Raw genomic sequence first — 72,089 nt, 5'->3', positions numbered from 1 at the left:
ACGGTGGGGAAGTTAAAGGGCTGTTAGGTGTGTATGAAAGAAGGCGGATACCGCATCTCGCTCATCGGTGTGCCACTTCCACTCCCCAATCCAGGTGATCCTCCGTCACTGGCCCACACCCAGGAACTGGATCCAATAGCAATGGCCTTGTACTGGCCACCTGGATGACAGATCCCCGGGGACTAGCTAGGGAGAAACTTTCAGGTTTCTCACACTATCCACAGTCTCCACACTCCCCCGTCTAGCCCATGCCTAGTTAGAAAACCTGGTTTGCACATGCACACCATCAGACAAAAACAGCCCTTCGATTTTTTACTGTTATGTTTGTAACACTCCTGCATTACCTGTTTTAGACCATTCACACATATATCCACCAATCACTTAAAAACACTCTACATATAACCTATAAACATATACTTCCACCCACCAACTGCCACTTAACAGTTTTCTACAAATCTTTTGCATCTGCATTTCCCATCCGTATACCAAGCAATTGTACATAGTGCTCCTATAAATGCACACATGCATTGTGCAGTGACAGAAGTGCATAAATAAAAGGGGCAATACGGATGGAAAAGTGTTCACGGGAGCCCATGAGGGAAGTGTGAAAGGATCCCAAGATGGGGGGCCACTAGCTAACTGCTGGGGCAGAGGAGGATATCTTACCCGTAACGTCCTCTTAAGTTTTTTCTGTCAATTGAATAGGTTTTTATAAATGAAAATGTTTCAGAATGTTATATAACTGTATATAAATTATTAATAATTCCTCTTTTAACATATGTGAAAGAATTATAAAACTCCTTTAACAAACATATTTTTGCAACACATACTTATGTGAGCCGTTATCAGCAGAGCATACCCCAAAAGGCAAATCAGAGTAGACATTCGTCCTTGCCGAAGGCCAGGCCCTCTGCCCACAGCAGAAAGGTTATATCACAATTATTTGTCATTACGTTTTGACAATTTCAAACAAGTACAACACAGGACAGATTTCCAAAAGCATCCTTTCAGGTCATTGCTGATGCTCCTCGCACAACTTTGCTGCAATCGCGTCCAGCACTCCGCCGCAAGCAGATTTCTTTTTCACATTTAAACATACAGCTTTGGCCATGCTGCATTCCCCAATAAGTAAATCAAAGTAGGCATTCGTCCTTGCCGAGGGCCAGGCCCATTGTCCATGCACCAAACGTATATCACTATTTATTGTGCAACTGCCCATGGCAGAAAAGTCATATCACTATTTTTTGTACTTGCGTTTCCGCACTTTCAAAAAAATAAAACACAGGACGGATTTGCAAAAGCATCTGTTTAGGTCCTTGCTGATGCTCCTTGCGCAATTTTGCGGCAATCCCGTCCAGCCCTCCGGCCTGCAGTCGCAATCAGAATTTCTTTTCCCATTTCAACCTAGAGATTCAGCCATGCCGCATGTCCCAATAAGTAACTCAGAGTAGGCATTCGACCTTGCTGAGGGCCAGGTCCATTGTCTATGCACCAAATTTATATCACAGTTTTTTGTGCTTACATTTGGACACTTTGGAAAAATAAAACACAAAACAGATTTGCAAAACCATGCTTTCAGGTCTTTGCTGGTGCAGGTTTGTTGTCATTCAGTACAGCACTTTAGGATGTAGCCCCAAGCAGAATATTTCTTCCCATTCAAACCTAGGGTTCGACCATGCTGCATGCCCCAATAATTTGCATTTGATTATGTATATGGATTATAAATGTATTTATTTATTATGTTTATGATTTATATTCTATGTGAAAAGTTTATTTATAAACTAAAACACATTGATAAAATAATAATAATAATCAAATCAGAGTACACGATTATCAAGTAATTGCAGGGCGGTAGAATGGGTAGATCACTTCGCTTCATCTAGTACTTTAAAAAGATTATCCTGCTGCTGGTGATGGGGTTCTTTTGTGAAGGTGCCCTTCCTTCTTGAAGTGTTAGCTTTCGAATAGTAGAGTGAGCCCTATTCACCTCAGCACTGGGTTATTCAATAAGTAACTTGTCGTAATGCAGCAGTCTTCAAAGCCATTCTTGATGCTATATTTATTGTTAGAACTCAGCCGATACGTAATTCGATGCTCTAAAGTCTTTCTTAAGTCATATGGATTGTGGGTCAGTCATTGCTGCTAGGTTGTGGAAATGAGTCCAGCATCCAATCCCAATATCATATACCACTATAGTCACAAATAAGGGTAGGTAATGATTTCAAGGGGTGGCCTGGTGACCACGTGGGCAGCTGGTTCAGCGTGCTTGGTAATTATCTGCTGATTAGCATTGTCTCGGAGGCTATGCAGCGATAGTCACGTTTTTAAAGTGTCAAAATGTAGGTACATAAAATAGTCATACAACTTAGCTCCCAGTTGACAAAATCCATTCAGACTTTGCAGAAGAATTCAAGGTTGAGTCTATAATTTTCTAAAATCTTTTGTGCACATGCGTCAAACGTCAACAAAGTTAAAACCCATCTTAAAACCTCCCCTCTAATTTTTCCACCTCTTCACAAAATCCCACCAAAATTTGCACAAATATTCAAATCTGGGTCTTAAATCTTTTTGCAAACCTGTGTGCAGATTTGTGAAACAGTGCCAAATGTATAAGCCTTTCAAATATTTTGGCAAAACAGCACCAAACTTTGTAGAACCATTCAAGGTCCCGTGTAGAATAATATCACAAAATTTCATACAGTCTCACTGAGTGGTGCCAAAGTCATACACCATCCAAAAACTGCTTTTCACCAAACCTGCAATGCACAAATATGCATGGATGCCCCCGAACATGTGTGATGTTCGCGAACATCACAGGGCTGTCCCCAAACTGTTTGCTGACATCGGAGGTGAAAAACTGGCAATTATTTGGCTTTTTATGGCCATATCCCATCCCACCCTCATCACCCCTTACCTCCCCAGAGATTGTTTCATTTGTTTGACAAGGGCACTGTCCGTGAATCCAACATGGCGGGTGTTTCCCACAAATATTACGCCCCTCAGACTTTTCACCATCCAATTAGAGGGCGCGTCCGATGACATCACGTTGTCCCCCTTGACCAATCAGAGGACAGAACAGGGAATTGATTCTGCGGACTAAACCCAGATATCACTCATTTATACGGACCTGCTGTTTGGCTGTGTTAAAAAAAACACTACTGGACGGACTTACACCAAATTTACAAAAGCACGCTTTTGGTACCAAGCCACCGCTCCTGGTGCAAATTTGGTGAAAACCCGTCCAGCAGTTTGGGCTACAGGCATGAGCAAAACATTTTTGCCATTGCGTCCATGGGAAAAAACATACATTTTGCGACCCCCCCTAAAGTGTTGCCCCCCCCCCTGTATGAAACCTCGCCAAACCTCATAGAATCAATCTGACAGGGCCATATACTTCTTTTGCAAAGTTTGGTGAGGATTCATCCAGGAGGGGCAAAGCTATAAGCCACCCAAAAAGTGCTCTACCTATCCGTTGAGCAACTTAACCATAACTACATGGCCGCTATCGCAGGCCGTGTAATAGATATATATATTTATATTTGTTGAATTGAACTACCATGCATTTCCCTATTGCTTCATTGAATGTACAAGTGTGAGGGACAGATATCCTTTTTTTAGAGTGTTTCCTTAAGTTTATTTTAGGCAGGGGACTCCTCATCAGGGTTCGTATAGTGAGGCATTTATCCAACCTTTTTATTTAATAAAAATGGCTCATGTTGAAAACTCTTTAGAAAGTTGCCTGTTTCACATTTCTGACCTCTCAAATCTGTTAGTATAGTTATAGCTTCTGTAAGGGTACAATTTTCTTCACCGTGGGCAGGTGGTAGGTACAGCAGGATGGACCGATCTTTGTGCATAAGCCACCCTCCATGGCCAAGATGAGGTTGAAGACAAACCTACTTTGAAGATTCATGAGTCTCACGGCTCTGAGCTCCTCCTTTATGGCATTAAAGCCCTTCACTGTTGAGATGATTGTTTGCAACAACTTCTAACGGGTAATCTTTAACCCTTTGGCATTTACATTTCTTTGTATCCCAGGAACAACAGAGGCGAAGAACATTTCTGACCTACTGAAAAGTCTGTGCTCCTATGATATCTCATTGAGTGCTGCTTCCATCTTGCTAGAAATAGAATTGCCTCTTCTTACCCATTTAACCTCCAGGCATCTTTTGCTTCTTTGGTGCACATCCATTTTGGGAAACCCACCAATTTGTATGCACTTCTGGGGTACTACCAAGGCTGGTGTATTCAGTAACACTAGGGAGCATATGCCTCCCCAGTTTGGGGGAACCTGCATGTAGTCGTTGGAAATACATGTCCAATAGTGATCCATGAGCACGGCCGTATCTACTTTCATACCAGGTATTTTCGATATGCGTTTGCATCCATAATTTGTTCCAACCTTTACCAGGCAATCATTCTAGAAGCATAGTGAGGCATTCTTGAGGGGTATTATGGGTAGGGTTCCTGCTTTATTGTCTATCCATTTGAGCAACTTTGAGTACTCTGCATATTCATTGATGCATTCATTATTCTCTGGCTGTGTTACTCCCACTGGCACAGTCAAAAGTGCTTGTGCCTTACATCCCATCAGTCCTCCAAACCACTCGTCTCCTTTGAATACCTGTCCATATACCAGTAGTTGAGGCCTTTCCCAACATCCAGGTATTCCCCCTATTTCTTTCCTCCCATTTGCTGGACACTGTAATTCCTTATAGATTACTATTCTAGCTTCCTCTCTGTTTGGGCCATCAGTATATTGTGTATCATCTTAGCTGTGCTCCAATAATCCTCTATCATTGCTTGTGTTTCTGTGTAGCACCTAGTTGTGCAGAGCACTAAGTGCATTAGGCACGGTGCTCTAGTGGCTGGGATTTCAGTACCCACGAATGTCCTGGAGGCTGTCATGGTGTAGAGAATGAGAGAACAACATAGCAGCCCTCCCTCGATGTCTCTTTCTCCACCCTGGTCATGTGCTGGTACCACATATTATTGGTCACGTGAGCCTAGTTAGCCACGTATGATTGTATGTGTTTGAAGTTGTTACTGGCACTCCTTTTGAGCCTTTTCATTTCTATAGTGGTACTGCTAAAAGGTTGGGTTACCACTTCATTTACTAAGGGTACAGGGGTCGTATTAGCATATTCTTCATAAAACACATGATAGGGAACAATTCTGCATAATGTCAGGAGGGGAAAGTGGTAGAGACAGCCGAAAGCAAAACATTTTGCTACAATCATTTTGGCCGGTGAGTCCACAAGCTGCAAGTGTGCATACTCATTGCGTTGTCGGTGGGCCAGAACCCTGTGTTTATCAAAATTTACTGAATTCATCATGATATATACTTTTGTGTTTCCCATTTTGCCTCTCTTTTTAATGATACTTTCACAATGATTTCCAAACTTCTCATGCTTACAAAAAGTATTAGTATGGCTAGAAAAATTCTTTAAAAAATAAACCTCGTCTTCGGGTTAGTCAGTAAGGCAAGGATTGGCACTTTACTTTTCTTAAACATGCTAAAATTGTTCACTACGAATGAGAGAATAGCATAGAGGAATATCTAGAAAGGCAACATTTAGCACATTTCTTTAGTTTTATCACAATGTTATCCTTCTTGTTACGCTGCGAGTAAAGGATTCTTAAGGACACTGTTCATGCAAGCAGAATGGTTGCTTGTATAAAGAAAGACAGTGTGCATTTACTAATTTTCTGTGTTGGTGTGTCTACTCCTTTTCATGGCTCGATTTTGTACTGGTTTCTCTTCTTCTTCTTGCGCTGCACCTTCTGGGACGTGGGGCAGGGGGTCTCACCTTTGCAAGGTTTGCCATTGCCAGCTTTTCTCGCTACCACTTTCACTGCTCTAGGGGTTATGTCTTCAATAAGGAACGTCCCTTCTAAATGTGGCTTGTGCCATGACCATGTAAGGTTCCTCAAATATACTGTGTCCCCAGGGTATAGCGAGGGGGTTTGAGAAGGTCTTGCAGGTCTATTGAGGTATCATCTTCATTATTCTTCTCTGACCACCCCTGCCATGCTTGAAGATGTTGGGAAATAAAAGAAACACTCGCCATCATCATCGCCAGGTAATCATGCATCTCAGAACCCAAAACAACATCAGCACTCTGGGCATCAGTTAGCACTCTAATGGGAGGGGTAAGGTGTTTGCGCATGCAGCATCCCACCACTAGTTCAGCGCAAGTCAAGTAATGCTCTGAGCTCGGCTGATTTCATAATGCAAACAGAGCTAAGGGCAGGCACTGAAACCATCCTTTCTTCAGGGTCATTTTTAATTTGTCTATTTTTTCTTTAAGCAGGTCATTGAGGTGTTCACAAAGCCCATGCGCTTGCGGGTGATAAATGCAGGAGAATGTATGCTTAATCCCCAGTCGGATTCTGATATGCTTAAAGACTTCGTTCACAAAGTGCAGTCCATTGTTGGACTGGAGGTCTTCGCACACCCCCAATCATGGGAATACCTCTCTTACAAGGAATTTGGCAGCACAGGTGTCATCGGGTGCCTGCATGGACCAGCTTCAATCCACTGGGAGAAAAGGCATACGACTACTAGCATGTATATGTAGTTGTTACAATTTTGGATCATGTCCACACAGTCTATATGCATATGCTGAAAAGGTCTGGTAGGATGGGGTATTGCTCCTCTCACTACTCACAAATTGTTCCCTGCCATGTATTTCGGGCAGACAATACAATAGAAAAGGAAGGAAGCAATAAGCTGTGGCAAATTTAGAGTGAACCAATCTTCTGCAATCTGTGCTGCAAGACTCTCCTTACTGGTGTGGGTCGGATGGTCGAGCTGGTCTAATGTTACCTTAAGTAATGCAAGAGGTATAACCACTTTACCAGTGCTGTCCTGCCACCATGTTGCATTTGTGGGGAATACTGAGCACCCCCTCCGCTTCCATAACTCCTGCTCCTCTGGTGGTGCATGTCCCTGAGGTTCTATTATCTGTATGATGGGCAAGTAATTAAAGCTTTCCTTCATTACCATATTGCACGCTCATGTGTACTTTTTGAGTGATGTGTCAAATTCAGTTACTTCAGAAAAATACATTGCTCTTTTGGCATCTCTGTCAGCGGCTTTGTTCCAGTGGGAGATTATGCCCCCTGGTATGGGCTGCATACTTCACCATTAGCCTGTCCAATAATGATGCTTGTTGCACTGGTATGCCATCAGCGCGTAGGATGCCCTGCCTTTTCCAATGTGACAGTCCTGCATGTACTTTTGACGCCACATAGGGGGAGCCAGAATACACTGTGATCTCTGCGTCTTCATATGTTTCTAGTGCTACAATAAGCGCTATTAATTCTGCTGATTGCGCTGAGAAATGCAAAGGCAATCGCTCACTCGCACTACCTCGAAGTTCCCATTCTCGAAGTTCCCATTCTGTCTCAATTTTACCACTGCAATACCTGTATGCCTGTCCACTAAATTCTGATCAATCAATGAGCCATCAATAAAGAGTATTTCCCGTTCCCTCCAAGGGCATTTTCTCTGACGTGGGGTATATCATCATGGTATTCTGTGTTGTATTTGCTGCAGTCATGCACGTAATCTCCTTCCTCCACTGCCTCTGTTGTGACGTTGCTGGGTTCACTACTCTGCATCTCACTATTTTGATTGCTGGGTTGTAAATAATTACCTCAGACCCTGATGCTCTCTGTGTGGTCAATGCGCTTTTGGGTTTCTCAAGGATGGCAAAGAGGGCACACTCCATATAGAGTGTTGTCTCACAGCCCATTGTAATAGTTGACTTCTCAATTCCAAGGGCTGCTGTAGGCAACACTTGTTTGCAGGGATAATGACCCTTCATCACTGAATCATAAAGCCCACATGAGTATGGCAATGGTTTGTGTCCCATGGTAGTCTTCTGTGTGACCACTGCTGTCATTACCACCCCATTTGAGTGAGAGAATAGGTGCAATTCTGCACTGTAATCAGGGATCCCTAGAACGGGTGCTGTGCATATTGCTCATTCACTTAATCAAATGCCTCTGTAATTTGACCTGTCTAGGCTATCTTGCTGTCCTCTCTCTGAGCTTCTTTAAGTCCTTTTAAGAGGGGTGTAATGTATGTGCTGTAATCAAAGACCCATGCCCTCCAAAGGTTGGGAAGACCCAAATATTGCTGCATCTCTCTCACTGTCTCTGGTTGCAGTGTTTTCATGATTGTTTCTGCTCTCTCAGGACTTCCCCTTGACAATATTGTAATTTGGCCTTTTCTACCATGTACTCTTTGTCTTCCAAAATTGTCATCAACTTTATTGAGTATTTTCGGCAATGCTCTTCAGTCTCACTGCACACTAGAATATCATCCACATATTGTATTACTGTGCTGTCTAGGTGTGTGTTCCCTAAGTCGATTTGGAGGACCCTGTTGAATATAGATGGGGACGCACAGTTCCCCTGGAGCAGCCTTGTATGTTTCTACTTTTTATTTCTGTACAAAAACGAGGTCAAGCCTTGTGATGCCTCATGAAGGTGGATTGAGAAAAATGCATTTTTTAGATTGAGCACTGTCAAATGTGTGGCTTTGGATGGGATATTGTACAGTATCGTTGCTGGATTGGGGACCCATGTAAATTCTGCCTCAACAATGTTATTTAGGGGATGTAAATCTTGAATAAATCTCCATGACCCCTGCTGTGCTGCTTTTTTCACTGGGTACATAGCCATGCTACACAGGGACCCTGATGGCAATAAGATGCCCTGCTGTACTAGCATAGAAACTGTCTAAAAAATACCCTCATCTGCCTCCTTGGACATGGGATATTTTTCACTCTTTGCAGAATCGCTCCTGGTTTCAGTTTTATCTTCACTGCCCCCACCCCTTTCAGAAGGCCAACATCATAGGGACTAATTGTACACAATACGCTTGGGACTTGCGCTAAATCATCTTCAAGAAATGATAGTGTCTTTTTCATCAGTGCCATCTTTCGCAGCATTTTCCTTTTCTCAACTCTCATCCAATAAGTAATGCTAATGAAAAACACCACTTCTTCCTCATCATCTTGCAAAAGCTCTTCTTCCATCAACTCTGTTAGTTTGGGTCCCTCATCGAAAGCAGTCACTGCCACCATGCTTTCCCCTCATTGTCAGTCCCATGGGGAATTACTCTCTCCTCCCTTACTATGACTCCTTCCAACTGTAGTGGGAATACATGTCCTTCCTCTTGGTCCATTGGAATCTCTGGTCTAAATGGAATTTCTGCAGGTAGTTGCAGTATTTTGCCCTGTATCCCACAAAGCCACGCCAACATGAGATTCACCCCATATGGGAACACCTTGGATTCCAGGGGTGCCCCCCTCTGTGCTGTCTAGCCACAAAATGCTAGTAAGAACTCTTGAGAATTCATATATTGAATACCTGGAGCGCAGCATATTATTCCCTTATCAGTAAATGAGATGGTCATGTTGAGTTTCCCACAGCCAAAATTGGAAGTGCCCAAAATTTGACAAATAAATGTTTTATTCAACAATATCCATATAAAACATGGACCTCTATGAACATCACACCAATCCCCCAACTCTCAAATAACTTCATGCTTGACAGTTCCTTAAAAAGGGCTATGACACCACAATTGACATTTCATCTCAGAGAACCTAAGGTGGGAAGGGATTGGTTAGAGGAATTAACTATACATATATATTACATAGAGGTTAGTGCATTAATTGGCCACACTCTATCTGGTGGCTTCGCATGAGACCACCTACTAAAAAGATACAAGTGAAAACATGTCATCATAAGGCACTGTGAGTGGCTACTGCAACATTGATAGAGGAGCGTTAAAGGTGAGTAGTTTTGGTCAGTGGTGCCTTCCTCGGCCTTGGCTCCTTGAACTGTTGCCAGCACATGAGCAACAATAGGGGTTGGTGAGAACGGCACCAAGGTGCTACTTTTTCCCAATAAGGTTACCATTTCATATTCTCTAGGTCACAACAAGACTGTGGGTCACGTGTACAGGGACCACATTTTGGATTATTCTGCTCGGCACTTATGAGGATTTTAGCCCCTTTTGCGGCGGGTGTCATTATCTTCCTTGGCCTCTAGAGGCTTGTTCGAGCTACTCTCCCCCCCAATACGAAGCAGGTCATTACGAGGTTGCCAGTACTGGCAACCTCAGCTTACTGTTTCTGCTACCCGATATCCCAGTATTACCAGGATATTACGGGCGGCGGCAGAACGTCAAGAACCACTGAAGCACCGTCATCATTGTTAATGGTGCCAGTGCGCCAGTGAATTATCTGATGGTAGGCACCTGAACTACCGGCAGGTCAGGCCTGGCAGTAGTTCACTGCCCCAGGGTATGCCATTCCAGAAAAAGTGCTGGCAACTGTTGTTACCGGCACCTTTTTCCAGACCGGCTTGCTCGTAATGATGGCCCAATGTCCAAGGTGGTAGGAATCTGACCTTCCAGCATTATTTGTTTCCTTGCTAAGAGAAATGTGTCTCCTGTCTGGGAACTGTTAAGTGTGGCCAATTAATGCATTAACCTCTATGTAATATATATGTATAGTTAATTCCTCTAACCAATCCCTTCCCACCTTAGGTTCTCTGAGATGAAATGTCAATTGTGGCGTCTGCTCTTTGGGTGTCGATTTGAAATTGTCCTTCCACTGTTACCTTGTCGAGGCAGGTGCATCTACTACCTGAGTTGCTCAGATTTGGCTTTTCTGATAACTCAGCGTGCCGGCTCACCCTGCAGTTTTGAGGTCTCTCGAGGTCTCCCATTCAACCAGACGTGGTTGCGCTGTCCATCTTGTTTTACATGCCCACTCATTTTAGCTGTGTTCGACACTAAGCACTTTTTATGTGTGTTCTTGTGTGGCTTGCGTTTCAGCATAGAGAGAGAGTATATGTGTTCTAACCTAGTGGATGCAAACATATTCTTTGTGTCTAAGTGCAATTTGACCTATTGTTTGTGTAGCTTTGTGGCGGATGTGTGTGTCCTTCGTGTCTAACGCACCTACGTGTGTCACTTTTCATTAGTGATGCCATTTGCTTTCATCACCTTTGTCACAGCATATGGACACCTTTGTCCATATCCTCCATAGCTTGCAGATTTAGCTCTGCTACGATCCCTGTGGGGTAGTGTCAGTAGGGATGTTTCAGTGAGTACTGTCTCTCACACCTGCGGCACAGTGGTGGGGAGGGGTCAGAGACCATAAGTGATGCCATTTCTGCCGTATCGGGACAGGGAGGGGCAGAGGCGATGAATGGCACATTCATCTGTCTCTCTTCAGCTAGGTAAGTGCAGAGATGAATAATATCCTGTGCGCTATTTATTCTCATGTCCAACTGAGTATCATCTGCGTACTGGTGGATGGCTATATTGGGATCTTTGAGGAGAGTGCCCAGATGCTTCATATAAAGGTTAAAAAGGATAGGTGAGAGGTTGGAGTGTTGGGGGACTCTGCAAGAGACCTGGACTCAGTTAGAATGCAACAAGTTCATTTGGACGGCCTGGTGTCTGCCTGAGAGTTATAGATAAACCAATTCAGGACGGTGCCAGAAGATCCCAAGGCCAGAGCAAATGATGCGGAGGTCGACTCTGTTGAATGCAACCATGAGGTCAAGGAGGAGAAGGACGCATGTCTCGCCTTTATCCATGATATGGAGGGCATCCTACACCAACTGGATGGTGGCTGTATTAATGCTACACTTATGTCGGAACCCTGACTGATAGTCATTTAGGAGGTGAAGTTGTTAGATTCTGGTGAGTAGTTTTGTAGCGACTACCTTTTCCAAGATTTTGCAAATAAACAGGAGGTTTGTCATGGGCCATTAATTGGTCGGTCGTCTGGATCTGGGTTTGTTTTTCAAAAGGGGTCGTATGAGACCAGTCTTGAGGGTGTCCGTGAATGACCCTTCTGTGATGGAGGCATTAAAGATGCTGAGGAGCGCGTTGTTCGCTGGGCCCGTCAATTGTTTAATGATGGAGGCTGGGATGATATCGTCAGAGTAAGAAGTATGTTTGAGAGAGAGGAAATCGTTTTTAGAAGAACTGGGAGAGAGGGAGGAGAGAATTCAGTGCAGAGGGGTAGTGTACATGCCAAGGTGCAGGGGGGGCACTAAAGATGTGGGAGGTGAATTTGATGGTCTCTGAGATTTTGTTAATTTTTTTGATTAAAATGTGTTGATTCTGCTGCATTTTTCCTGAATTGCTGGTACCTTCGAGTCGGGTTAGAGTTCAGAGAGAGCCTTCCTCCTGTTAGTAGCTGCAGCAATGGGGGCAGAGTAGTAAGCTGATTTGGCCTTGGTAATCAGAATCTTATGGTTGGTGCAGAGAGATGTGAGGTTGGTGAGGTGTCCAGGGTTACGGGTTTTGCACCACTGTTTCTCTAGGGTTCTGACTGAGCGTTTGTTGGAGGCAAGCTCGTAGTATATAAAGGAACGGATGGTTTGGTCTTGGCACGGCTGGTTTTATGTGGGCAATAGTGTTCACCAGTTTCATAGCAGAGTTGTTGAATTATTCTAGTAGGAAGCCTGAGGCATTCCCGGTGGAGAACTCTGCAAAGTTTGCTTCTAGCTCATTGATAAGCACAGGTTTGAATGAGTGGCGTTGAGTGAGGAGCAATGTTCCCTCTAAGCTGTGCGCATGTGCGCTTGCCCAGTTTCCTTTTGGGTGCCACTCAGACGATTTTTAGCAGCGCACACCGACAATTTTCACCTATTCAAAAAGATTTAATAAGGCATAAGCCACAGTAATTACCTGAAATGTTCTTTCTCTTAAAATAAGCAACTAGTCTTGATAGTCTGCCCATTTGCATTACACTACTATGCAAGGGTGACCGTAAACACCTAAAATCCCTAACAGCAAAATACACACACGAGGTTAAAAAATAATATGAAAAAATGGCTCCATGAAGAGAAGAATCTAAGCAAGATAAGCCTGCACACATTAACCAAATAATTTTCCCTCCCCACCCATGACTCCTAAACTTGACTCTACCATACTTTTACCTTATGACTCTAACTTCTGCCCCAGAACACATTAGAATACTGCCAGACAACCTTGACTCTTCCTCTCTTTGCTCTGCAAAAGTTTAGCAGATGTGTACTTATATCCACTTGTTTTATGTTTATATGAATAACGTTCATGCGCCAGAATTTCTGTTACTCATTGCGCCTTACCAAAAGTGTCACCCACACTATACAATGGAAATACTAGTTGAATTATCGGATAATGACTGTAAGTAAGCAGGCTACTTGGATGTGTAATATTATCCCATACGTCCTCTTCTTTGTACACATGTCACGCAAGTGCTTTGAACCAGCCGCCTTGCAAGTTAACGCATTGTAAAACTCAAATATTAATTTGCCCTCTAAGGATTTTGAGAAAACAAATGTGATGCTCAGCATCTCCTCCTTTAGCATCACTAACATTACCCTTTAAGTGGAGAGCAACATTGCAATATCATTTACTTTGCCTACAATGGATAATGGATATGAACTATGCCTGGGATTATTCGTCCATATTATCACTGCACCGGATATTCAGACAGGAGAATGCTTTTCACACAATATGCATCGTTTCCAAGTGTTCAGAGTGCCTTTGGGCATAGACCTTTACGCACTATAGGGTAACTTGCTGCTATACAAAACAGTTTCACTGAGCACTGCATAATCCTACACACATAGGGTGGGGTATGCTGCAAACAATATTGCATGCACTGCAAAATAATTGTGTACATGCAAAGTCGTGACATTCTTAAAATGCACATAATATGTTGAGGCATTAAATATGCCTTGCTTACAAAGTATTGTGTGTCTGCAAATATCCCACTGAGTGTTTACTGCTACATTCCCTCACTTTTTACAGTGCCTTATTAACTAGTATTGGAGGCTAGCACAGGGGCTGGTGAAGGATATGGGTGTAAGAGTACAGGTCATCACTCCTTGTAGGTGATGAACAAAGCAGCAAATAAAAAAATAAAAAAGTCCTACGTTTCGGCAGTACACTGAGGGAAATGTGTTGCTTGTTTGCTAAAGGATAGGAAAGTCTAGTATCCGTCTAGACAGCAGCACTTTCTTTTTCTTTCTATGCTCATCTGCTGAGGGTTTTTCAATATACCCATGTGTTCGGTGTGTATCGTCTCTAGCATCTTATTTAACTGATAACAAAGAATTACAGAAGAGGGATCCCTAGTTACGGAAGAAGGCACTCGATCAGTGTATCTCTGATGAATTTATGCTATTAACTTAAAAGGCATATATATGTTATTTTCTTCAGCAGGGCTTCATAATAAACCTCAGTAAATCTCTTGCTTAATTTTGTCTAGGTTGTGGTGCGGAAGGGTGGGCAAAACTATAGACTTTATTATGTGCCCTGTCATTTCACTTCCTATTTCAGGGGTCTAATCAGATTTTGCTCCCTACTTGGCGTCACATGATCTTTCAAGGAGTAAAAAAGTTATTAGCTAATAAGGATAGTTTCTGTTTATTAAAAGATGTTATTCCCCTTAAAATTCCTCTTGAGATTGGGCATTAATCTTAGAGTTCCTTCCTATGCCAGAGCTTTACTGGTCACTAATTTGAAAAAATATCAGTGGTGCTTTGTGGGTTGAAACGATATGTTCATTGTTTCTCGTTTTTGTTAGGCACATTTTCATTTTTTTAGGGCATCAAAATTGATGGTGCATAAGTCTCTTAGCTGTAGGCTGGTGTTCTAACTACCCACAGGATAAGGTAATGTGGATAGTAAGCAGAGGTACAGGAATGTTTGATCATCATATTCTGAGGTGCTGTTATTCGGATGTAATTATCCTTAAAGTGGCACTTGAACTCCTAACAGCATGTTTTTGACACATTTCTTTTAATTGCTATTAATCCATTGGCAAATGTATTCTTTCTGAATTTCTTGACAGCCACATCAGTTATGACAACAGATATTTTTGTTTTGTAGTACAGAAGTGATTTTCCAATGGCATAAAACATTTGCAAGGTACTGTGGTAGATGTTGAAGTCTTGGGCTGGTTGATGAGTTTTTTGTATAATCACATATGCCATATTTTATTTTAGCCTATGTGTTTGGAAAAAGTGTTGTAAGATTTGGCAAGAATTGCAGTGGCTGGGAAGAAGAAATTCCTTTTCAAACTGTTTTCTGCGACAGTAGTTCACTAAATACACATGCTCACAAAGTGCCTTACCTTATTAGTCAGTTGAGCACATGGAAAATAATGTGCACACAGCAGCCAACCGGTTCTGCACATAGAGAAAAATAATTAGAGGGAACATTGGTGAGGAGGCATTTAGCCTGACATTTGTGGGCTGTGGTCGAGTGTGTAAGCGATAGTGAGATGGTGGCGTGGTCAGATCAGTCGAGTGGGATCGTGCCTGCGGAGGTGATGAGGGGGATGATGTGGAATCTAAGTCTAGGGTGTTGCCTTTGTTATGTGTGGGGGAGAGCGCAATTTGCTTAATGTACATGGAATCAGTCAGATTAAAAATCGTGCTTTGAATATGGTTGTTATCTTGCGACTCTGGGATATTAAAATCTCTGTGAAAGGCATTATTAAAGTGTGCTAATTTGGCAGAGGAGAGTCATTTGGAGATGTCAGCAATGCAAGTGTCACTCCTGTCAGGTGGTCTGTAGATGAGGTGGAAGGTGATGGTTTCCTTGTGCAATAAAAGAAACCGGCAGGCAAGTGATTCAAACAAGCTTGTTCTGGGAGAGGGGAACATGGCCAACTGTGCCTGTGGACGATGGCCACTCTGCCTCCTGCCCTTCCTGGCCAGTCAGCATGTTGGATGCAGTAGTCTTGAAGTAGGAAGGAAAACCTGGGGGGAGGATGGGGTAAACCATGTTTCAACACTGAACAGAGCATCAAGGTCGTTGTACGAGATGAGGTCAGCGATCTCTTCAGCGTTAGCGACTGCTGTATGAGCATTGATCAACATGAGAGGGCGTGTATGTGTGTGGTCCATGGTTGTAGGATGGGGCAAGGGATGATATTGATGAGGTTGACTAGGGTAGATTGCTGGGGCAGCCCAAGGCACTTGGCCGTTCGAACACTAGCGAGGGTGTGAAGTGGTTGTGGAGGGAGGAGACACATAGTGATGTCTTATAGCGAGTAGCAGTAGTAGTGACTACTTTGTAGGTGAAATAAAGGATATGATATGATATGACATTTATAATGAGCCTATACACAAGTGTTTCAAGGCACGCCGAGGCAAGGAGGGGAACAGAGGGCAGACAGACAACGATCTTACTAGGCCGGTGACATTGAGATCTCGCAAGTGCAGGGGAGGAGAGAAGGCAAAAGTGCGAGGGGAAAGGGAAGGGGGCAGTGCAATACATAGGATAACAGTAAAATAAAAAAATAAAAACATAATAAATACAATAAATAAGAAGTGCAGCCAAGTGGTGGCAAGTGCAGGGGTAAATCCAGACATCAGGTGCCAGGTGCTGGTAGGGGGCTGCAGGGATACAGAAACAGCCTCCGAATGCAGGGAGTTGCCAGGGGGGCAGTGCAGGTGTTCAACTGGTGGGGAGGGTACTTGGGCCCAAGAACAGAGGGTAGCCAGGTGGCCAGTGCAATTTCAGTTTCAGCCAGGAGTTCAGCAGGGGAGAGGAGAGAAAGCAGAAGCAAAGAGGAAGGTCTTGAGGTGCTTCCGGAACCAGAGATGGTTCCCCTCAGGTGTCAGGGAGGCAGTTCCAGAGCAAGGCCCCAGTCGAAGAAAGATATCTACCACAAGCTTGTTGCTTGGAGAAGCGACTGACCTTGAGGGAGTTGGAGGCGGATGAGTGAAGGGATCGAGAAGGAAGATATTTAGGAAGAGAGAATTGAAGGTATTGAGGCCCCAGGCTCCAGAAGTCCTTGTGGACAATGCAGAGGGTTTTGGGTCTGGATAAAGGGTCTGGTCCTTGGCCATATCAGGGCCAAACAGGTAAGGTCATTTTCTATGTCCGTCATTTGCAGAGGACTCTGGCAATGAGGACACCTAAGGAGGACTGATGAAATAGTTGGTGGGCGGAGCAACTGAGTGGCAGGGCCTGGTCACATACATGTCCAGCAGCCAACTCAATGCTGTCTGCCTGGAGCTTGCCTACAGTCCTTAAGTAGAAGCTTTCAAGGCATGACAACTGGTGGTGGGCAGGTTTCAAAATTGCTGCGAGCTGTTTAGCTCCTGCTTTCCTGCTTCTACCCCAAGAGGGCCTGGTTAGCTTTAGCTGGATCTACATTTAGCTCCCCAGGCCAACTGGTGCATTACAAACATATATATATATGAAATTAAATGTGAGTGCTAGAGACTGTAAATAAAGAAGAATTAGGGCACATTTGAATATAGTGAATCATACAACATGAGCAAAAAGTTATAAAGTGTGCATCTCATGTTGAAGTTAGATTCGCAGGATGCCTGACACTCAGTAGCTGGTTTTAGCTCCTGCTCATTGAATCTTAATTTCAAACCTTGGTGGGCGGAGCAACTGAGTGTCAGGGCCTGGTCACGTGGCCAGCAGCCTGCTTATTTCTGTCTGCCTGGAGCTGGCCTAGAGTCCTTAAGCGGGACGGCTGACCAAAATGCCTTGAGTTTTAAATTTTGTCTCTCAGTACAAAATATATTGGTCTTTAAGGAAATAACATTTCACTTTTTGTTCAATGTAAATGGGAGAACACAACGCATTTTAAATACACTGCACCTGTGTTCCTGTTCTCAAATTGCCTTCCCTTGGGCTCCCAGCCCTATATTCCTGAGATTTACCGTGGACAGTCCATAGAGATAAGTTGGAGTTATATTTGGGGGTTGTCTTACTTTTTAAAAGTGGATTCCTGTTTTTTAAGAGAATCATCAAGCACTCCCTCAGTCTGGGATTACTGCATCAGCAAGGGCAGTCAGTTGTCTGGAATCCAAAAGTGCAAAGGCGTCTCTCTTCAGCCTCTGCCTGTTGCACATCAGTCTCCAGGGGACTCAGCTTTCCTCAGCCATCTAGTTAGTTAAAAAATCTTCAATGTTCATCTCCTCATATTCCATCCTCCTCTCCCATTTTATGAGCATACAAATATATATTTTAACACCTTCCTAATCGTGTGACTAGGTGTGGTGTTTACCAGTCCCATGACACACAGAGTGGGTTGAATCCACTCCTAATATAACATAACTATTTTGTTTTTAGGCCCCAACTTTGGAATTATGTGTGCATGTTTAAAACAATTGATATTATTAGGTTCTGTAGTTTAGTGTGCACAATTCGATATGTGAGTGATCGTGCTGTAATAAAATGTGGACCATTTACATGTTTGTACCATTTTTCTCCCAATCTTTACATGGTACCCTATTTAACTTTTTACACGGTTTGGTAGATATACTTTCTAGCTACAAAATGCAGGTTTTTTGTGTTAATCCGAACTTGCACACTAGTCCTACTGTGTTTTGTATGAGAGGCCTGGAGTTTGATGGATTATGAGAAGCCCTTTTAAATGATGGCCCCAAGTCATCTTACAGTTCTTTTATGGGACTGTCTTCTTAGAAACACCCTTCAGCACAATAGATCAATGATTCTGTGTAGGCTAATGTCTTGTAATATTACATTCCTGAGCTGGAGTTTCAGAAAGGGGAACTCTGACAATTTCAAATTTCCCCTTTAGCATCCAACTGGAATTTGCCTTTTCCAAATATATCATGTAGAATAAAATAAGCCTTTGTATTAGACTTCCTTTTGTAACCTTGTAACCTTTTGTAATATTTTACATGAGAATTCACAAGCACATTTGTCCTTTTACAATTGCATTTCCCCATTATCAAGAAAAGGATATAGCTTAGATAACATACATTTTCTTGACACATGGTATTCACATTACAAGAGCATGTTAACAAATAAAGTTATTTTTAAGCTACAGATGTGAAAATGAGTGTTTTGGGATCCAGCATGGGTTCTTAATGTTTATAACCTATTCCAGGTTCTTGTGCCTTGTCTTTGTGTTTTTATATAAAGAAAGTTCCTGCTTAAATACATTCAATTCTCTAAATGTCATCAGCATCACTGAGGCAATAATTGAAGAAATGTGTTCGTTGAGCACCTCTCCCACAGGAGGGTCTTCTGCCTCGTCTCCCTCAGGAGTTGAGTTTGGGTTTACCACTGGACCCAGCCCCTCCGGAGCATGAATCCAAGTGGGTGCGGCTGATGCAGCAGGAAGAGAAGGGGCCCCCTTCGCAGAGGTGAGCTTCTTGGTCGTCCTTCTTCGTGCCTTGGGTTTCCCCGTCGGCGGGGGTACCGGACTCACAGCCGGACCCGGTGTGACCTGTAGTCGGGTGACTGCCGCAGCAGCCATGGGTAGACCATCCGTGATCATCTGCATTTCCACCAAATCATTGCCTAACAAAATGTTAGCAGGCACATTGTCCTGAACCAGGACAGGAAGCTTTGCTGTCTTTTATCCAATCATAATGTTGACTAAGGCTACAGGCGATAATTTGGGAGGCCCACCAGCTAACCTGGTAGTTCTCAGAGGAGCACCTACATAGTCCTCTGGCTTGAGCAGGGTCCTGTCCAACCCCGGTCGTGCTTGCCCCAGTGTCTCTCAGGCCAGCAGAAGGCTGGCCATTCAAGAGCACACTTCTCAAAAACCTATGGGTGTTCTATGGGATTGTAGCCAGCACTTCTGGGTACTGGTCCCAGGCCCCAAGGGACACTAGGGAAAGCACTACATGGGCACCAAATGTGATCCCTGTAGAGGAGGGGAGGACAGTGGTCTCTACCTCAGGCATGGGGTAAGGGTAGGTCAGGCTGGCAGATTGGATTCCAAGTGCCTTACCTTTACACTTGGGGTCACCCTTATTGTGGTCCAGAGCCCCACAGTCCCAAAAAGTGCCGGTATGTGGGGTACAGTACTGGAACCACTGGGAGCCTGCTTTGCAGCAGGTGGACCACTACTCTTACTCCCACCCACATAGGACCTATCCCCACTAGCTAGTGGGTTTTAGGAGAGGAAGGTTTTGGTTTACTCAACTGTGATTGCCTCTGGGACACCTCAGACTTCTGAGAGGTCCCCTTTTCTCTGTCCTTGTCCTTCCCACTGGAGTCCTTAGGGGACACCCGGTGGGAGACTCACTTGTCAGCCAGCCTGGCCAGCTTAAAGGGATCTAAAATGTTCTGGTCAGCAACATGCTGACGCAGCTCTGGTGAACAAGCTTCAGAAAAATGCTCAAAAAACAAGAGGTTGACAATTCAACAAACGTTTTCACTTTGTAACAATCAATCCACCCCATCATGTTCATTGTTCATATGAGCAGCACTCATCCAGTCAACCCACGACACATTCTCTCTTTTCTTTAATTCCCTGACCTTTTAAGGTATTGGGTAGGTGTCTTGCCAAACTTGGCAATCAAAGCAGACTTCATGCACTCGTACTGACCCCTTTCTTCCACACTCAGTTTCAGAATGCAGTCATAACCAGTCTGAGGCCCTCTGCTTAACAGACACTTAGCCCAATCTCTTTTATAAACATTATGGATTCCACAAGCAATTTCAAACCCTTCAATCCATTGGAGGATATCAGAACCCTCCACATACACACCAACCAAATCTTTCATAAACTTGGTGGCTGGGGACCCAGAATCAGATTCAACAACAGTCCCAGGGGCAGAGTCCTCATTGGTTGCATCCCCCGCTTCAAGAGCTTCACAATCAGTCTGCTAGTCCACCAAGGCAGCTATCAGCTCAGCCCTAGCATTATCTTCAAAGTCTAGCTCCCTGGCTTCACAAGCTCTCTGGAGAGCCTCTAAGCTCATCCTAGTCAATGTATCATTTGCAATAGATTCCATGGCTTGTTATGTAGTTATCTAGTACACAACTAAACCTAATTTAATAAAGTGTGGATTTTTTTTTTATAAGTGGCAAGGTTACACAGTGATTCTTAAATCCATAAGCATCCCACCGCTGCCACCAGTGTAAAGCACCGGAGGGGGGTATCTGTACTCCTGCTCTCTCTATGGCAGAGTCAAAGCACAGAGCACCCCAGCCAAGATTCTCTATGTGGTAAAATGCGGGTGAGCAACCAAGGCTTAGCTCTCAGGAGGTGATGTGGGCTGGTTCTTAAGTACAGTGTAGTCCGCAAGAACCCACAAAGGAATTTCCACGCACTGTGTTACTGAAAACACAGTCTTTATATAAATAAAGTTCAAGGTTATATACACAATCACAATGACACACTTTGTACTCTGGCAATACTATAATGGCAAATATATACAGGGCTACATGGTACCACTGTTAACTATCAATTCCTTTGAAATGCATCAACTGCTAACAGTTTCAAATGGCATACGATTCAGATTATAAGATGAGTCAATGATAGACACAGAAAGAATGCAAGTTAAATCAAGCAATGGCATAACAGTCTATCCCACTACCATGAGACGGTTCTGTGCGAGGATCCCCCCACCTGGGCAACCTGTAAATAAAGAGTATTTGACAAGCCGAGTCCAATTATGCTCAATATAGTCTCAATTCCTTCTAAAAGGTTCCACAACACCAAAGTACCTGGTCTCGTAGAGTTCTTCAATGAGGCTTCGACGGGCCCTTCTTGAGTGCACTCCCTTTAAGGCAGGAGCTACGGGTCATCGAGAGTCGGTGAAGAAAAGGGTCAACACTGTCGTTGTGGCAGCAGCTTTGGTTTTTGCGGTGCTCGTTGACGAAATGCTTATTCGGCACACACTCCATTCACCCAGGTCCCACCCCATGGGCGTACCCACAACATACAGTCATTGGGAAGTCTCCAGCCAGTCTGGCCTGGACTTCCCCACAATACCATATATGGAACTTCCACCCAACAGCCAGGCAGGGGGAAGGGACAGAGTCAGGGCTTCCCGGGACTTCGGGAAAACACAGTAACGGGCGATAGAAAGCAAGAGGCCACATGGGCCATCTTGTTTCCTATCAGGAATCAACTGATTCCAATGACAGGGCCTGGGTATCCCAAAATGGAGGATACTCAGAGCACCTGTCAAATTCAGCATGAAGCTGCCACCAGCCCCTACCTCGCTATGTGGGCCACGCATGGGTTGTACTCCCACCCATGGGTGCCCTAAGGGTATCCCAAGGGTCTGTTCACCACGACCAAAAAGAGGAAGAGATGCACCACCAGGAGTCCCACATGAACTCCTGCACGGACAACAAGACAGAACATACATGATAAAGGCATAAAGGACAAGCATATGCAGGCCCTGTCCCTCTGATGCATTTCCAGGATCACACACACACACACACACACACACACATATGTAGATTGTGCTGGCGCCAGCTGGCCGGCAGGCCTCCAAGCCTGCCACCAATAGAATGGCCTGAGGCAGCAGAAAGCATATAAGAGGAGACCCTGCCAGCAAGGGTTTCTAGTTCGCATAGCTCTCCTCACGGAGTGCAAAGGAGCCTTTCTGCGAGCGCAAGAGACTCCTGCTCCTATACTCCTCTTCAAGCATTTCACTTTATCTGGAAACTCTCTTTGGAATTGGCAGTTCCCTTTGCCTACAGCGAGCATTGCCCTGCTCCTTCACTCGTTCCCGAGCATTGCTCTGCCGACGCAACACTCTTTTGAAATGGAGTGCATCGGAAAGCGGGTGCCGTGGTAATCGGCGTGAATCCGGACTGGTGGGGGCTTTCAAGGCACGAGCGACGCACACAGACAGCATCCAGAAAACAGGCCCTCGAAGGAAGTGGTCTGAACTAAGACTAGCGGGCCGTCATTGGGCAGAGCGACACACACTCTCTGAAATCTGAGTGTTTCTGGCGTTGCAAAGCCCCAGCGGAAGAACCCTTAACGTATACTGTTTGGAGGTCCCAGCCGGCATCTAAGCAAGCAGGGTGTGTTGGGTGCATGGATGGTGTGTTTATCCAAAGGATGCGTAGGGAAGAAGAAAGAAGTACGCCTGGCCACGGTTGAGGAGCAACCAGCGAAACTGACATGCTCTGAGCGTCACAGAAGAGATTGCCGGAACTTGCTTGCATGGGGTAACTAGAGGGAGCGCCCAAGTAGTGGAAAGACTAAGGGCTTTGTAAATTATGAGACATTTAGGCGTCCCGCCACATATATTTATACTGACTTACTCTAATTTCTGTAAGTCTTCTCTGGATTTTATATAATTCTTTGGTTCTACGTTTTACAACAGTCTGCCCATGAATATCCTCAACAGAGCTATCACCGTACCTGCTGATGTACAGCATTAATAATTTGGCTCATAAAGAAATTGTTTTTATATATCAAAATGTTTCTTTTTTCAATTTAGCATATACAACAATACATAGACATACATTTAACGCACATTGTAGAGGTCAAGATAGAGGACACATATAGATCACAAACTAAGTCAGCAACTCCAAAATTCATAAATCAGATCAGGAGGAGTTGCTGATATTTGTGGATCGTCTTTTGTGTATGTATAACAGAGTTACTTACAAATGTGATACTGATTCTTGTACCGCCCTACATGAAAATGACGGGAGTTTATATCAATTTTGGTTTTATATACCATACATGCCAACCCTCCCGATTTAGGCGGTAGACTCCCGATTTTTCAGTGAAAAATCGGGCTATTTTTCACTGTCTCCCGCCTGAAATAGCTCTAGCCCCAATGCATTCCTATGGGGAAATGTTGGTCTCCCGATTTCCCTGTGGAAATCTCCCTCCCAGCTGTGTCTGAATGTTGGCATGTATGATATACACACTTATTTGAAAAAGATTTTTTCATTTGTGGAAACTACAATGTGCGTTAAATGTCTGTCTATGTATTGTTGTATATGTTAAATTGAAAAAAGCAAAAATGTTTGATATGCAAAAACAATTTGTTTATCAGACAAATAATAAATGCTGTACAATGCTTTTTTCAAAACCGTACGTGTATTTGCATGCTTTAATCAGCAGGTCCAGTGATATAGCTCTGTTGAGGATATTAATGGGCAGACTGTTGAAAACCCTAGAACCAAAGATTTATATAAAATCCAAAGAAGACTTGCCGAGATTAGAGTAAGTCAGCATAAATATACATGGCAGAACTTGCTTGCCAGCATCAAAGGCGGCTGCAGAAAAGGAACACACATTTCGTTCAGCAGCACCGAGGTTCCAGAGGAATATTGGGAAATCCTGGCACAATATTGAAGGCAGCTATTCGGTCAACGCCGGACGGCCAGGGCCAAAACAAGATAGAACCACACACCTCCAGAACGGGTGCCAGCACAAGCGCCTCCTATACCACAAATCAAGAACCTGAATCACGTGTGCTAATGGGGCTAGCCAGCAAAGCGCTAGCCTACAGCGCAGCAAAATAATACAGTAAGTATCTGTCCACTGTACTGGAAGTTACAAATAAAACACACATAGGCCAGATAATAACCAGGGAAGTCAACACATTCTTAGAATGGGCTTATGATCAAAACAAAAAGAAGGATTGGGCGAGGGGTCATTTGTGAACAGTAGCAAACTTTGCAAAACTCCAGGGAAACTCAGACCTAACACAGCGCTTTGTCAGTTTTGCCCTCAAAGGTTGGGGAAAATGGAAGGAACACACAAAGACAAGAGGCACCCTCTAAACTTCCAAAAACTAACAATACTCCTAAGTACCTTGGGGGAAACATGCTCCAACAGATACGAAGCCCAACTTTTCAAAACAGCATTCTCGCTAGAATATTTTGGAGCACTGAGAGTTAGCAAACTTATAGCTTCAAACACAAAGGCAGAGGATGAGCTTGGAATGCCAGAGACATGGGTCAGAGAAAACTGCATGCCCTTGGAAATATTGAAAACCAAAACTGGGAAAATAAGAATGATACATCTGCATTGCACAGAGGCTCAAGTACACTGCCAAGTATGCGTATTGCATAAAGGATCAAGTTAACTGCCCAGTATGCATTACAAAAGACTACTTAAAAGTTTGTCCGCTTCTTGGGGGTCGTTTTTTGATTCATGTCGATGGCATAGCAATCAGCCGCTTCCAGTTTCAAGCTGTATTTAAAAAGAACATAACAAGGGCAGGTTGGGAGAGGGCGGAATTTGGTACACATTCTGTCAGAATAGGCACAGCCACATCCGCCTGGGATGGGGGATAGGTGTGTGAAGGTAAAAACAGATCAGGGTTTGGGTCTCTGACAGTTACAAAAGATACATAAGACCCAAGCTAATATAATCACATTTCTTTGACTGAACAGGGAACCCCACTGGACGGCCTGGATGGTGGATCACTCTTTCATTTTCAGGGCAGAGAGATGGGCAGAGGAATCAAGGTTGAGCCCACCTTCTAAGAACACCAAATTACTTTGGTGGGGCACCAGGTCATGAATTGGGACGTGATCCACGATAAGTTGGCGGATGGGGTGGGGTTTAGAGACCCACCTAATTTCCTAATTATACATGTAGGAGGCAACGACCTGGTGCAGAGGGGCAGAGGAGAGTTGCTATATGCACGTCCTTGGCAGGAATATTGCACAGCTGGAAGGACACTTACATTTTTTATTCAGAGATCCTCCTCAGAATAATATGGCAGTGGTCAGTGTCATACAAGGCGATAGGCATCCCTAGGAAAAAGCTTAACAAAGGGTTGGAAATATTCTGCATCAGCAGGGGCATCAATTATATTAGGCACAGCGCCATGTTCCTTGCAGACCCGGAACTCTATCACAAGGATGGGACTAACCTTTTGGGGGGAACTTGGACAGCCGGGTACCTACCAGGTGTGGAGGCACGGGCCAGGGGGATATCCGCTGGTCCATGTGCCCCAAAGGACTTTTTTATTGTTCTCATACACATTTTTTGAATAAAATGTCTTTATTGTGATATATGTAACTGTGCAATAAAAACCAGTCTTTTATTGCCAACACTAACCCCTGTGTCTCAGTAGTTCTTGGGGAACAACCCAGCAAGGTTGGGCTAAGGAAGGGTTACAACAATATGACCCCAGGGACCATAGCTGCTCCTCAGCTTAGGGCCAGCACTGCGTAATAGGGAACCATATGGAGCTAAAGGGTGCAGGGCATAAACTGAGGCAGCAGGGTCACGATAGGTACACACAGCTTGCAGAAACTGTACAATAATAGTAGCAAAAGCACAAAAGTGTGCAACTCGAAATGCACCAGTCACCCCTCACCCCCTCTCGCCTCCCCTTTCCCCTCCTCTCCCCTCCAGCCAGAATACAAAGAGAGAACCAGTTGGTGAGTGATCCAAAGGGGCAAGGTAGGATGTCCCACCTAGGTGTGAACAGCCAAAAACAAGAAAGGAAAGGTAGTGGGGATTCCAAAGTAAGACAGGGCACACACACACACATATGTAGATTGTGTCGACGCCAGCCGGCCGGCAGAGCTACAAGCCTGCCACCAGACGAATGGCCTGAGGCCACCTAAAGCGAACAAGAGGAGACCCTGCCAGTAAGGGTCTCCAGTTCGCAGAGCTCTCCTCGTGGAGTGCAAAGGAGCCTTTCTGCGAACGCAGAAGACTCCTCTTTTTCACCCAACCCACCCACCTGAAAAGAAGAAGAAAAAACAAGAGACATACACAAAAATGAGAACAGGATAACAAACGTTGTCTCACAGTTGTGGGATAAGAAGGCGGCACGGGCCAGGGGGACATCCGCCTGCCCTCGTGCCCAAAAGGACTTTTTAATTGTTCTTATACAAATTTTATTAATAAAATGTCTTTATTGTGATATATGTAACTGTGCAATAAAAACCACAGCCTTTTATTGCCAACACTAACCCGTGCCATTAGTATGATCTGTATATTTCCAAAATAAACAATCACTCCTGCAACCGGCCCACCCCCAGATTGCTAATCAGCAAATAATATCCCAGAAGCGCAACCCTGGGTAACAGTCACACCCATCATGCCCATTGGAATATAATAATTGCCTTGATAAAGACCCTTGTAGGGTCGAAACACGGGTTGGCACCTTGAGCAACAATAATGACCCTAATGAGAACCAACCCCAAACAGGAGTGATTGTTTATTATGGAAATATACAGATCATACTAATGAGGCTTACAAAGAAACTTGAAATGAAGCGCTGGTTACCCGGATTCAGAGGCGTTGTTAGGGGGGGGCCTGAGGAGGCTATAGCACCTGGTCTTTTGGTTATAGCCCCGTATAGAAGCTCAGGAGCTACACCCAAAAGGCTACCTAGCCCTGACTCCCAACAGCCCAGACATTAGCATAGCACCAGCTCTCTTCCAGATCCAGCAACACCCCTGCACGGACTCTCACCACAACCATATATATCCCTACAGTAATTCTATGACAAGACAGGAGGCTCATATTATGCATTACAATCTTTACTCTGAAACCACAGCAGCAAAGAAGATACTTTTACAAACAAAAAAAGTTGTAAAGAACAGAACTAAATAGAGTTAAATGTCAATGTTAGGGGAGCTCCCCAATCTATCATGGAGAACAGGTCATGCCCTGCAGGAGACCAATGAGCAGGGACGCCTGCCATTATACCACTAGACTTAGCAAATGAATTCCTTACAACCGCATCTGATTGCTTCTTTGCAGTATAACTCAGGCTTAGCTCGAAAGTGCCGCTTTGCACCTGTACTGTTATCTACTACTTAGGCGCCAATACTCTATACTAGGTACCTTTGAGAATGTCTGTGGCCTTGCATTAATACTGTATGGTGCACCTTTATCTCAGTATAGAGCAGTGCACAAGTCTATCATGATTAGTTTATATCTGCTCCTGCATTAGGATGATAAACTGTTGCACTTTCAGCCGTGCTTCTTAGTGTCATTATCAAATCTAGATTTTTTACATGTATAGACATTGTTGCTTGTCAGCTTTAACGATGTATCCACTAATTTGTTTGCTTAGCTCAGCACCATTCCATGGCATCAACCATTAAACTGACCTATAGTGATTCAGTGCTTGCCTTATCAACTTTACATGCCAGCACATAACCCCCACCCTCCTTGATATTGTCTCACAGGCACAGGTGCACCTGCTTTTGGTCAGCGCACACTGTTCAATCCCTGGTGACTACCCTCACCACCATGCTTCCCAGGACTTTCCGTATCCTTTATTTTTGCATAACCTTACCTGCTGCCATTATTGCTTAGTCAATCTTTGGGATAACACTCTCACACCTCCCACATGCACCCCTGCCAACCTTCCACTCCTTACCTGATACACCCGTTACATATCTCAGCCCCTACTAACAGCTACTCCATAGCCTGGACCCCACTATGGGCTATCCCAAGGATAACACCCTTGCACAGTGTTGCAGTAGCAACGGAACCAATCAATACCTTAACAACCCGGTCCTCTGGCTAGAACACTTTGCAAAGAAACCAACCCTGAACCAACCATGCTCCCTCTTCCTTAGAAACAAGAAACTTGGTTCAAGATTCCACCTAACTCACACCCATAGTTACATCTCCAAGAAAACTATTCACACACCGCCTCTCTCACCTTCACATCTCAGCACGTTGAAACCCAATACAACAGTTGCCAAACCACCACAAATCAAGGGCGCCCTCATTAACGCCAGATCCCTTCCAGCTCACGCCCTAGACATCGCTGACCTCATCACAACCCACGAACTTGACTTTATTGCCATATCTGAAACCTGCCTACGTGCCGCTTCTGAACCTGCCTTAGCCCTGGCCTTACCGGCAGACTACGGCATCATGAGATGCAATCGTATCACGGCCCACACCAGAGACGGTGATGTGGCCTTCATTCATAAAAATTCTCTTGGTCTTAGAGTGTCAACTAATTCAAAACTTGAATCAGCCGAACTACTATCAGTCAAACTACCACTCACGCTCAACCAAACCGACACCCTCCACCTTATCTACAGACCCCCTGGCCCTGCACCCTCCTTTGCTGGTGATATGTCCACCCTCCTCCTCGACAAAACCAAAACTAATTCGCAAATTATCATCCTAGGTTACCTCAACCTAGGACTTGGTGACCCCAAAGACTCTACTGCATCCGACCTTGAGAACGTACTAACTGACCTTGGCTTCTCCCTGCACATCCAAGAATCTACCCACTCCAAAGGGAGAACTCTACACTGGCTAGCCAGTTCCAACTTTAACATTAATGTCCTTTCCAACACCCCATGTCGATGGTCTGACCACCACATCATTACCTTCAACATTGAAGCAGCCCCGCATGCCCCAACTTTATTTGCTCTGGCCCTCCCCACTATAAATAAAAGAGACATAACGAAGGAGAAACTTCTCCCACTGTTACTCCCATCGCTCAATGCCGCCACATACTCTTGCACTGACCCCACATCCCTGGCAGACACCTATAATCACACCATGCTCTCTGCCATTAATTCCATCGCCCCTATCAAACTTAGAAAGTCCAAACCACGGGCACCTCTCAACTCCTGGTTTACACCACAGTTAAGAGTGCTCCGTAAAGGTAAATGCTGTGTTGAAAATAGTTGGAAAAGTCATCCTTCTGACGTGCATAAAGACGGTTTCATCCTCGCCTCCATCACCTACAAAGATGCCATTATCACAGCCAAAAAGGACTTCCTTAACAACCGTATCCTGCAAGCTGACTCGAACACAAAAGAACTCTTTAAAATTTTAAAAGAACTCGAATCTCCAGCCACCCCCCCTGACACATGCACTAAAGACAGAAAATGGTGTGCCAATATTCAGACCGCCCTTTTGAACAAAATCTCCACTCTGCAATCTAAAATCAAAGACAAACAAGACAGTCTGAAGATGGACAACCGTCCACCTACCCATGCAAGGGCCGTCCCTCTTGATTGTCCTAATATCAAACCGTTTGCCTTCTCCCCTCTCACCATTGCTGAGGTAGAAGAAATCATCACGCAAATCAAACCTTCAAACTGCCAAGATGACCCGTGCCCTGCTGCTATCGTCAAGGACTCGGCCCACAACCTGGCCCCATTCATCACGGCCTTCATTAATTCCTCTTTTAAAACTCGCACAGTCCCTGACAACTTCAAAGACGCTTGGGTGATCCCACTGCTCAAAAAACCAACCTTAGACCCTAGCATACCCACTAATTTCAGACCCATAACCACAGTACCATTCCTGCTTAAGATTCTGGACCGCACAGCATACCTGCAGATCCAAGACCACCTGGAATCTAATAATCTCTTCGGTTTACAGCAATCTGGATTCTGCCCCAGACATGGGACAGAAACGGCCTTGATAGATTTAAAAATCCAAATTGAGATCTTGAAAGATAATGGGAAACTAGCTATGCTTCTTCTCCTAGACCTCTCTGCCGCTTTTGATTTGGTCAATCACCAAATCCTATGCCGGCACCTCCACTCTGCTGCCCATTTCTCGGACTCCGCCTCGGCTTGGAACAAATCTTTCCTGAGTAACAGATCCATGAGGGTCTTCTCACCATCTGCAGCTGCTGACCCTGCTCCAATTCACTGCGGCATTCCTCAAGGATCGTGTGTGTTACCCACATTTTATAATGTTTTCACTAAGCCGCTCTTTGATGTACTTGATTATCTGGGTGTTTCATATACTAACTATGCTAACGACACCCAGATACTCATCCCCATCACTGGCGACTACCTAGTTCACACTAAGGCCCTGAATGACGTTTATCTGGTCATCCAGGCCTGGATGGCCCAACATGAAATATGTCACAATGACGACAAGACAGAGCTCCTCGTCCTGGGCTCACCGCAACGTCTTGGCAAGCTAGATCCCTCCTACCAGTCATTCATCATAGATGGTAACACCATTAAAGTCTCCAAAGACACTAAAACATTAGGTTTTTACTTGGACGCCACCCTCTCCCTGACCCAACAAACCAATACTGTCAGATCAGTGTCAGCTTATACGTGTAAACTCATTGCAGCTTGCAGACCGTTCCTGACCACTCTGAACAGTGTCACCTTAGCCAGAACGCTCATTATATCTAAAATTGACTATTGTAGCACTTATATCTAGCGACTAGCCAAGGGAATCCGAATAAACTTCAAATCATCCAGAACAATGCCATTAGGGCAGCCTTAAACATTCCCAGAAACCACCACATCTCTGAATCTAGATCCAACCTACACTGGCTACCTGTCAAGCAAAGAATTTCACTGAAAACACTTGCCGTTACGCACAAATGCCTAGCCAACAAGGCCCCCCCTTACCTCTGCAACCGGCTCTCCTTCTATTCCTCCACCCAACCGCAAAGAACTGCTCAGCTCCATACCCTCTCTATCCCTAGGTTCAAACTTCAAAAAGCGGGGGGTACGAGTTTCCCTGTTCTTGCCTCCAACCTGTGAAACACCCTCCCTGTCACCGTCAGATCTGAAAACTCTCTTAACACCTTCAAGCAAAAAACAAAATTTTGGCTTTTTGATCAGAACTAAGGCACCTCTGCCTCTAGGCTTATCTGCTAACTTCTATTGTTAGTTTGTATATACTCATGTTTGTACATTCATTTGTATATAATCATGTATGTATATTATGTATATAACCATGTATGTATACTATCTGCATGCATATAAACCTAGCTTGTGCCCTGATGCCCCTCGGCCGGATGGTGCACGTTACAAATAAACAAAATACAAATACAAAATACCCTTCCTTATATAAGTCCATTACTCTAAACCCAACTCCTCTTTCTTTGCTCCTGACACCACATCTAAGTCACTCCTTCTAGTTTTGCTTTGCATGCTAGGTGTCAATTTGTATATTGTATTAATATAATATATTTATATTGGTGGTTTATTGGTCATACAGTATATGTTTACTGTTTTACACTTACAATATTAAGTCCTATGGTTTTGCGCCACTTTATTCTGGTGGGGTCTTTCTCTCCTTGGTGTTATTGCCCAAAGCGCGTGAGCCTGTCAGAAGTTTTGACTTCAGGCCCGACGCGTGGGTCTCTGGCGCTCAAGCGGCCTGCTCTCTTCATTCCTTTAGGGGCCAGTCGGCCCTCCCGCTCCAGTCCGCGTGTGCGGCTTCGGTTTGTTAAATGAGCCGAGCAGCCCTTCCGCTCCAAGCCACGGGGGTGGCTGTGTGTTGGTGGTTGGCCTGCCCACTCCTTTCCCAGCGCTCTCCTGTAATCTAAATACAGAGCATATTTACGCCGCCCGTGGCCCATTCCATTTCATTTCTTTTTCGTTTCATTTTCATTCTTGGGTGTATTTACAAAGCCAATGGGGGTCATTACGAGTCTGGAGGTAAGGTACAAACCATGCCGGTATTGATTTACCGGCATGGTTTTCCGCTCCATGCCATTCCGACCCCTCAGACCGTAAATTACGGCACCGTAAACTACAATGCCGTAATTTACGGTCTTGGGGGGCGCGCGCGCACCACCATGGCGAAATTAACGCCATGGCGTAAACCGGAGCTGATTCCAAGTAAGGACCACACGTAAATTATGTCCTCCTCAAGACCGTAAAGTACCTTACCGGCATTGAGTACATACAGGCATCTCAGAGAAGGAGTAAAGAACCCTGAGCAGTGGGACCCAGAGCCACAGGTGCACACATGCAACACAGACGGAGGCCAGGAGTCTGGCATAGTAGAAAAGGAACACACCCACACACCACCACCCTCGCACACCAAGATGAGACCAATTGAACAATCAAGTCCACAACCACACAAACCCCTGCAACAACACCAGGCACCCCCACTGAGGAGACAGAGGGGTAGAAGGAGGGGGGAGACAGGCCCTGCATGCAGCACCAGTGCATCCTCCGTTACCACCCCTGCAGCCCCCATGCACACGTAGCATGACTTGACGCTCTAGGAGAAGGCCTACCAGACAGACACCGCTGACCATCTAGACTGTGCCACCGTCACCACCATATTGCGGCACAGACACAAGACAAGCGAGCACCATACAAATGTACAGTGCCAACCCGGCACAAGTGATGGTGTTGCCTGTGCCCCACACCCATGCCAAAGGCACCCACCAGCACACAGTGGCATGTCACAACCGTCCATTATGCGGCCACATATCCAAGTGCCCTTACATCCCCCAAACACATCCCAAAACACACAAGGGTCCACCGATCCCCAACATGGATCACCCATGAGACACACAACAGTAAAGCTGGACCAAAAGCAAATGGAGGCATGGCAAATGACAATGGGCCTCATTCCCAGTATGGCGGTAAGGGATAGCGGCCACCGGTAACGAGACCGGTGGCGGTAATCCCTTACCGCCATACTCTGAGTTCCCTTTGCGCCCTCGCCCTTAACGCCTGCTTTAGGCAGGTGTTAAAGTCGAGGGCACAAAGGGGCCTCCAAGCCAATAACGGTGTCCGTAATGAAAGGTCACCGTTATTTGCATCTTCCACATTCCCATTGAGCCCTATGGGGGCTCATTTGGGAATGGGGAAGAGCCTTGGTGAATGGGGAATTACCGCCCCGCCGACCTTGGAATGGGGCGGTAATTCCGCCATCCACCAAGGCGCTGCCGGTCCGGGTACGGCGTCAACCAAGGCGTTAATAGCGCCATTGATTAGCACCGTACTCGGAATGAGGCCCAATGTTGCCCCTAACAGCACCCACCGGTCGTATGTGGACCAGCTTGGCATGCACGTTGCGGACATCAACTGCAAACAATACTACTCCCCCTACGTGCAGATGGAATGCAACACTACCAAGAACCGCACACATGGGTGGGCCCGACACCAAACAACTACACATGACTCAAAGGGCCTGCTGAAATGACATGATATGATATGAAATGGCATTTGGAACGCGCCCATACACAAGTGTCTCAAGGCGCGACGAGGCAGGGAGGGGGGAACAAGGGGAAGACAGACAACGATCCCACCAGGCCAGGTGTCACACAGACCGCGCAAGTGCAGGGGTAGTGAGAATGGAAAAGTGCAAGTGCAAGGGGACGGGGGAAGTGCAGTACAAAGTAAGTCGAATATCCAAAAATAAATTAATAGGGCCAGCTGGTGGCAAGTGCAAGGTAAGTGCAGACAAGTGCTTGGAAGGGGGGGCTGCAGGGATAGAGAGACAGACCCGCAGAGCAGGGGTTGCCAGGGAGGCAGTGCAAGTGGAGAGTGGCTGGGCCCAGGACCGAGGTCGGCGAGAATGGCCCTGATCCAGATCCTGTGCAGTTTCAGCGAACAATGCAGCAGGGGAGAGGGAGAGAGAAAGCAGAAGCAAAGAGGAAAGTTATGAGGTGCTTCCGGAACCAGAGAGGGTTCTCCTCAAATATCAGGGATTCAGGAAGGCTGTTCCAGAGGGAGGCCCCTGCCGCGGAGAGAGATCTACCCCCAGCTTGTTGCTCTGAGAAGCGGCTGACCCTGAGTGAGTCGGAGACGGATTAGCAAAGGTCTTGGGAAGGAAGACATTCAGGAAGAGAGAGTAGAAGGTATTCATGCCCCAGGCCCCAGAAGGCCTTGTGGACAATGCATAGTGTTTTGAACTTAAGGGAAGGAGGGAGTGGGTGTGCCGATGAGGAGAATCTCAGTCTTACTAGCATTAAGGCAGTGTTCATTGGCTGCACACCATTCCTGGATATCGGACAGACAGTCAAAGATGAGGGAAGGAGAGGAGGACGCCGAGGGTAGGCCGAAAATTTGCCGGGTATCGTCCGCATAGCGCTGAAAGTTTGGGCAGAGGGTGGCGATGCGGTGGCCAAGGAGGGCCAAATACTGGTTGAACAGCCAGGGAGGGAGATTAGATCCCAGGGGAACACCACAAGTGGAGGAAAAGATGTAAGAGAGGAGGGCCCCAAGTTGGACCTGGGAGGGTCGATTGAAAAGGAAAGAGGTCAGCACACTACCGCGCCACATGGCCCAACATGCAGGATGACTTGTCTGGCTGGCTGTTGAGTCGTCTGACTGTGTCATGCAAGTGCACTGGTGCCACAGGGTGGGTGCCTGCATGAACCAACTGCGTAGAAAAGATGGAGCCATTGTACGTTGTTCACCCTGACAACAAACCTGCCAAAGAACCAGGGCAACGGCACATATGAACATATTTTCACTTTGCCAGAATAAGGCACCCACATCACACTACATCCACACCAACTGACAAGGGATAGGCACACTACACCAGCACCACTCATTTGCGGACACCACAACCGCAAGTGCATATCCGAGGGCATATTCCTGGATATGCACTTGCGGCATCCCCCAGCCTGGCACCACATTGGAGACCCACACCTGGAAGTGGAATTCACGGAGGACAGCAGGGGTACGATATCACGTCACCGGCATGGCACCCCCGTAGGAGTGTTGGGAATCACCATAGAATGGATCAGAGCTGGATGATGGACATGATCCACAGCCAAATGAGAATGTAAACAGTACACAGCACCAGAATGATCCGACATCAGAACAGCAGCATGCGACAAAGGAACATGTACCCCAAGACGTCCACACCACCGTTCACGGACCATCATGTAGACACGACACCCCACAGCATTACATTGCATCGGACACATATTTGTGTCCCTGATCGTGCCGAATATATCTATGTACATGTACATATGGCCATCATCAAAAGCCTGCCATGACAGCCAAGTGCTGTTCACCACCATGACAGTCCACACACCCACCTCATTTTGCGACACATGCAGCTGTTGGTGGATGTACCCTGACAGCAAGCCACATGACCCCTGTCATGAACCCCCTGAACAGACCCATGGGGCAACCAGACCATGGCCATACCCGTGCATGCGTGTAGATGCAGCAGTCACCAGGTTTGCGTGATGCACATATGTGCCCGCGAACCAGGACTGGTGGCTGACCCCTCCACTGATATCTGGTGTCGAATGGGCACATGCCATATGTGCAGATGGACAAAAAGTGCAATGAAGAATGTCCACAACGGTTCAACTTTGCAACACCAATTGTGTATTGTGATAACAAGAAATGAAATAAAAGTGCTTACTTCAGCAAATGCCCATGCCCCCTCCCCCCTCCCCCCAACTCCAGAACACAACGCCACCCCCCTCCCCCCAACCCCAGAACACAACGCCACCGCCCTCCCCCCACCCCCAGAACACAACATCACCCCCCTCCCCCCAACTCCAGAACACAATGCCACCCCTCTCCCCCTTCCCCCCAACTCCCGAGCAGTCGTCCCATGTAGGATCTTGGGACCACATGTGGCAGGAATGGCTAATGTCCCTTGGAGCCCTTGTCTGGGGGTGGCAAATCCCGTTTGCGCAAGGAAAGGAACGCCGGAGGCGTCTCTCCGGGCTGCCTTGTGTGGCCTCACTTGTCTCGGACGTGCCCTCCTGCTGCGGCTCCGTATTTTGACTCCCTGCCTCAAGGGCATTAGCAATGCGGTTCAGGACATGGCATAGCCGGGTTGTATTGTCCGTCAGGGAGTCACACAATCTGGTGGTGCAGTCGTTGAGGGACTGGCGCATTTGCTCGAGTTCCTCATGCAGTCCAGCCCTGGTCTGGCGATTATCCTCAATGTAGTTCCCTATGAGATCGCTCAATTGCTGGACTCTGAACTGGTCAGGTGAAGGGGGGCCAGCGGATGATCTACTTGCACCAGCATGCTGTGCAGGGGGTTGTATGGGTGGACTGGGGGGAACGACGTCACACCCCAGCGGGTCAAGTTCAAGGCTGTGCACTGGTGATGGTGCATCCCCGGAGTCGCTGCATGACGCCAGTGTCACGGGGCATGGTTCCAGCATTTGCATGCTCTCCTGGTCGTCCTCTGACATGGGCCCCTGGATGGGTGGCGGGCTGGGCTCCCACTCATCTGGTGCGGTAGCGGCAGCCTCCCCTGAAATGCTAGATTGTGCTGAGGTAGGGGTCTGCTCGGCTGCTGCCACGGATGTTGTGTGGCTTGCTGGTCTGCCAGCTTCAAGTGGCCTTTCCGTAGGCTGAGGGGTGGTTTTCTTGGCTGCTGGCTTCGGCCTGGCCCTGCCAGTACCCGCGGAGGTGCTTGGCCGGCTTCCTTGGGGCTCTGTGCTGTCATGGTCTGTGCCTGTGGGGGTAGGAGAGAGGGACAACATTAGTGTATGTGCTATGTCCTATTTGCATACATGGTTGCATGGACATTTCAGTTATTCACGGGTTGTTCAGTTTGGGGGGTAGCTATGGCAGTGGTACATGTGCATGGTGAAGCAATATACACATGTTTGGGAGTGATTCGTTGTGCCCTGTTCGTGTACATTTCGGCAGGTACTATGCCTACCACGCTGGACGGGGTGCATGATGGGCTGTGCAAGTCAGTCCAGTATGGTTGATGTGCGTTATGTACTCGCACTTGGGCCAGCATTAGGCGGCACTTGCCTCAGCATTTGTTGGATGGGGGGATGCGTTAGATGGGGGGAGGGCAACACGAGAGGGTGCCTTCGATGGCCCCTGGGTCAGTTTACATGATGCAATGGACATTGCCAGTGTGCACTGTCAACACTCACCTCCTTCTGCAGAAGTCGTTCCGCCGCACTCCATGGTCCCCACGCCCTCTATGGATTCTGTCCCAATAAGCTGCGCGCAGGTCTCCTCCCACGGCTCTAGTTGGACCTGTGTACTGTGCACCTCCTGTCTGCAGGGCCTGGCTGCGGTTGGTGGAGAGGAGGCCCCGCACCCGCACCCGCAGGTCGTCCCACCGCTTGCGGCAGTCCCTTGGGGTGCGGGGGGTGCTTCCAACAGCGCTCACCCTCTGTGCCAGTTCCGCCCAGATGGTCTTCTTGCGGAGGGTTGATTCCCTGCGCATGTCGCCGCTGAAAACTACATCAGCATGCTCTGCAAGGTGGTCTACCATGACCTGCAGTTCATCGGTGGAGAATTTCACCTTGCGGACGCGATCCGCCGCCCTTTTTGGTGCTTTCGGCATGTCCTGCGGTGCCTGGTCCGGTTCACGACTTTACTTTCCTCACAGGGCTGCTGGCAGCTGCGGATGGCAATGGATTGTGTTTTTAAAGATGGCCACCGCTCTTCTTCCCGTTCCTGTGCGATGTCGTAATTTCCGGATCCGTTTTTCGGTGGAGACCGTAATTTACGGTTTCTGTAAATTACGGTCACCGTAATTTACGGTCACCGTTATGCACTGTCGCTAATGCTTACAGGGCGGTGTAGAACTTTACGTGTCGGTTGCATGCCGGTAGGGGTTTTTCGGGGGATTTTGCGGCAGGCCGCGCGGTCCTTTTCCGGCATGGCGGAAAGCGCGTGTGTGTGAGCTCGGAATGGGCCGTAATTTTCGGCCTTCAACCAGCACGGTGTCGTACTTTACGCCATGCCGGAAAATACAGTTACTTACCGGCATGACTCGGAATGAGGCCCAATGTCTGTGGCACAGCCAGTAAGCATTGGGACTGGTATCTGAAAGGTTGGTGGTTCGAGCCAATCCTCCTACGTAAAAAAGAAATTGGAAAGTGTTATGAAATAAAAACTATAATTTTAAAAGCGGCGCACGGCCCTCCTTTTGTTGGTAAAGCTCTTTCAGTGAGCATATCTACAGTGTGCAGCTGTAACGTCCTTTTAGGTTGAAACGCCTCTATGTGTTTTCTTTATATCTATATATATATATATATATATATATATATATATATATATTATTGGGAAGTATAAGGAAGGCTTCTGTTTCTACACAAAAGTGAGATGGCTCAATATGAAGGCTGCAGCTTTACCATGCAGAGGGACCTGGGTTCGCTTCCCGCCATTTCCAGTGTACAGATGTGTATGTGTATATGTATATGTACAGCTATGGGGTCGTGTATGGCCCCAATTTACGCCAACCTATACATGAGATGGTGGGAGACAAATCAGGCGTGGACAGAAGAATTGGAACATTGGACCCAACATATAAAAATTTGGTATCGATTTGTTTATTATTTGGGATGGGACCGAATGGGAACTTATGGAATATGTGAATATACTTAATGACAACACATTCAATTTGGAAAGGACAACGGTTATCAGCAAACATAATCTGGTATTTCTAGATGTGGAATTCCAGGTAGAGAAAGATAAGCTGACTTCCAAATTATATAGGAAACCCACCAGTTCCAATTCAACTCTCCACGCCAAAAGTCATCACCCAAGAGCCCTAATAGACTCCATTCCCTCTGGAGAATTTTTGCGAGCGAAAAGAGCCTGTAGTAATAGCAATGACTACATGAGTGAAGCCAAAAAAATCAGTCAGAGATTCATAAAACGTGGGTTTGATAAGGATATTATTTCCAAAAGTTTCACGAAAGCAAAAATACCCACTAGAGAATCCTTGTTGTCTAGAAAAATGAAAGTGAAAGACAAGAAAATCAGGCTTGTCACAGGATTTAACCATCAAGCCAAAGAAATCAAAAAGATAATGAACAAACATTGGAAGGTTCTGCTCACTGACCCTCATCTTAAGCTAGTGTTGGATGACTTCCCTTAGGTCACTTATCGTAAGGCTCCTACTCTCAAAACCATGCTGTCCCCAGTATGGTAATCACCAAATCGGTTGAAAGCATAGGGATGATTCAGAGTAGCAGATCTGGTTTCTACAAATGTGCCCACTGTAAACTGTGTAATCATGTGTCTAAGGTCCCTTTTCAGAGTGTGAATGGCCAACGTTGGAAGTACAAACAGAATCTCCTGTACTACGAAATATGTAGTATATGTGATCAAATGTGCCTGTGGCCTCCATTATATAGGCTCAACGATAGGTCCTTTAAAAGTGCGGATCCTCCAACATTATAGAGCCATCAAAAATGGGGATTCAACATATCCCCTCAATAGCCATTTTCAAGAAAAGCACAATGGCGATGTTAAATTTCTTTCCTTCATGGGCTTGGCCCATATACCACCAAATAAAAGATTAGGTAACCGTGAATTGAGATTGAGGCAATTAGAAGCGACACTCATATGTAAGTTTGACACCTTGAAACCGAAAGGTTTGAACATAGATGCTGAACTATATGTGTTTTTACAAACATGAGCTTTCTTAGAATATGATGATTGTCCACTCATTTGAGTTACATTATATGTTTTGTTGAGACCTTTGCATACCATCTTCATGAGGGTATCATGGAATAACTAACTCTCAACATCTATTAAGAGTTCTACAATTGCTATTTGCACATATGGTTGGAGGTATCTCTCTGTACAAGATGAACTTTAGGTAATTATGTCATATTTGCACGAATTGTACCGTATTATAGACATAGGAATTGCTATTTGCACACTGGGAAGAGTAAGAGTTAGTCATCAAGTTGCTGATTTACTTGAAAAGATCGCTATCCTTTGTAATGTGTTATTGACATAGGAATTGACATTTGCACATTGGGAAGAGCAACAGTTAGACATCTCAGTTGTGTAATTCTTCCAATTGCTGTTTTTATTGGAATATGCTGCTATCCTCTGGTACTGTATCATTGATTTAGGAACTGCTATTTGCACATTGGGAGGAGCTACATTATGTAACATTTCTCATCTTTTTATTGACTCCGTGCCTACCCGTGCATTCAATTGGGAAAGGGGCACTTGCCTGATGGATCAGTACTCATTACAAGTACACTTCGCAGCAACGGGGCACTTGCCCACCTATGATCTGGCTGCTGCCGTTTTTCTCTTAATCCCAGGCTTGTAAAGCACTTGCCCTATGTGGGAGCGTATGTCTAATAGCGGCCATCTGAGCTGCTTTTAGTCATCTAATAACTAACAGGCACACTTGTGCACACATGTTACACATCGATTGTTATTTTATAACAACTTTTTAAATAAGCAGCTTAGAGCGTCTCCATGCTTAAGTTTTCATTGCGGTAGCGATTTAATGTGTCAAGTGATTTTCTTGCACATAATTTTTACGTAAATTGCTAAGATATATACCCTATTTATGGGTTTTGACCACTCCAATATGGAGGTCATAGTATAGGACTGAATTCATCATGTTTACACGCAGCGGTCACATGACCGTTTTTTGCACGTGATGAGACACGAGTGGGGACGCTCTGTAACTGCTTTTCTTTTTAAACTCTATGATGTGCATGCCGCATTAGGATTTTATAGGACTGAGGAAGCCTGAGCATTCAGGCGGAATGCGTGACTTTCTTCCACCCGTGGGGTGAGTGCTTTGTTCAACCTTACGGCTGTCACAGGGGTGAATGATTTCACCTCTGTTTTTTGTAATGGGCTGTATTATGCAACAATAAATATGACATTTTAAATAGCTAGGTCTTGTGTGCTGGACTACTTTTTGCGCATGCCCACTGGGTGGTTTTTTGCAGTGTTACAACCGCGCAGGGGCTTGTGTGTTTTTATATATATATATATGTATTTATATTTAAAAACTTGACTTTTTATTTTGTTTTAAATTGGTATTTTCATCTTATATTTGACACTAGTTTGCCCACTGAAGAACCTCTTACGCTGCCAATCTGCAGTTTTATTTATTTATTTATTTATTTATTTAAGCGCTGCATAGGGCATAGGTGATTTGCCTTCACTGTAGGTGCCATAACCTGTTCGGTTTCAGGTTCTGCCTCAGTTCTAATGCGAGGTTAACCCCTCGTGTACTGCTGGTTACCACACCCTGCTGGGGTGAGCAGTTTGAGGTACACTTGCTCAGTGTATTCCTCCCTTAAACTTGGCATTTTTGTTTAGGTGCTGCTTGTGGCAGATGTCATTATCTTGCCTGTAAAGGTGCCGTCACCTGCTCGGTGGCAGGCTTTGCCTGTGTTCTTCTGTGAGGTGACCCCTTGTATACTGCTGGTTCCACACCCTGCTAGGGTGAGCAGTTTGAGGTACACTTGCTCGGTGTATTCCATGCTTAAAGTCAGCAACTTTGTTTATGTACTGCATATGGCATTGGTGATTACCTTAACTCTTTGTGTGCCATAACCTGCTCGGTTTCAGGTTCTGCCTGAGTTCTAATGCGAGGTTACCCCTCGTGTGCTGCTGGTTATAACGCCCTGCTCGGGCGAGCAGTTGGAGGTACACTTGCTCAGTGTATTCCTCCCTTAAAGTAGGCAGCTTTGGTTTTTGTTTAGGTGCTGCATGTGCCAGTTGTCATTATCTTCCCTGTATGTGTGATGTCACCTGCTCGGGGGCAGGCTTTGCCTGTGTTCTTCTGCGAGGTGAACCCCTCGTATGCTGCTGGTTCCGCACCCTGCTGGGGTGAGCAGTTGAGGTGCACTTACTCAGTGTACCCTTGTGCTAAACATTATGTTTAAGTGATGCCTGGAACACATTTGCGTTTTCAGAATTGTCAGTAGCCCGAATAGCTCAGTAGGTATCAGCTTCTATATGGCTGGTGGTTCGGACCTATGTGATGGCTTAACCCTCTTCCTTGGACATCTTATATTATTTTATATTATTTTATTTATTAATTAAGTACTTTAAAGAAAAGAGTGTGTGGAGGTAGTTTTAAACAGACCCATGTGGGGGATTGTACCTTCCTCTCTAGCCATCACTCTGTTGTTAACCGTCCTCTTTTAGTTAAAATTCTGTTGCCCTTTAACTTTAGTTAGTTTCAGGACAACTCAGTTATTTCCTTAGGTTTTGCTTTCCCCAATAACAATTGCTCCACCCAATATCTGTGCTAATTAAGCTGCAGATGTTTCTGCCCCTATTGAGGTCTGCAGGGCTTGGTGCTGACTTTCATGGGTGGCGTGTTTCCCTTACTATTTGTCCCATTATGACATTCATTATATTATTTGGACTATTGGTGGAGACAAGGTCAGTTTTGTTGCAAGGCAGGTTGGGCAACTGCTCTCTAATTGGATGGAGTGTTTGGAAACACTTGTTGGTATCAGAGGGACGAGTTGCCAAATAATAACTTTCTGGCTCCTGCCCATGGTTTTTCCTCCCAAGGCTTGGCCTGTTTTCAGCTATCTGTCTAGCAGTGTGTTACAATTTTTCCTCTGCTCGAGGAGTACAAGTAGGCTTCTGAACCCTCAAGAGAGTTGGTTAGCCTCTTTCTTTATATATGTATATTTTTTCTACAGTGCAGCAAATACTGTGCTGGCTTTCAGATCTGTGCTGAGCCTACTGATGCAGGTTCCTAATTTGGGAGGGTTTAAATCAGTCTTTCATCCTGCTGAGATTGATAAGTTAACACCTCAAACCACACACCTTTGGTAGTAGTAATGAGCAACACTTGTATACCTGAGGGTTCGTAGCACTATATAAGTGCTATTTTGCTATGGGCAATGTGCTTAATGTTTCCTTTCCCTGATCCCCATAGTGGCCAGTCAGCCTCACATGCATACAGAGACTCAGACCTCAGTGTTTGAAGGGACAGTGGTCCCAGTATTCTTTCACAACCTTTCATTTACGGGGCATGATAATTATCCCAAAGTCCTTTGCCCCTTCATTCCCCTTCCCGCCATCCTTGGGGGGGGATTGCATCATAATATTACACCTCTTGGAGTAACACCTGATGGTTTCCGTTTTTCCTTTCACAGGAGTTCTGGATCATGACCAGTGCAGACTCGCACTGAGCATTTCCCTCCTGTCAGTTTACTTTCATTTGCGCTACTTCCTAGTATTTCTCTATGTTAAGCAGAGCCCCCTTCCACTGTCAGGGGGTTGGTTAGAAGTGTAAGAATGTATTTATTTTAAGAGGGTAAAGCGGGGCTTTAGTGTGGTCCTCAGGGTAGCCGCCTTCTGGGTAGCAAGGTTTTTCCTTAGATAAGTGGGGGAGGTTTTCTCCTCCTTTGGGAAGGCACAATATCCCTTGGTGGGATAGAGGGGTCTGGGAGTGCTACTCATCTTCCATCCAAGTTCTTACGGCCCTCTATCACAAGGCGTTCCAACGTCTCTATGTTATCTATCTCAGAAGGTGTCTGTCAGTGCGATCTCCAGAGGGCTGGGATATATATTTAGTTATTGACTTGTTTCTCCTAGTCACCTGCATGGCAGGTAGACCTTTTGGGTTTTCATAGGAGATTGTTTTGCAATAAGGTGCCAGCACAGGGTGCTGGGGGCTTCAAGGTTCTTCAGATTGGCTAAGGTAGAGGTTAGCAAAAACAAAGAGGTGATGGCTGGAAGGTTCAGACTGAATCTTAACCACCGGCATTGCTCGGGGCAACCCTCCAGACCATCGTTCTTCACCTGCCAAGCCATTACAGAAGGGGAAGGACCATATGCAAATCAGGCTTGGCCCCACCCCAAAAGGGGCAGTCCAGCCTGAACTGCTAGGTCACATCCCTTTTGCACGAGACCACAAGCATCCCCAAACATGTTTCGCCCTTGTTGGGGCTCATCAGTGAGGAGTAGCTTGGGTCTCTAGGCCCAGCAGGCACGGGACCCACGTCTGGGCATACCCGTCCCACTCGGGGTGACAAAGCAAAAACAAAAAGGTGATGGCTGGAAGGTTTAGACTGAATCTTAACCACTGGCATTGCTCGGGGCAACCCTCCAGACCATCGTTCTTCGCCTGCCAAGCCATTACAGGAGGGGAAACACCATATGCAAATCAGGCTTGGCCCCACCCCAAAAGGGGCAGTCCAGCCCAAACTGCTAGGTCACATCCCTTTTGCACGAGACCACAAGCATCCCCAAACATGTTTCGCCCTTGTTGGGGCTCATCAGTGAGGAGTAGCTTGGGTCTCTTGGCCCAGCAGGCACGGGACCCACGTCTGAGCATACCCATCACACTCGGGGTGACAAAGCCAAAACAAAGAGGTGATGGCTGGAAGGTTTAGACTGAATCTTAACCACTGGCATTGCTCGGGGCAACCCTCCAGACCCTCGTTCTTCGCCTGCCAAGCCATTACAGAAGGGGAAAGACCATATGCAAATCAGGGTTGGCCCCACCCCAAAAGGGGCAGTCCAGCCCGAACTGCTAGGTCACATCCCTTTTGCACAAGACCACAAGCATCCCCAAACATGTTTCGCCCTTGTTGGGGCTCATCAGTGAGGAGTAGCTTGGGTCTCTAGGCCCAGCAGGCACGGGACCCACGTCTGGGCATACCCGTCCCTCTCGGGGTGACAAAGCAAAAACAAAGAGGCGATGGCTGGAAGGTTTAGACTGAATCTTAACCACTGGCATTGCTCGGGGCAACCCTCCAGACCATCGTTCTTTGCCTGCCAAGCCATTACAGAAGGGGAAAGACCATATGCAAATCAGGCTTGGCCCCACCCCAAAAGGGACAGTCCAGCCCGAACTGCTAGGTCACATCCCTTTTGCACGAGACCACAAGATCCCCAAATATGTTTCACCCTTATTGGTGCTCATCAGTGAGGAGTAGCTTGGGTCTCTAGGCCCAGCAGGCACGGGACCCACGTCTGGGCATACCCGTCCCACTCGGGGTGACAAAGCAAAAACAAAGAGGTGATGGCTGGAAGGTTTAGACTGAATCTTAACCACTGACATTGCTCGGGGCAACCCTCCAGACCATCGTTCTTCGCCTGCCAAGCCATTACAGAAGGGGAAAGACCATATGCAAATCAGGCTTGGCCCCACCCCAAAAGGGGCAGTCCAGCCCGAACTGCTAGGTCACATCCCTTTTGCACGAGACCACAAGCATCCCCAAACATGTTTCGCCCTTGTTGGGGCTCATCAGTGAGGAGTAGCTTGGGTCTCTAGGCCCAGCAGGCACGGGACCCACGTCTGGGCATACCCGTCCCACTCGGGGTGACAAAGCAAAAACAAAGAGGTGATGGCTGGAAGGTTTAGACTGAATCTTAACCACTGGCATTGCTCGGGGCAACCCTCCAGACCATCGTTCTTCTCCTGCCAAGTCATTACAGAAGGGGAAAGAACATATGCAAATCAGGCTTGGCCCCACCCCCAAAGGGGCAGTCCAGCCCGAACTGCTAGGTCACATCCCTTTTGCACGAGACCACAAGCATCCCCAAACATGTTTCGCCCTTGTTGGGGCTCATCAGTGAGGAGTAGCTTCGGTCTCTAGGCCCAGTAGGCACGGGACCCACGTCTGGGCATACCCATCCCACTCAGGGTGACAAAGCAAAAACAAAGAGGTGATGGCTGGAAGGTTTAGCCTGAATCTTAACCACTGGCATTGCTCGGGGCAACCCTCCAGACCATCGTTCTTTGCCTGCCAAGCCATTACAGAAGGGGAAAGACCATATGCAAATCAGGCTTCGCCCCACCCCAAAAGGGGCAGTCCAGCCCAAACTGCTAGGTCACATCCCTTTTGCACGAGACCACAAGCATCCCCAAACATGTTTCGCCCTTGTTGGGGCTCATCAGTGAGGAGTAGCTTGGGTGTCTAGGCCCAGCAGGCACGGGACCCACGTTTAGAGGTTAGTCTTCTTCTGGTGAGCAACTTCATTTTAACTGTTTAGTGATCAGTTCTTTGCAGTTTAGAGTCTTTGCTGAGACTATGGAACATAGTGGTCCTCCTTCGGTTAGGTTATGATCCTCTAGGGGATTAATCAACCATGGAGGAGGGAGCAAGGCCCAAGCACCTGGCACACCTACAAAGGGGTTCAGATATCACTATGATGGTAGTGATTGGATGTAAGATACATTTTTCTCCTTACCAAGTTCGGTCTCTTAAGGTTCAGGTTTTTGTAAATATCTTCCTTTTGTCAGGGTAGCAGAGTCCTTCTTCAAGAGCTCGCGAGATCTGTTGGTCTCCGTCTTGGTGGTTTGGCAGGTTTTAACTTTTCAGGTGGGGCCCCTCTCTTCCATTCTGCTTCTACCTCCAGAAAACATACCTTTCTTAGTATAACACATATGTTTGGGGACAATTGCGTGTTAAGTCTATTCCTTCAGCTCCGCTCAGGATAGGTCATCCTATTTCAGATTAATAAAATTACCTTTTACTCCCATTTCCCTTTTATGAAGATTTGTCTTTCCCACTTGGTTCCCCAGTGTAGTTATGTAACATGTCCTGTTTCTAATACGATATCTTCCTTTAACACATGGGATGGAACCTACAAAGCTTTCACCCCCCCAAGGGGTATTTTTCTTTATCTCCAGGAGAGCTACGTGTTTACCTTCTTTTGTTTGCTATCTAGGTTCCCAAAGATGGTATGAATTTAAGTGTTTTAAATGTTTGATTGGACAACATGGGAGTTTATTACTCGGATGGGTTTTTTCCTAACCTATTAGTATAGGGAAACTTTGTTGAGTGTTTTTCCCCTCTCTTTTTAACCAGTTGGTTTTGGTGGCCTGTAAGGAACGCTGGAATTGGCACATCTTCCAGTTATTTTCCTTGCAGTGTATTTGGCTGTGCCTTATAAGAGTTATTCGGCCAGCCTAGCCTTGGGCAATACTCTTGCGGTCAGCTGATTGATCAAATGAATAAATTTTAAAACATTCTTCTATTATTTTTATTATATTGTCACTATTGTATTGATCATGTTGTACTAATGGGATGCAAGGGCTTCAAACTTGCATAATATGAGCCTCCTGTCTTGTCATAGAATGGCTAATCCCCCACACTAACGTGAGATGGGGGTTTAGTTTCTATTAAAGTCAAGGAGACGAGGATTATCCCACCCACCCTTGATTTGATATCATATGGCAGTTATGACATGCATATACACAGGTGTTTCAAGAGAGAACATTCTTTGGTTTGTTGTTCTTCCCATCCACCCACCCTTCTTGCTTGTTGTTCTTACAGCTACGAGTTGAGATTCTGATCAGGAGTGTGGATCACAGTTACAAGATGTGGAGTGCGTGGTACGAGGGCTTCGCTGGATTTGTCGTCACCTTTTATCATCTGATCTGTGCAGTGGACATCTGGTTCAAGACAGCTACAGAAAGAGGAGTTGGGTTTAGAGTAATGGACTTATATAATATAAGGAAGGGTCCCTGCTCATTGGTCTCCTGCAGGGCATGACCTGTCCTCCATGATGGATTGGGGAGCTCCCCTTATAGTGACATTGAACTCTATTTAGTTCTGTTCTTTACAACTTTTTTTGTAAAAGTTTTTTCTTTGCTGCTGTGGTTTCAGAGTAAAGATTGTAATGCATAATACTCACCTCCTTGTCTTTAATAGAATGTAAACCCCCATCTCACGTTAGTGTGGGGGATTGGCCATTGGGGCAAATGAGCACTGTACAATGGGAATTCGAAAGCTGGCAGCATAACAACGTTCCATGTGCTCTTCAACCTTATCTCTCAACTAACCCCTGTGTCTCAGTAGATTTGGGGAACAAACCAGCAAGGCTGGGCTAAGGAAGGGTAAAAACAATAGGGCCCCAGGCACCATAGCTGTTACTCAGTTTATGTTAGGTTTGCCAGTTGCTTTGCAGTAAGGCCGCCCTTTTCCCATCAGAAAAAAACACGACGCTTGATGCGTGCGCGCTCGCTGCCATTTCCTCCCTCCCACGGCGCCCTCCAGGCAGCAGATAATGAATTACTGGAACTCGGGAAGTTGAAGCTTAGATGCCGCTGCTGGAGGAAAGAGGCAAGAGTCCAACGGCCGCCCCTCTCGTCTCTAACTTCATCACTGAGATGTGCGTCCTGCCTTCTGCGTGTCCCGGGGTAACGGCTCGTTGATCTTTTCGTGATGAAGAACGCTGTGTGGCCAAACTGTGTACAGTCTTACGCGCTGCTGTCTTAAACATAAAACTGTCTGATATGTAAGCCCCAAGCGATCCCTCCTACGGTCAACCCCTCCCTCACGGGGTCATTGAATGTAGAAAAAAAGACGAGTCAGTGATGGCAAGTCTCCCACACAAGCCGCCGCTGATGTTCTGCCCAAACACGCAAGGCCGGGCCCTAGACGTGGTATCATTTCACAAGCCTGCTTTTTTGGTTCGGTGCCCAGTGCTTGCCTACGTGAGCTCCCCCGCCCCCATACTGTAAACGGTCCAGGGACTCAATATGGAAAGAATTCGATTTGCCCCGCGGGATGATTGTTCATAACAGGAAGCCACCCAGACCTGACTTTAAGCATGTTTTAACTGTTCAAAACCACACTCACTGCAAGCACGCACGAACAGAGCTGCAGCACCGCCCTTCTGTCACAGGCGACAGTGAAGTGATTTAGGCCGGTTAAGAAATGCAAAGGCTTGGCGCGCTAACAAGTTCTAAACAGTTTTTTTGGCTTGAGACCTAAGGAGCATCTGGAACAGCATAAGAAGCGAAAGTAGCTTAAAGACCCTGTAGCCTATGCATGTAATTAATGAAAAGATCTTGAAAACAAAGCCGAGATCCCCCTCCCCCCACACACCACCCCATGAAAGGGAGCAGCATATGTTAACTAAAACGAACATAAAGATATTCAATTATAAAAACGAAATGAATGGATACAATGCCAATGCAGCTTCCAATACCTCTGATCTTTTAAAGAAATTCCATGATTTAAATATGCACATTTAAATAAATCACTCCAATGGCAAGACTTCAATATAATACTCAATATTTTGTTTTTCCTTAAGAGTATTACAAAACAGATGATCTAACTCTAAATGTATGTGACTGATGATGTGATTCCAAACATGGCATGATAGTGGCATCTACTGGGGAAAAGAAGTATTGTCACTCACCATCTTTTTATGAATTCTTAGCACACAGGGAAGTCAGGCCAGAGCACTCCGATAGTGCTGTGTTCAAGAACGTTTTTTGGACCTTGCCAAGCCTGAGTCTCGGAGACCTCTAAAGCCCTGACTGACATTGAGGGGCCATACTCATAAGGCAATGGGAAAACTGGTGACCAGGATAAAACAACGAGGTCTAATGTTACTAAACAAGTGAGGGTGTGATTGGGAAGCAGGGCAGAGACACTGGCGAGCCATAGTACGGAAAAGCGAAGGATAAAAGTAGAGATGAGGACAGAGACAGGGAGACCCTTGTTAGATGGGGGCACGGTACAGGGAGCGCTGGCGCTGCAATGATAAGACGGACACAGAGCGTGATCTTCACACGTCTTCCTTTATTGAATATCATACCGGAACTGAACTCCCTTTCTCCCGCCCCACCCACGTCACTTCCCTTCCCTTCCTTCCCCTGGTTCTCCCGCCCCCGTTACCATAACAACGTCAACGTGACATCTCCCCCCTTTTTAAACAGTTACCAGACTCTTCGCAACAGGCGGCGGTCTAGTGGGTTTCTAGTCCATTTCCTCGATCCATCTACGAGGTCTGTTCCGGGCCCTCTGTGGGCGCGCCTGACTCTGCCCTGGCGACGGTCCGTTGTTGTTGTGCCTTGTGTGTCGTGTAGACCAGAGATACCTCCATCCGCAAGTGTCGCACAGGGAAAGTCAAAGGCACTCCCTGTGCAACCCTTGAGGCCACAGGTGGAAGATGTCAATGCCTGGATCCATGGAACCTCGAAGACCCCGAAGCTGCTGAAAAGGAAAGATTAATGAATACAAGTATCAGGCAATGACAGTGACCTGGTGTACAAGGAATCAAGAGAGGCTTACCTATTGATGTATAACAGGGCATGGGGAACCTATGTGATGGGGATTGGTTCCGAGACTCAGGTAAGCAGCGGCCCCAGTCTAGCCAAGACCAGCTCACTAGTGTTGCAGGCAAGACCACCTGTGCTGATGTCTTATTTGCGTAGGGAAGTTTCCAGAGGACTTGAGTTTCTTAGGTACCAAAATCAGAGTCCAAAGCAGCGTGATAAACAGTCCAAATTCAGTAACAATGTAGCAGTTCCAAGCAACCAAAACAAAAAGGGCAATCCAAAGAAGTCCAGGTAACGTAATCCGAGGTCGAACAAATCCGTGGGATCAAAAAGAACAAATCGCCAAACAGGACGTAGATAACAGCTGTGAGGCAAGGTCTGCTCGGTGAATCAGGGTTTAAATAGCGAGCGCTTCCGGATCACGAGAGGCGCATCGGCAACACGTGATTGATGCAAGGAGTCAAGTGAGCGGGACCGAACCGTCACGCGACGCGGATGCGCCAGCCCGATCCTCCTAGCACGCCATCGCCAAGGCAACTGCCAATGCAGAAACGGATGCAGGCGAGTCTGCATGTTGCACCAGGCACGTCGTGCTCAATCCTGAAGACCATTCTGCGCACGTTAGTCTCGGACCGTATAGCTATGGTGTAACACTGAGGGTCGTGCTGTGGGTATGTTAGCAGTGTTCTGTGTGGAGTGTGTGTGCGTGGCTGAGTGCATGACAGAGCCCCCCCAAAAGGCCGCGACCACGTGGGCAGGACGGATGCTCCCTATGAAAACGGGCCACAAGGCGGGGGGCATGGACATCTACCGCAGAGACCCAGGAACGCTCCTCCCGACCGTAACCCGCCCAATCTACCAGATACCGCAAGTGGCCCCTACCGACATGGGACCCCAAAATGGCAGATACCTCAAAGACGTCGGGGGAATCTAGGGATACAGGAGCAACCGGGGCACGGAGACGAGAAGAGTCAGGGCACAATTTCAGTAGAGAGGCATGGAAAACAGGATGAATGCGCCAGGAACTCGGAAGCACCAGACGAAAAGCCACGGGTTGACCCCCTGAGACACTACATACGGGCCAACAAAGCGGGGTAAGAGTTTGCGACAACCCACCAACCGCAAATGTCGAGAAGACAACCACATCCGGGAACCCACCATGAACGCCGGGACGCAGCTCGCTTCAGGTCAGCTTGGGACTTCATGGAGGCCTGTGCCTCACAGAGATGGACCGGGGTCTGACCGTGAACAGAAGTCAGGTCCCTGACACAAGCCGCAGCAGCAGGATTCGCAGACAAAAAAGGTTCAGGGATAGGTAGGACCTTGGGGTGCTGACCATACAGAGCATAGAAGGGAGAGACACCCGTGGATGAATGCATCGCATTGTTATATGCGAATTCAGCAAGGCGAAGCACACTAAGCCAGTTCCATGGTTGCTGCATGGTCAGACAGCGTAAGTACTGCTCCATAGTCTCATTGGTCCTCTCGGTCTGTCCATCCGTCTCAGGATGATAGGCCGAAGAGTACCGTGTATCAATACCGAGCAACCGGGTCAGAGCACGCCAGAAACGAGAGGTGAATTGAGAACCCCTGTCAGAGACAAGAACGGAGGGCAACCCAAACAAACGGAACACTGAATCAAAAAACAGGTCAGCCAGGACTGGGACGGACGGGATCCCCTTACACGGGATAAAACGGGCCATTTTCGTGAACGGGTCCACCACCACCCATATGGAATCGAATTCACGGACCCTGGGGAGATCAGTCACGAAGTCCATGGTTAGCGTGTGCCATGGCTTTGGGGGTACAGGTCGCAACAAGCCTACCGGGCGTCCCCTACGATGCTTGCACTGAGCACACACAGAGCATGAGGCCATGTAACTATCCACGTCACACTTCGTGGAAGGCCACCAACACCAACGATTCAAGAGATCCATAGTGCGTTTCTGGCCGGGATGAATGTTGATGGGGGCGTCGTGAGACCATTTGAGGGCGAGATTGCGGGTGTCAGTGGTGGCGAGAAACATTCGATCATGCACGAAGGGCAAGCCGTCGCGATATACCAGATCCCACTCCACCAGTTGCTCGGGATGACGTGCCGTCCATTCACGCACGGAGTCGAGCAATGATGAAGGCGGGGTGCAAAGACATACCACATGACTTTTGTCCAGAAGAGTGTCAGGATAGAGCGGCAGAGAAACCCCTCCCCCGGGGAACGGGATAAGGCATCAGCTTTGCCATGCGCGACACCCGGGCGGTGCATGATGCGATAATCAAAAGCAGCAAAGAACAGGTGCCATCTGACTTGGCTGCTGTTGACACATTTGAGGGAGGCCAAGTCTTGTAAATTCTGATGATTGGAATACACAGTGATGCAATGTTTGGCACCAAGGAGATGGTGACGCCCGACACGGAAGGCATCCATGACTGTCAGAAGCTCCTTCTCCATCACAGCGTAGTGTGATTCCGCTCCGGTGAATTTGCGAGAATGGAATGCCATGGGGTGCAATTTGCCTGAGGTAGGACACTCTTGTGACAACACGGCTCCTAAGGCAAAAGATGAGGCATCTGCCTCGACTATATAAGGGAGTTCCGGATTGGGGCGCTGGAGGACCAGGGCCGTGGTGAATGCGGTTTTCAGGCCCTCAAAGGCGTCCTGCTGTTCCTTTTGCCAATGATAGGGTACCTGAGGGCTGGTCAAGGACGTGAGAGGCGCTACAATAGCAGAGAAAGATAATATGAAATGCCTGTAAAAGTTGGCGAAACCCAAAAAGGCCTGCAGGGACTTGAGTGTCTGAGGTACTGGCCATTCCAATACTGCCCGAACTTTAGACTGGTTCATAGCCAACCCCTCAGGAGCGATGTGAAACCCCAAGAATTCGACAGACCTTTTATGGAATTGGCATTTTTCTGGTTTTGCAAAAAGTGAATGTGTTCTTAGCCTGGATAGTACCTCTCGGACATGGTGAACGTGTTCTTCCATATTTCGGGAAAAGATAAGAATGTCATCCAGATACACGACCATGAACACGTCTAGGATGTCACTAAAGATGTCATTCATGAACTGCTGGAACGTGGCAGGGGCGTTGCATAGACCAAAAGGCATGACTAAATACTCGTACAAACCATAGCGGGTACAGAAAGCGGTTTTCCACTCATCCCCCTCGCGGACGCGGACCAAATTGTACGCACCCCGCAGGTCCAGCTTGGTGAAAACAGATGCGTGAGTTAGATGATCTAGGAGTGGTGTATCTAGGAGTGGTGTAATCAGAGGTATTGGGTATCGGTCCTTCTTGGTGATAGCATTGAGGCGTCGATAATCCACGCAGGGACGCAGATCACCCTCTTTTTTAGGAACGAAGAATATGGGGCGTGCTGCGGGCGAGGTGGAGGGACGTATGTGTCCTAAGCGTAAGGATTTCTGTATATATTCCTTGAGGGCTTGTTCCTCTGAGGGGGACAGAGAGTAGATACGACCTGAGGGTATGGTGGAGTCAGTGACTAGTTCTATAGGACAGTCATAAGGTTGGTGAGGTGGGAGCACCTCCGAGGAACCCCGGTCGAACACCTCTTTGTAGTCCTTATACTCCACCGGAACCCCGTTGGCCACCACCCCGATAGTGTGTGAATCAGTGGGAGAGGGCCCAATATCCTCTATCGTGAGTTGAGCAAGGGCCCCCAGAGCCTGTGATGGTGTCTCGAGCTCCTGATGTGAGGGGAGGCAAAAGTTCTGACAAATCTCAGATTCAAAATGCACAGTACCCGATTTCCAGGCTATGAGTGGGTTGTGCTCCTGCAACCAGGGAATTCCTAAGATAAGACCAAATTGCAGCATGGATATCAGATCGAAGCTGATTGTTTCCTTGTGAACGCTCTGTATGGTTATCAAGAGAGGGGATGTTTGGTGCTTAATAGGACCCGATATCAGGGCAGTGCCGTCCACGGCGTGTACTGGTTCAGGGCGGTTTTTAACCACTAAGGGCAAATTCAAGGAATGGGCTAACGTGATATCGATGTAATTTCCCATGGCTCCTGAATCTATGACTATGGTGACTGGATGCGAGATACCTGGTGTGGGTTGAAGGAGAGCCTGCACACAGACCAGCCTTATATGACCAAAAGCAGGTGGAACATCCGAGGTGGGTAAATGAGCGCCCAATCTAGCCCCCGGTTCTAAGATCGAGCCGTCTGAAAAACCTGGTTCTTTTTTGGATGGCGAGGGCACTCTTTAACGTAATGCCCGGTTAGTCCTCAGTAGAAGCATGCATTGTCTGTCCTCCTACGTTCTCTTTCTATTGAGGTGATAGGACTCCATATACCCCCTACTTGCATGGGTTCATCTGAGGTAAAGGTGGAGGGAGAGACAGATACTGCCTGGGAAAACCCGATTTCTGCCTTACGCTCGGATCGACGAGCATCCACCTTGAGTGCCAAATCAACCAAATCCTGAAACTGCGTGGGCAGTGAGGGAACTACAGAGAGGGCATCCTTCATGGTATTACTCAAACCCCTGTAAAAGACTACCGCCTTTTTACTCTCTGGCCACAAGGTCTCTGCGGCCAATTGGTTGAAGCGTGTGATGTAATCTATCAGGGAACCCCTTCTCTAGGTCAAGTCCAACAGTTTCAGGTCTCGGGATTGGACCTTGCTTCTGGTGTCGAAAAAGCGCGAAATCTCAGTCACGAGGAGGTCGAAATCATAGAGTGTAGGGCTGTCATTCTCTAACAATGGATTGGCCCAGGCAGCGGCAGTGCCGGCCAAATGTGACAGAGTAAAGGCCGCCTTGGTGGTCGAATCAGGAAAAGCCTGAGGACTGCACAGGAAATGGAGTTTACATTGATTAAAGAAGGTTCTGAACTTCCTAGGGTCACCATGATAACGTTCAGGGGCTGCTAATAGAAAAGGTGAAGGAAGCACCACAGGAACAGGGAGCTGGGCGTTGGGGACTGGTGGTTGTGTGGGTGGAGGTGCAGCATCCCCGAACTCGGAGTCTGCGGGGAGAGGATGCTGGACACTCTGTATGGAATCGAGTCTCTGGTGAATGACCGTGTTAGCGGCGGCCATATCAGCCCGTAATACTGTGATAGCCTGGACTAATGCGGCCATGGGGTCATCCGCGGATCCCCCCTCCATGTCCAACTCAACAAGGGCTTCACAGTATGTTGTGCCTTGAGTGTCGTGTAGACCGGAGATACCTCCGTCCCCAAGTGTCGCACAGGGAAAGTCAAAGGCACTCCCTGTGCAACCCTTGAGGCCACAGGTGGAAGATGTCGATGCCTGGATCCACGGAACCTCGAAGACCCCGAAGCCGCTGAAAAGGAAATATTAATGAATACAAGTACCAGCCAATGACAGTAACTGGCTGTACAAGGAATCAAGAGAGGCTTACCTATTGATGTATAACAGGGCACGGGGAACCTATGTGATGGGGATTGGTTCCGAGACTCAGGTAAGCAGCGGTCCCAGTCTAGCCAAGACCAGCTCACAAGTGTTGCAGGCAAGACCACCTGTGCTGATGTCTTAATTGCGTAGAGAAGTTTCCAGAGCACTTGAGTTTCTTAGGTACCAAAATCAGAGTCCAAAGCAGCGTGATAAACAGTCCGAATTCTGTAACAATGTAGCAGTTACAAGCAACCAAAACAAAAAGGGCAATCCAAAGAAGTCCAGGTAACGTAGTCCGAGGTCGAACAAATCCGTGGGATCAAAAAGAACAAATCGCCAAACAGTACGTAGATAACAGCTGTGAGGCAAGGTTTTCTCTGTGAATCAGGGTTTAAACAGCGAGCACTTCCGGATCACGTGATGCGCATCGGCAACACGTGATTGATGCAAGGAGTCACGTGAGTGGGACCGAACAGTCACGTGACGTGGAAGTGCCAGCCCGATCCTCCTAGCACGTAATCGCCAAGGCAACTGCCAATGCAGAAACGGATGCAGGCGAGTCTGCATGTTGCACCAGGCACGTCGTGCTCGATCCTGAAGACCATTCTGCGCACGTGAGTCTCGGACCGTATAGCTATGGTGTAACACTGAGGGTCGTGCTGTGGGTATGTTAGTAGTGTTCTGTGTGGAGTGTGTGCGTGGCTGAGTGCATGACAGTTCTCTGCATTTCCGCTTCCCACGGCCTGCTCCGATTCATCCGAGTCCCACTGGTCTCCTTGATAGGGATCATCCGACTCATGGTCCAGGTGAGCCTGCACTCTCCCGCTCAGACGTCTTGTCCCTGTCAGGGGAAGTTCCTTGAAGTGGGACGAGTTCCTCGTGATGGATCCCTCTGACCCTTGGGCGGTGACCACGGATCCCTTCTTCTGAGTGACAAGCAGAGGTGTCAACGGCTGTCTGACTCCCACCACGGCCCTCATTACGACCCTTGCGGAAATGGAAAAATGATGGCGGAAATGCAATACCGCCATCGAACACCGCTCGTTGCGATCATGACCCGTCACCGTAAAGTACGATGCCATTAGCGACACCGCAGTGAACGGCAACGCTGACTGCACCAAGTACGCGCACGCGCGCCTTGCAAAACCGGAATCACCGCCATGGCGCAACGGTACGCGAATTCTGACCCTAGCGGACATGTACTGAACGCCATCAAGCACGTCGTAAAGTACCATTCCGCCATGGCGAGAAATACGGCAACGCGAACCAACCGTAAATGGCCCACTGAGTGCCTGTACTCCACTCCCTGGCCTCATTGCACAACTCCTGGCAGGCGCAATGTACTCACACTATGCAACCAGTGAAATCCACTATTCACCCATGCATGCCAACGTAGAAAAGCATGCAGGGGCTCAAAGCGCCCCGTGAGTGGGCATCCATGTACGGCATGTCACCATAGCCGTACTGACGCAGCACAGGCATGTGAAGGTACAACACATCAAAATGAAAATCAAGAACACATGACACAAAACAACAGTAGTCCCCCATCGCTTGCCACCAGCGCAAGGCAACATCCACAACAGCATCCTGAGGGGGATTGCACCAGCCCTGTACTCATGCCAGTAAACAAACCAACCATCAGCAGAAGCATGTACCACACAAGTCGGCAGAGTGACTGAGCAGCCAGGCTCATCCCAAGAGGGGCCGATGGGAGCTGCAGGGCACAGATGGCATCAATACAGAAGCTATTCCAATGGACATGACCCCAGTCCCCCTCCAACAAACGCACGCAAACACAGTCACCTGTGACCAGCCACATTCTGAACAACCCATCATTCCACCAATCGACCTGGCTGACAGGCACCAGTCGGCCAAAAGCCAATCCCCCGCCCCTGAACAGCACATCATGTAAACAGACACAATGGCAGCCTCTATCCGTGACCATACTGTGCTACGTAGGCAAACGCGGCCAGTACTGTACCACACAACTCAACTCAGAAGGCGGAACACAAAGCAGATCATCACGCAATACATACCGCCACAAAGCGAAAATCGCCACATCACCTGCAAAGAACAACGCAACACGACAAATATCGGAATACAATTTAAATGCACATCCAAATGACAAAGGCCCCACATCAATTTGCAAAATCCCACCAAAACAACCATCATCACCGAGGGCTGCATCTGCAATAATTGACCGGCTTCCACTTGTGTGACGCCCTGTACCATCATGGCACACAGGGCTTACATCAACGTTCCAAAAGGCAACATGGAAGCGGCAAGAACCGCAGGTCCGTCCCATGAGGCAGGCACTAGTCGAGCTGAAAGGCCGAAATGTTGCACCTAGCCACCAGTACAGCGTAAGGGCATGTGGCCCATTGGCGATCGTCCCATATGATCGAAATGGTGCTCCACTGATTCACCCGAAGCTGCAGGAGTCGAGAGTAAAAACCATCTGGAGGAGTGGCGTAGAGATGGCATCTGCAATAGGGCAGGAGATACCTGTCACCCAAAAGAAACACAAATCAACCGATTGCATTACGGGTCTCATGATGCATTACAATCTTCATTCAACACACCAAATCCACACCCATATGCATGCTAGCCCACTCCAAAGGAATATACACACCCCTAATCCAGCATCGAATCACAACGAAACCAATCGAGCTAAATACACCATTGGCAACGTCGGTTACTGTGCATGCGTCCGTCAAGATAGAACCCATGACATGGGATTAGTAACGTGCCTAGACACAAGTGTATGAAGGCGCGTCGAGACAGGGAGGATCCGACAAGGGCAGAGAGACGTATGTCCCACTATGGCAGCCTTGCATCACATAACGCAGGGGAAGGGGAGTGAACCAAAAAACCCATGTACATGGCAGACCCTAAACGGATTCATCAGTCCATGCATCCACACATCATTCCCTCATCCCGCAATGAAAACGCATGAATATTCACTCACATAATATGTGAAACTTCCATCGCGTCTGTGCGTAATGCAGTCCGCAAAAACCACTGTGCCCCTGGCCGGATCTGTAGTGTTGTGAAGCAAGATGGATTTGGGAACGTCCTGCCTCATCGTCCACTACGCTATTGCGCATCCCCTTCAATTCATATCATTCATTGCCTGCTCGTTATGGGCCATGTCCCAAGGACATTCTACAATAGAACGTTACATTTCCAGCCAGACCTGTGGGCGTATCCTCGCCGCTACTTCAAAACCCAAAATGCTGGCCTTCGAATTCCTCACTTGCAACATTACGTCGAAAAGGCTTCTGTGAACGCTTGCATTCACAATTACATCAATGTAGTGCGGCTGTGTGTCATGATGCTAACTGGCTGCAATCACAAATGGGACGCCACGCCCGTCGGTGAAGTACGTTACTGTGCTGCATGAGGGTCGGCCATCGATCGAGCCCTACATACCACTGACTCTTCACAGGTATGTAAGCGGCTGCAATCATAGCATGTGTAACAATGGGAGCATAGCATGAAAATCAGTCAAAGTACATCACACTGCCATCGGGATTTGATACATGATTCCAATCCCAAGATGCCATGCGGCCAAATGCAGCCTTACGTGCGGGCCGTGCTCGACCAGAAGGGATTGCATCTGCCACAGATTCATTCAATCAGCACAGGTGGAGGCCATACAGGCCGACAGCACATATATTGCAGACCCAAACCCCTCCCACAACCACTCCCACTCCAAAATGCTACCGGCAGGACTAGCGATGTTGGGCCTGGGGTACCAGATAGCACTGCAAGTGCTACAACTACAAGAAGACGACGAACAACAACAGGTACAACAACCGGGCGCACAGGGGAGACGGAGGAGGAGGAGGAGGAGGAGGGCAAGGCAGGGTCAGCAAGGCCCACAAGCACTGCCACTACCACCACGCAGGCGGCCCGCAATCCCACGCCTCCGAGCCGATCCGTTCAACCTCACTGCTGAGCAGATCCACACCCTCTACCGTTTGGACCGGGACACCATAATCGCCATTGTGGACATGACACATGCTGACCTCGTGAGCATGATAGATAGCCCAACCGCCATCCCACCCCTACTGAAGGTGGTGTCTGCACTCCACTTCCTGGCCACAGGCACCTACCAGCACACAGTGGGACAGTTGCATGGCATTTCACAGCCACTGTTCTCACGGACACTCTTCCAAGTGCACGATGCCCTCCTGAAGCACGCCGACGACCACATCACACTACCACGCACGTACCAGGAGATTACCAACGCTAAAGTGGGATTCCATGCACTTGGCGGCATCCCGGGTTGCATTGGTGCCATCGACTGCACCCATGTTGAATTGGTTGTCCCACATGCCATGGAGGTCCAGTACCGCAACCGGAAACAATTTCATTCAATCAATGTGCAAATGGTGTGTGACTCCAACAAGATATTTACGCATTGTTGTGCCAGATTTCCAGGATCTACCCATGATTCTATGGTCCTGAGGAACACAAGAATACCACGCTACATGGAGCGACACGCAGGGCACAGATCCTGGCTACTCGGTGAGTCTCATTCCATGCATGACATCGTGGCCCATTTGATGCGTCAATGACCTTGCAGGGGGGGGGGGCTACTTAGCACTATCATTCCACTGACACCCTTTATTCGTCTCATACAGGTGATGCCGGGTATCCACTGAAGAGATGGCTCCTTACACCAATCCGGAACCCACAGAACGAGCATGAGGAGGACTACAACCATGCCCACTCACGTACCCGTGTGGTCATTGAACAGGCATTCGGCCTACTGAAGGCTCGTTTCCGCAGCCTCAGCAGGTCTGGCGGGGCACTCATATACAGCCATGAGAAGGTTTCTAAGATGGTCATGGCATGTGTCATGCTGCACAACATGTGCATACGTAGGAATGTGCCCATGCCCCCTGACGCTGTACTGCATGCACCTGAAGATGATGATGATGATGAGGGTGGGGATGTGGAGGCACCTCAAGGAGTCCATGAGGCACAGGATGCACGTGCAATCCGACAGAGCATCATAGATGCATGCTTCTAGCAACCACGCATGGTGCCTATTACACGGAAAGGGGACCTGTGGCACTGTGTGTGTGTAGTACAGGCACATTGTGGACTGTACGCCTATGAAGGCCTCGTACGCAAATATCAATGTCCACACATGTCATTGGATGATAATGAGGTGCTGTATTGTTGATGTGATTTGATTTATACACCCTATGGACCCGCCACCCAGTGAAGCCCAACACACCCCCTCCACCCTACTACCTCCCCCCCCAACACCAGTGTCCAAATATGCATGCTGTCCGTGGGTAGACGCTATTGCAAGCCCCCTCTACGGGTATCAGGGGCACCCCTGCCCGTGGAGCGCAGGTTCCTGCCAGATCTGCGTTGGGGGCTGCCCTGGACGGAACTTGCCACGGATGAGGTCTCTGCCTGCTCGCGTCCATGCATGTCTCTGAGGGTTTGTGAGAGCTCCGAGAGCACACGGCGCACAGCAGCAAGTTCAGCACAGACGTCTTTGGACGTCGCATGCAGTTCCCCCCTCAGGCTCTCGGTGCTTCTCTCCATTTCTCCCCTGAGGCTCTCACTACTTTTCTCTATTTGTGCCCTGAGTGTCTCGGTGGATGTTTCCATGGCTGCCCTGGAACCCCCGCATTCATTTGCATGGTCCTTGAGTAGCGTGGACGCTTCCTGCTGTTGCTCGATCAGCAGGTCGAGGGACTGTTGCCTCTGCTGGGCCATGGACATTTGCGGTGGTGTGACAGGGGGGCTGCTCAACACATGTTGCCTTGGCACAGGACTTGTGGGGGTTGGCCAGTCGTCGTCTTCAGGGTGCCCCTGCGTGGTTTCGTCATGGTGTAGGGGATGGAACATGCAGGGGGATTGGGAAAGGTCATGGATGGTACCTACGTCGCCAGCACTGTTTTCCGTGTCGGAGCATGCTGGCATGACAGCTGTGTCACCTATGGTGCTGCTACCACCAGAGGCAGTGCCATCAGATACGTTCTTTGGGGGGACCTGTGGTGCTGGGGTTGTGGACTTGCTGGCTGCTGGGGTGCCTGTTGCAGTCCCCTCCAGTGTGCTGCCACTTGATTCCTGCTGCTGCCGTGTCTTGATCCTTGCACCTGAGGTGGAGGCTCTTGGGACGTTGGTCCTGGCCCTCTTTGCAGGCGTGCTGGTAGGGGTGTCCTGCAGCTCGTCGTTGGTATCGGACCCTGTGGTGGAGTAAAGAGGGGCGAGCGTTAGTTATGGGTCTGTCGGATTTGGAATGGCAACGTATCAAATGCATTGGGGTGGTACATGAGGCTGATTTGGGACTGGGCCTTGGAGGTGGTCTCATTTTCGTGTGGATTGAGGATGCATTCATTTGGCTGCCTGCAGTTAGGGGGTGCATGCTGCACATGTAGGGGTTGTTTATGGCTTCTTGATTGATTTGTTTGTTCATTCTGACTTTTAGAGGGCGCTGTCAGGGCTAAGTATGTATTGCACTATGGGGTCACATGGTACTGCACATGTTCGTGGTTTGTGGATTTCGCATTGTTTCTCTTGGCCAACCTACCTGATTCTCCGGATGTCGGCACTCCTTTCTCCATCCCTCCGACTCCCTCTATGCTCTCCATTCCTATGGTGGAGGCGCAGATTTCCTCCCAGGGGGACAACTTGATGGGCGACTCTGAACCCCCCCCGGTAGCTGTGGCGATGTTCCTGTTCGCAGAAAGTATGCTGCGTACGCGGATCCGCAGGTCGTCCCACCGCTTGCGACATTGCTGTGGCGTGCGGGGTGTTGTCCCCACCGCATTTACGCGCTGTGCCACCAGGACCCATATGGCCTTCTTGTTGGCAAGGGCCGTCCTGGTCATTTGACTGGAGAAGACGACGGCGGAATTTTCCTGTAGGGTCTCGGTGAGCACGGTCAGTTCCTCTCGGGAGAAGTGTACCTGCCGCTTGCGGTCACACGCTTTCTTGGCTACCTTTCCCATATTTATTTTTTTAACTGGGGTTGCTAACGGGTTGGGATGTGTGTCAGGGTCGGATTTTTTATGGTTGTGTTGGGATTCGGATTTTATAGTTGTGCGGCGTGCTGTTTCCCGTTCCGGCCACATGCTTTTACTTCCGTTTCCGTATATTTACGGTGGCCGTAATTTGCGGTGCACGCTCGTTGCGGTGACCGCTCATTACGGTGACCGCTAAGATGGGTGGCGGTATTGCACCTGGTGCAGCGTACGGCGGCGGTAAGGGCCGTTTTGGGGTCATTTCCGCCATCGCAGCCTTTCGGATTCCGCCATGGCGTAATGCTCGTGCCCGATGGGTCGTGATTGGCCGCACTTTGCTCCTTCGTGCTATGGCGGAAACGCTATTTACGCTGTTGCGGTCCGGTCAGTCAATTTCCGCCAGGGTCGTAATGAGGCCCCACGTCTCCTACTTCTATGTGAGAGGCCTGGGCCCGCCTGCGGGTGTCCGCGTATTCTTTCATCCAGGCTTTTGCTGCTTCATCCCGCTCCCGCACCTCTGTGGCAAACGCGGGGTGGGGTTGATCACCTCTGCCTGGGGAATGCGTGTCTCGGTGTTCTGCCCAAACATCAGTTATGCCGGGGTCTTCCCTGTGGTGCTGTGGTAGGTCCCCCTGTAGTCTCTCATGAGTTGCTTGAGGATATGTCGTATGGCTGTCCTATCAGCCGGGCAATCTGAGGGCTCTCTTGAGATTCGCCATGAAGCGCTCTATCATCCCGTTGGCCTGGGGCCATAGGGGAGTGATCTTTCTGTCCCGGAATCCTAGGTAGTCGGCGAACTGGGCGAACTGATGCCCGCAAAATGGGGGTCCATTGTCCGTCTTGAGTACTTTAGGTATGCCATAAGCCGAGAACATGTGGTCCAAGGCAGGGATAACGTGATGGGCAGCGGTCGATGATATGAGCCTGACATCGGGATACCGTGAGTACTCGTCCATCATGGCCAGGACATATTTTCCTCCTTTGATGGGTCCAAAGAAGTCAGCCGCCACAGCCTCCCATATTCTCTGCGGGAGTTCTGCCATGACCAGTGGTTCGGGGTGGCAATTTGGCATGAAGAGGCAGCATGTAAGGCCCGCTTTCAGGGCTGCCTCTACCAAGGTGTCCATGTGGGGGAACCACACCTTTTGGCAGAGCATGCGTTTGGTGGATGCTATGCCTCTGTGTGTCTCGTGGGCAAGTTCAATGACTTTCGCTCTCATGCCATCGGGGATTACCAGTTTTCAGTCTTTTAAGAGCAAGTGATCTTCCAATACAGCCAGTTCATCTTTGACTTGTAGCAGACGTTCCACGTCCTCCCGCACTTTGCCTCCCGCGGCTCTCCCTCTTTCTTTGGCCCTTCACTACATTCCGGATTGCAGTCCTTCGCAGATGATGCGACAGGCCAGGTCGCCCTCGGTCTCTCTGGCGAGTGATTCCATGTTGACTCCTTCTGGTGTGGTCTGGTGTATCAGGTATCTTACGTACCTGTCGGCCACCGATGGTTCGGGTACACACTCCTCTCGTGGCCTCCTGGAAAGGAAGTCTTCCGGATTTTCACCTTTTCCCAGCCTGTGGATGAGCCCTGCAGTCTCAATCCCCATCGGGCGATTCGCAGTGGCATCTTGGCTTGAGGGTTGCCGTACAAGAATAATAGGGCCTGGTGGTCCGTGACGACTTGGAACGGCTTCCCGTAGAAAAACATGTGGAAGTGCTCACACGCCCATACGATGGCGAGCCCTTCCTTTTCCGCTTGAGAGTACGCCTGTTCAGTGGTGGACAGGCTGCAGCTGGCATAGGCCACAATGTGCTTCTGAGAGGGGTCCTTTGGGTCGAGTTGCGCCAGGATGGCTCCCAGGCCCACTGGACTGGTGTCAACGGTTGTAGTATGACATGATTTCTGCTTTGACGACCCTTTCTCTTATTAGTTTGAATGCCTTTTGGCAGTCACTGGTCCATTCGAATTTTACGTCCTGATGTGTCAGGTGTCTCAGCGGTTCGCTGACTGATGCGAAGTCCCGGATATAGCGGTTGCAGTAACTGGCCAGGCCTAGATTGTCCTAGACACTTTAGGGGTGTCTTGGCTCAGTATGCGTATATGTCAACGGTTGCCGGCTGCAACTTGGGTCTCTGATGGAGGTTAGTGTATACTTTTTCACTACCATGTTGACCGTGGCTCCAGTGTCTATGAGAAATTCCGTGGTCTTTCTTGCAGCTTGATAATGAGTGTTGGGCGGTGTGCTGGTGCTGTGGGGTTGCCCAGGGCGTATGCATAGGCCTTTTTCTTTTGATCACTCCCTGACGAGCTTGGGTCAGACTCGGTGGGGGATTGCTCCACCAGGTATCATACATGGCGTCTTGACCTGCGCTCGGGTCATGCGCGCATTACGAACCGTCTTCTGTCTTTCCTTTTCTGTTGGTCTTCTCCCGAGTCTCTGTCTCTCAGGTCACCTGTGGGTTGATTCTGGGTGTTCGGGGCACTGGGGGTTGGGTTGTTGAGTGAGGATCCCCCGTACCTGCTTCTCGAGCAGGAAGGGTTCTCCTTGATTCGGTCTCTCCCTCAGTCTCGAAATAGCCTGCACACGGCCTTGAAGTGTCCCTCTTCGCCGCAAGAGGTGCAGCGTTGTCCGATGCGGGGCATGATCCTTTGTGCGGGTATTTGGACACGCATTTATAGCAGAAGAGCTCTTCAGTTCTTTTCTTCAGTTGTAATCTGTTTAGGTTTTGCCCTGCAGTGGTGTTTCCGAAGTAGAGGTCAAAGACTCTGATCCACTTGGTCCACCTGGCACCCATGTTGCTGGTGTCCATCACATCGAATGCTCCTGGCATCTGGGCTGCCAGGGTGTCTGGCAGTTGATATGGCACATGGTCTGGTGTGGGTGCCACAGGCACTGGGATCCATTCCCTTGAGCTTGTGCTCCTTGGACATCATCTTGGCCCGACATTTTGCCTGGGGTCGTTACTCACCTACGGTGTACATTCCTCGTTGTCCTCACCTCGTGATGGCCGCCTCTGAGGCACGAGCACCATCCGTTGGATGTTTGGATGAGGGTCTTCTGAGCTTTCTCCCTTGGTGGGGCGTGGCTTCCCTCCTCACCCCCGTTGGATGGCTGCCAGAATTGGCACAAGCACCATCAAAGTCCCACCAGCCCCTCCCGGGGTGAATACCACCTTGTCTGCAGTGGCGTTTTGCTTTAGGCTTTGTGTGTGTCAATGCGGTGGAATTCCTTATTGCAGGTTGCACACGAGTGCCGTGCGTCTCCCTCTACCCTTTCAGGCCCGACAACCACGTGGTTTACTCACATGGAAACACGTGCGCCGTGTTCTTATGGGCGGGGGGCTCACGCTGTTGTGAGGGGCACATGTGTGGTGCTTTGCGCGTGCAGCCGCTGCAGGTTTTCCACGGCCCCGCCTCACGCGTGTTCACCGTAGCGGCCCAGGCCACGTGTGATGGATGGTGTCGGCTGAGCAGGCCTGCGCCTCCGCGTGCACTCTTTCTCCCTGTTCATGGCGGCGGGCTGCCTCCCGCTCCTATGCGGGCTGCTCTACCTGTTATGGTGCCACCCTCATCGCCATTGTAGATAGGGGCTCGGTACAGGGAGCGCTGGCGCCGCAATGATAAGACGACACAGAGCTTGATCTTTACACGTCTTCCTTTATTGAATAACATACCGGAACTGAACTCCCTTTCCCCCCGACCCACCCACGTCACTTCCCTTCCCTTCCCCTGGTTCTCCCGCCCCGTTACCATAACGACGTCAACGTGACAACCCATCATTTAGGAAGTGAGGGTAAACTTGGAGATCAGCGGCAGACACATGTAAGCGATGGTACTAATACAAGAAGTGCAGCTATACAGTCAAGAGACGAAAAAAATGGAGCAAAGATGCTTACAGATCCAAGGGACAGAAGCAACACATTCATATTACTGAAAAAACAAGAGCGAGTCTGTAGCCGAGATCTGGACATCCAGGGGAACATATGATATAACATAGAAAGAAAAGCTACATCAGGAGAAAAAACACCAACTCCAGTTGTAGATTGAACTCCTTTAGTACAGAAAATCGAGTGGCCCGATTAACAGAACGTTTCTGTGGTTCAAGAGATGTCACGCGTTTTTAAAGGGCGTCTAGAACTCACAAACTGGGTGAAGGCAGAAATGTACAGAAAACAAAAGGCCTCCTGTGCACCCGTTTGAAATAGTTGCAGGTCAACGCGCAATGCATGGCTGCCTCTGACCATTTCCTCACGTTTGTGTAAGAAAGCGAGAGCTGCTCCAGCCCCCCTTCCATTTCCATGACGGAAACTTATTATTGCTATCATGGTATTCATTGAGCGTGGACCTAGCTTTCAGAGGGAACAGAACACTTCACAGAGGTATACAAGAGAACAGATACACAGCGGGCGGGGTGGGAGAGGGTTGGATACAGAGGGGCCCAGAGGAGGGGGTGCAGCTGTACCTGGTGGCGGGGAGGAGAGGGAGAGATTCTTTTTGACATTTCACAATGACAGACCCTTTAAGGCAGTGGTCTACAAATTGTGGGACTGGCACCTCTAGGGGCCCCGAAGGATGTACAAGGGTGTGAGGCTCTTTAAAGGTATAAAGGTGGCTGCTTTTAATAGAAAATATAAGCATTTCATATGAAATATAAGCAGGCATACATTGTAAGGGGGTCCGGAAACAATATCTTTGTACTAAGGGGAGTGGGAGAATCAAAATAAAAAAGGTTGAATTCCACTACTTTAAGGGCTAATCGCTTTGAAATGCATCCACAGCACCAAAACTGTGCTGGGATCCAATAACGCAATAGTGTCCAGGCACTAATGTATGCAGGGGGAGTTGGCCAGCGCATCACTTGCACTTGCGCACATGTCCGCTCTAATGTGCTGGTCACCGTTGTGAATAAGGTGGCATGTGCAGTTCCGAAAGTCGGGAATTTAAAAAAGGTCTCCTTTGTGCTATATTTAGATGTCTGGATTGTTTGCATGAATCAAGCTTAATGAGTGTATTTAATTACAAATGAAAGATTTTTCCATATAAGAAAATCATTCTCAATTGCGGCTATCATATTTGATTGAGCTCTAAAAATATGAAGCAAATCTAATGGCATTGAGATAAAGGCTTTTTATTTTGAGTGTTTCACACAGAAGATTTGGCGGGTAAACCTTCACATTATCAAGGTCGTTTACTTGCAATGTCCGTACATTAGGTATCTACAACCTTTGGCTCTCCAGATGTTTTGGACTACAACTCCCATCAGACCAGGCAAGCATAGTCAATGTTTATAGAGTTTACTGTCACCACCAGTGGTGTCCTGGCACTGAGCCAGACTGCATAATCTGCACAAACATTCATGAAACATTTTGAATAGCCAGGTTTTCAGCTTCCATTGGTAGACATTCAGGGTGCAGGATGTTCTCAATCTATAGGGAGAGAGCTCTGCAACCAGAGTCGAGAACGCAGAAGGCATTTGCATCTTTGCGCATGCAATGTAATCTAAGCACTGTCAAAACTAAATCTGCCACCGGAAAGGCATAGAAAGGAAAAACAAAGGATTTGGCGAAATCAGCAAAAAGTTGCAAACAAACTTAAAAAAGAATGGTTGAAAGCAAAGAGCCCTGGGGGACTCTGTGTTTCAAGGGCCAAAGCTTAGTAGACAAGCATTGGCAAAACCAACAGTTTTTGCTTTTGTGTAGGCATGCAATAGTTATTTGCCATATGCTGCCATAATTGTACTATCTGGCCATAAGATGGCAACAGCTGGAAAATGGTGTGATTACATGGGCATATGATAACAATGCCTGGCAATGCCGGTGTCTAGTCAAAGGATCGGAAAAAAAGGGTCGACAGGACAAAGGATCAACACCAAAGGGTCGACAGGACAAAGGATCAAACTTTTTATTTGTAATTATATATTTTTTTTAGGTTTTCGTTTTGGAAAAAAGTGTTTTTTAGCAGAAAAAGGGGGTTGGGGGGAACCCCCCCCAAAAAAAAAAATTTGAGAAAAAAAAAAAAAATTTGATCCTTTGTCCTGTCGACCCTTTGGTGTCGATCCTTTGACCTGTCGACCCTTTCACTGTCGATCCTTTGACTGGCAACCGGCAATGCCTATATAACATCTATATACAAGCCAAAACTGTTTGGCTTTATAAATGCATGTTTTTAACATGATGTCAGTGTAATGAACCAATATAAATCAAGTGTCTGAAAGCACACATGGTTAACATTTTTATTATGACAATAGTGCAATTATGCCAATTATCATGTTAGTCTCAGCTACAAAGATAAACCAGCCTTTGATTTCTACAAGCTTGGGCAATTTGATGTATGTCAATAGGTATCCTTATTTGGCCCTTGATATGAGCCAGAGCCGGAGCGACAAACACATCGTAGAGGCTAAAACGAACAAGGACCGCAAACTGGCAGACTTCATTGTGAAGTGTGTGTGCCAGATAGCCATCTTCTCATTGGAGGGAATTCTCATTTTATACCAACAAAGTGTCTGCCAAATGGCCCTCTATGGTCTAGAGGCCCTAGTAATGACAAATCCAAGTTGGCTTGATAGATTAGAGGACTATTTTCGGAAACGTGTACTGAGATTGGCAAAGAACGTCTTGGTGGAATTCCTGAGATTAGAACTTGAACTGATTTCTCTAAGGGGCCAGTTGCTTGTGTCACAGGGCGGACTCCATCTCAAGGCTAACACTAACCCCAGATGCAAACTACTGTTCTCCACCCTAAGCTTTCAGGTTCCAGAAAAATAATTTGGGACAGAAACAGCTCTTTTGGAGCTTAAAACTAATATCTTGGGAGATATGGATAGAAGGGGCTTATCGTTAATAATTTCCTTAGATCAATCAGCAGCTTTTGATCTGATTGAACACTCCATTCTCATTCCTAGATTACAAGAAGTGGCTAATCGATCTGCCTCAGCAGCTCAGTGGGTTCAGTCCTTCCTGGAGCATAGAAGCAGCAGAGTCTGCTCGGCCTCTGCCGAAACCACTCCTATATCGGTGCTATACAGAGTTCCCCAAGGGGCGAGCATGTCACCTTGCCTATATAATCTATTTATGGTGCCGTTTTTCTTCATGCTTGAGGAGGAGAGGGTCTTATTTTCAAATTATGCAGATGACACTCAATGTGTCATCTCATTAACAGGACATCACGAGAGGGACGAGCTCGAGGTAAATGGAATTTTCACTTTAATAGAAAGGTGGATGTTGGAAAACTTCCTTGCTCTGAACCGTAGCAAGACAGAGCTTTTGATTGTTGGTAGTTCAAAGGCTCTAAAAAATCTTGATCAAGCATGTAGCTCCTTCAAACTAGGGGATGATGTCATCTCTCCCTTACCGAAAACAAAAATCTTAGGGGTAACCTTGGACTCGACTCTGAGGATGAAGGCTCATGTTTCTACGGTAGTGGCGGGAGTAGCGTAATATGTTAAGCTACGCTCTCACCTGAGGCCTATGATATCTCAGGAATGCACCAAGACTATTGCAAGGGCAATAATTGGGGCAAAGTTGGACTATTGCTGCAGTCTTCTGCTAGGCATTAGTCAACTTGAATTATGCAGATTGCAGATCGCTCAGAACTGGGCGGTCAGAGTAGTTCTCAGACTTCCCAAGTATAGTCACATAACAGAGGCTAGGAGATCTCTTCACTGGCTTCCGATAGAAGCTTGGATTGCCTTCAGAGTGCTGGTAATCACTTTCAAGTGTAGGCTACAAGTTATGCCCATATACCTACAAAGTCACATAAAAGAGAAATGCAACCAGCAATCCCTCAGATCCGGAACACATAACCTGATAGTGCAGCCTAGAAGCAGGACTGCAAAGGCAGAAAATGGGGCTTTCAACGTCAGGGCTCCTTTTCTGTGGAATAAACTTCCAGTCATACTAAGGAATTTGAACTCTTTGCAACTCTTTAAGAAAGAACTTAAAACCCATCTCTTTGCTTAATTTCCTCATAAAAAATAAGAGACTCCTCGTTATAACCTCTCTCTCTACCATTACTTCAATGTTTTAATATCACTTGCGATTTGATATCTAGGGTTGACCCAGCTGTACATACTCTGGTTGTCCCCATATGCCTCTTTCCCTCCTGTGTCTGGTTGGAAAATGTGCCTTTTTGTCCCACTGTTGTATATTACCTGTTGTCAAGGAGTTCCCCCCTTCTCACCTGGGTCCGATGTTTGCCGGTGACTTCGATCGCTGCCTTCTTGCGAACGCTCCTGGTCTTGAACAGCGCTGCTCGAGATTCGTCTGGTTCCAGGTTGCGTTTAGTTCCGGGATCATGGAGTCCAGGAATCCGGGAGACTGGAAAAGGCTAGAAAAGCTCGGAGCCAGGAAAGGGGAAAGGAAAAGGAATGGGTAATAGCACTGGGACAAGGGAAACAATACCACGAGCTACGAACACACGTCTGGGCTACTCTGCAATAGCATTGAGACGCACGGAGCCGCAGAAGGCGTGGTCTATAAATAGACCACGCCGCGTTCAGGGCATGGAGCGAGCACGGGATTCAGCTCTGGACAGCCATGTTGGAAGTATTACGGAATGCAAGCCCCGTTGAGACAAGGACCAGGAGGTCCAAAAGGGGCGTGATCTGAAGTTCATGACACCTGTCCTTGTCTTGTCTGCGCCTTTATGCCTGAGGGCCAATAGTGCGCATTACAAATGTAATGTAATGTAATGTAATGTAACTGTCAATAGTGGGAGCAGACCGGGAGAGAAAGTGGAGAGGGAATGAGGGAGAATTCTCAAGTATAGACAGGCAGCTATAAGAGGTCCTGGCATGGTATCCTCGTTTTGAGTGGGGGACAAAATATGAAAAATTGAAAAATCTCCTGGGAAACAGGGTGGCCAAATGGGATTGGACTAGGAATTACGACCGACTATCGCTACTAAAATCATATGCATATGTCTCTCCGGTCGTCCATAGGTATTTGAGCTCCCAGTCCTATTTGCGCCAGTGTTGCTCGCCTGCAGTGAGTAGCCTTATATGAAGACTTCGTAACAATCAACTTCCTCTCTTGGTGTTTGTGGGAGCACAACAGAAAATGCCTTTGGCACAAAGTGTGTGTAGAATATGTAACATATTGCGTGCTATGGAGACCCCTAGACATGTATTCACCGAATGCAAACTCTTGGTTGATACCTATATGTCCATATTCGGTAGGTATGTTCATAATTATGACACCATAAAAAGTGACTCATTTTGGACATACTGCCTCAACTCCGACCTGGAAAGTCTCCATATTAGTCTATATTGGCTTTGGCTTCAAATAGCTAGTCGATTGCTGATAGATAAAAAGATTACCTAAAACGGATGATATGAATTTCCCATTGTTTTTAGTATTTAAATTATGAATGTAGCAGCGGTATAGCTGTTAGTGCTGTTTTTAGTGGAAACATGAGTTCATGTATTTTAATCATGTGGTTTCGCCGATATGTGACTTCAAGTTGATGAATGTAAGAGTGCTATACATTGTAATCATGTGATTATTAAGTGTGTGTTGAAATATTTTAAGATAATAATAATTAAGGCATTGTAAATCTTGTTTTTTA

This window comes from Ambystoma mexicanum, chromosome 11, assembly GCF_040938575.1.
Source record: "Ambystoma mexicanum isolate Mex_15411 chromosome 11, UKY_AmexF1_1, whole genome shotgun sequence".
Lineage (NCBI taxonomy): Eukaryota > Metazoa > Chordata > Amphibia > Caudata > Ambystomatidae > Ambystoma > Ambystoma mexicanum.
The sequence above is the reverse complement of the archived record's forward strand: the minus strand, read 5'-3'. Positions refer to the sequence as shown.